Genomic DNA, 72,089 nt, shown 5'->3' on the forward strand with positions numbered 1-72,089 from the left:
TCCACGCCCCGCCTGCAATCATCTCCATTTCATTACTAGTTTACTAATACTATACGTGTGTATTTATACGCTTGATTCTTTTATTTATTTTTCTTTGCCTCACCTGCCATGATCTGCATGATGTCATACTGGTATAATATTCTGAATATACCATACGTGTTCCAGTGTCAGAAATTAAGCTTAATCTGATTTAGCTGTTCCCTTTGCTGGTAACTAATTAGCCGCTGTGTGAATGATTAGTAGGATTCGGATACAGCGAGCATGTATAATGTATATGTTGTCTGAACTTTGCTGTCACAGTGCGTTGGTGTCTTCCTGAAGAGATCATATATACATATATGTATATGTATGTTGATTCTGCTGTGTGTGAATGATGTGGCGTACTGGCGTGTTCTGTTCCCGGACAGGTTAAATCTCATATCCATATATATACATATACTCCCTCCGTTTCAAAATGTTTGACACCGTTAACTTTTTAGTATGTGTTTGACCATTCATCTTATTCAAAAAAATTAAGTAATTATTTATCCTTTTTATATCATTTGATTCATTGTTAAATATACTTTCATGTACATATATAGTTTTACATATTTCATAAATTTTTTTAAATAAGACGAACAATCAAACATATGCTAAAAAGTCAACGGTGTCAAATATTTTGAAACGGAGGGAGTATGTAATAATGTAAATGTGCATAAATACAAGAAGCGTGTCTTTGTACAGTCGCTGTTGCGTCGAGTTCAGGAAACCGAGCTCAGCCCCATCCATCCATCTATTCGGTTATCTCTCTCAAAATTTAAACACACCCACCTACATATATATACAGTAGTAGTACTACATTATATTAACTTTGTTACTCCCTCCGTCCCTAAATATTTGACCGCTGTCGGTTTTTTTAAACATGTTTGACTGTTCATCTTATTAAAAAAACTTAATTAATTATTAATTCGTTTCTTATCATTTGATTCATTGTTAAATATAGTTTTACATATTTCACAAAAGTTTTTAAATAATATGAACGGTCAAACATGTTTAAAAAAGCCAATGGCGTCAAATATTTAGGGACGGAGAGAGTATATCCGAAAACAGGATATTTTTTCGCATATACGAGAACGTGGAATTAATTACAAGCACATGAAATAATCGTACCAAATGAATACAATTATTATAGTACCCGCGAAAAAAAAAAGTCAAATTTGAAACGCGCACACAAACACATCCTCTACACCTTCGCCACAGCATGCAGTGTCATATCATAATTCATACATAACCCAACACCTCCTCTCCTCTCCTCCCTTCGTCTTCATTTGCTGCGTCGCCGTACGTCGTCTCGCTCGCTCCTCCACATGGCCGAGGAGTCTCGGGAAGAAGGCGGCGGCGGCGGCGTCGTGGAGGACGGCGACGAAGCCGGTGGACGGCCGGGGAAGGACGGCGGCAGCGGCGGCGCCGGCAGGGGGAGAGATGGGAACAATGGCATCAGCACGTGGGAGATCGAGGAGATGGAGGATGAGGCAGGGCCGGCGTCGCTGGCTCCTCCTGCCGCCGCCGCCGACGTGTACGTGGCGGTGGGGAAGGGCGGGTCAAGCATGGAGGCGCTGTCGTGGGCGCTGCGGCGGCTGGCCTCGCCGCGGAGCTTCGTCTACCTCGTGCACGTCTTCCCCGTCGTCATCAGCATCCCCACCGGATGTAAGCACACACCCCTCTCTGTCCATACTCTTAATTTGACCAACAGCTAATTGAAACATGTTTCCATTTATACATTTGCCTCAAGAAAATCTGGCACATGTGTTTCTGAGATGGAACTAGTGATTACTACTTAATTTATTGGATCATTAATTAGAAATACAAACTTCCTATACATGTATGGTATATTTGTCTAAGGCCTAGCTCATACACTTGTTGACTGTGATTATGAAGCTGCTTTGATCGTCTTCTTGAGCTAGCTGGATTAGAACAAGGGTGTTTTAGTATTGCATATGGAAAATTAGAGACTATTGATCAAAGAGTAAATTAAAACGGTTAATTCGAAGGACTGTTCTTGTGTTTCAGTTGGTAAGATCACAATTGGGTCCCAGCAATCTTTGGTTGGAGATTGGCCTGCAGAATTGTTGAAATCAAGGTCAAGTTCTTGGACTAGCTTAGGGGGTGATTTGTCTTTGACTGAATTTTTCAAAGCTGGCATTGTCACAAGCTGTAGTTCCATTCTAGCTTTGTTGGCATCCTGCCGTCCTACGCTAGGCATATTTTGCCCCATCGCAAACCTTGCAGCAAAAAAGCTCTAGAGCTGATGTTGACTGCATGGAGAATTGGAGATAGAAACAATACCACCCATGTGGTGTTTGGTTTAGGTGTCCATGCTAATTCTAGAGTGATCAACTTTCCAAAAATTCTAGAATGATCACCAACCAAGGCATGTATGAATAGGAAGAGATATATATATCATGTCTACAAAAGTTTCACGTGCACACTCCATATACACCAAATAACAGATGTTACAAAAAATTCTAGGAAAAAAATTGAACATGTACTTCCAATAGTATTGCACGTATATATAAAGTATCAACTTCAAATTCATTACTCCCTCCGTTTTATAATATTATAAGTCGCTTAGAATTTTTCTTTCTAATACGAAATATATTTAAAATATAACAACATTCTAATAAAAATAAGCATATTATAAAAATATATTCAATGTTATATTTAATGAAAATGATTTGGAGTTATATATATTGCTAAATTTTTCTATAAACTTAGTCAAACATAAAAAGGTTTGACAAAAAATCAAAGCGACTTATAATATGAAATGGAGAGAGTATATTTTAGCCATAATAGAAAAGGAAAAATATTATATATTTAAGAGTATAAATGTGTCAGAAATTTGTCCTTTTTTCTCTCTCTCTAAGTATAATGAATTTGAAGTTAGGTGTGATACTATTGGAAGTGCATGTACATTTTTTTTAGAATTTTCGGTGATATTTATTAGTTAGTGTGTACGGGACACTTGTGTGTACCCTGTTTGGATAGACAGAATAACCCATTTTCAAAAAGGGTAGTGGAAGCGAGCCTACAATTCTAGTTGATTCGAAGGAGTTACACCTAGTTCCTTCTCTATATGGGTAATTTTACCATCCATAAAAAAATACTGGGAGGTAATATATTTTCTAGTGTAAAACCCGTTACCTTCAGCTATTAGATATTTTAGTATGAAATTTAGTACCTATGGCTACTTTCTCATCAAGGATAGTAAAATTTCTCTAGATAATATAAGGGCTTGTTCTTTATGGGTGATGTATAGAATTAAGTGTATGGAAATTATTCGAGAATATAAATGAATGAATTAAATATTAAAATATTGAATTGTTGGTTTTCAAAAAGTTTTCTAAGAAATGCCCATAATTAAAGTTTTTACAAATAAAGTATGGTTTTGAAGCTTACGAAGTGTGCCGTATCATCTATAATCTGTAAGCTGAAAAGAACACGACCCTTATGCGAGAAATAAACTCTATATTTGTTTTGTCGATGCATCTATAGTTAAGGGATAATGACCCATCAGTGGTATATTTCTAAAACCCACATTTGATTTTCGATTTGACAAAACCAATTTTAATTTGCTCGGTCAGGTACAAAAGTGCATCCCATCACGAAATTTGCTTCATGCGATTCCGCATTAATTTTATTCTCTGTTCTCAACTCCATATACGTGGAGTATATTGGATGGCAAACAGTAGAGTAGAGTGTTAGGTCTCTGAGATGCCGGCGTGAGCAGGGCGAGTACGTTGTTACACTTCCACTGAAATGTGAACAGAACAGTACAGTGAGATTCCGTTCCGTTCTCGGAGCCTTTTTTTTTTGGTTGACCCTCGCACAGAAATTCATCGCTGATTGCTGAATGATGCAGACAGGTCATTATATTCTTTGGCATGGCCAGATAGGGGGGCTGAGAAGGGCGACTGCCTAGAGCTTAGGAAAACCCCAAGGCTTTCTGGTATATGCAGAGATATATATACTGTTGTATATATAACTCTCATTTTAGGCTAGCTGAGCAATATAGATAGCTCACCATACAGTCAAAAATATTAAGAGCAAATCATAAATACATAACTCTGAAGAAACCGTTCGGTTTTTCTGGAGGGATAGGGCGCAGGATCTATATTTAGGACCTGTTTGGCATAGCTTCAGCTCCAACTCCACCCCTCCTGGAACTGGAGCTCAGCCAAACAGTTTCAGCTCCATCAAAACTGGGAGTGGAGTTGGGTGGAGCTCTCTCACAAAATGTACTAGAGTTGTGGAGCTGGGTTTAGGCAGCTCCACAACTCCACTCCAGATTCAACTCCTGGAGTTATATTTAGGAGTTGGAACTGTACCAAACATGCCCTTAAAGTCTTTTCATTTGGACATCATAGCCATGGTTGAGTCTAGAATTTGTGTTCCCTTCTAGATTGAGTCGTTGTTAAATATTATACTACTCCCACACATGATGTCTACAACCAAAAATAGGAATAGTAGCTTTCTTGTCAAGATAATTTGTATTTTTAAAATTTTCAATTGGTTCTGACCATTTGATAGAGGATAAGGAGGAGAATGGATTTGCCAAATTGGTCGTTCTCAAGGAATTCTTTTTTAGATTATCCTTACCAAATGCTATATTTAAGATTACATAGCACTGAAGTAGATGCAGTTTAATACTTTGTTGAAAAAGTACCTCGATATATTTTTGTGCGTCTCCCCAAGCCCAAATATGTTAGGACCTGCCCTGATACAGACGAAACGATCATATATTCTGAAGCTCTGCTGTCACCGTCTGAATAGACAAAATTTCTGATTGTATTTTTTTTCTGAATACTGACTGTTCATCTGAACTTTTTAAATCTGAACAGATTAAGTTGATGCATATCTTCTGATGAACTTGATGTATGTCTCCTTTGATTTCTGAAATAGTAGGAATGATGCCTAAGAGCCAAGCAAACCCAGAGCAGGTAGAAACTTACATGAACCAAGAGAGATCAAAGAGGCGTGTGATGTTGCAAAAATATTTAGACCATTGCCGCAACTTTCAGGTGAACTGGTTACATCAGATCTTCACATTTCTGTGCTCATACAACAGCTTGAGATGTATCTGAAAGGCACATATAGAAATCCAATTATAATTCCTGTCATATCTTCAGGTTAATGTTGATGTGTACCTCATCGAGAGCGATCATGTTGCCGATGCGATCCTCGAACTTATTCCGGTCTTTCATGTACAACAGCTAGTTCTGGGGGTTTCAAAATCTAATTTGCGGTAAGGTTTATATACCTTGCAAGTTCCAATTAACAGAACTACCAAAATAATTTGCTGGCATTTCAGAAATACATTCTGAATTTGTCTGAATGAGCACAGGAAGTTCAAGAGAGGAAACACAATAGCAGGACAGGTTCAGAAGAACGCACCTCTCTACTGTGAAGTCAAGATTATCTGTGATGGCAAGGAGGTTACAACTGTGCCAACTGCTGATCCAACACCACCAATTTCACCTTCTCCTGTAAATAACAAGAGTAATTCTATCAGCCCAACGCCACTGTCACCTGCACCAGATCATAACAATAGCGCTGTGGCTGATGATGACGAAAAGGAGACTAATCCCAATGAAAGGAATAAAATCACAAAATATTTGAAATGCTTCTCATTTTGATCTTACTTTTATGGTTGCTGCTTCAGTCACTTTTGCAGATATAGAACACTGCACGCATAGAATCTTCAGACAACAAAAGCTTGTAAAAAAACACTTTCACCAATGTTGTGATCTTGAATTTCTTGATTCATTTGTACAGGAGATGATGGTTGTTATATGGGATATTTCCAGCATTTTTTCTGCATTGTTGTATGGTGAAGAGTTGTGCTTGATTATAATATAATGTCTAGAACCACATGAAAAATGCAGCCAAAGGACAGAAAATCTGGCACTCTATTATATCCTCAATTCTTCATGTATAGCCAGAAGACCGAGCAATAAAACATGCTAGACAGACCTCCAGGAGGCAACCTGGCAATCCTGACATGGAGCACCTATCATTGATCATAGATTACAGCATATACATGTGACAATTTATTACTCCAAAAAGAATTTGTCCTAGATGCGTAAATCAAAACCTCATAGCAGACAGGGATAGGGCAGAGGAACACATGGCTATGTCAAGCTGTCAGCCAATCACGCATTAACAAAATAATTGATTAGCATCTATGGTATAGCTAGTACACACCATTTAGTTATACTGAGATACAAAAATTGCTGTTACAGTCAATGAGTCAATATTGATCAACATTCTTTGTTCTGGATCAAGCATTATTCAGTGAAACTTCTCACTGAATGTGTTTCAGCTCATGCACATAACTATTCAGCAATTACAGTGACAATCTGGTAAGGACAATACAGTTAATTTGAAATGCTCCATCAGACAGAAGTAACACTGTAACAGAACAATTGTTGAGTACTAGTAATTACTATGCGAAATATATAGGGTACACAAAACTGAGCTAGCACTGCACAAGCCAGAAACTGGCGGCCTTTCTTTGACTCACTTGAAGATTAACCATTTCAGATCTTTGCTGAGAAATATAAATCTGAATGCCAATAAGTTTACTTCAAGAAAAACAGGACAGGTTGACAGAAACAAAAAAATCTACATATTAATCTGCAAGACACTACATGTGAAAACCCTACTCAAGATGATGCAAACAAATGGAAAAAAAATTATTGAGTCCTAAAAGAAATCGAATTCTAGATAGCTATCACTGCTTTTCTGGGCAGCATCAGAAGGGGCAGCAGCAGACTCCGATGTCGAAACAGGTTGCTTTGGAGGCCTCTCAATCTCAACAGGCCTGGGAACCTCTGGAGGGCTTGCGCAGCGTATCAATGCCCAGTTCACACCCTCAAAAAATGGATGCTGTTTTATCTCAGTGGCACCACGCTTACAACCCAATCTTTGTTGGGGCTCCTTGACGAGCAGGCCCCTAATTAGATCTCTTGCTGAGAAGCTCACAACCGGGTATTCAGGGAAGCGCAGCGGCTGGCCAATGACGTTGAACAGTGTTGCACGGTTTCCTGACCCTTTGAAAGGTGTTTTTCCAAACAGAAGCTCATACAAGAATATGCCAAAGGTCCACCAGTCAACAGCACTACCATGACCCTCGCCTTTGATAATCTCAGGGGCCAAGTACTCATGTGTACCAACAAATGACATTGAGCGTGCATCACTAGGTTCTGCTATGAGCTCAGGCCATGGGCTGACCTGATTGACAACTTCAGGCTTTGGTTTTCGATCCTTCTTTGACTTGGAGAAAAATCGGGGACCAAAGCATGTTGTGGGAGTGGCACACGATGGCTGAATCATGCAGGATGGCTCCACACAAGCAGGTTGAACACAATAGGCCTGGTTGTTCTTCCGAAGTGCTTCTGCATCAGGGTTAGATGATCTGATCAGTGTTGGGCTCACTGCACAGCGCAGGGAGAGGTCAAAGTCAGATAGCATGATGTGTCCATCCTCACGGACAAGGACATTTTCCGGCTTCAGATCACGATATATGATACCAAGCATGTGCAAGTACTCCATAGCAAGGAGTATTTCTGCCACATAGAATCTGCGACCAAGAAGAAAGTGCAATATCAGTTTACTATGCTATCTTGCAAATAAGTGAATTCAAGAAGTACATGGAACAAAACAAATATTCCAAAGATATGCATACCACTTTTCATGCTGTTGCTTAGTTCATGCTATTTAAGGAGTTTTAGCTCTTGAATGTGGATGTAAGCTGCAGTCTTTATTAATTCTTAAAAAAACTACAATGATAAAATGAAATATCATTGTGTAGAAATTAATTTTGCATGTATTGACTTCACATTGACAACTTGCACAAAATTATCATCACAATCAGCTTACATACTTAATATAATCCATCCAATTACGCAGTTACACTAACTTAAAGCAAACCATAACCTTTTCTGAATTGTGTATCCACGTTTTCGAAATTTATCGGAACAGACAAACAACGGATGAAAAAGATAGTGAACCCTACAAGAGTACCAAGGTATTAATGTGTATCATGTGCATTGAGTAAATCATACGTACTTGACAGCTTGTTCTGGAAAATACTTGCCACGCTGCCTTTGTCGAAGAGTATGCAGGTCTCCACCAGGGCAAAACTCCATAACCAGGCATGAGAACTTATCAGTCTCAAAATGGGTATATAACATTGGAAGAAAAGGATGATCCAGGCACTGCAAGATTTCCTTCTCAGTCTGGGCTCGAAGCAATTTCTTGCGGCTTGCAAGTGATGCCTTGTCCATAACCTTCATCGCAAAATAGCTCTTCGTTCCATTCAGTTCTGAAAGGTACACACTGCCGATATCACCACAACCTAGCTTCTTCAATAGCTTAAAATGACTCAGGCCAAGGATTCCATCCCTAGTCCGGATCATCTGGATTGCCTCCCATCGTGAATCATTCGCCTTGTGAGGCTTGGTGACGCTACAAATGCTGCTGCAAGCGCTTTCATCACTGACATCACTGCTCGTGCTTGGCCTGCATCTGCTGCTACTGAAACCTCTTTCTCCAGTCTCAGATCTCCCAACCAACCTGGCACTTCCACTTGCACTTGCTATACCATGCTCCTTTCCTAAAGCTGAAGATGATTTCAAGCTTCCGTTCGCAATTCCATCCTCCACAACACCCTTTTCCTCATCTGCAAGACGCTTTGGAACCAGGTTACCCTCAGCCTTTACTTCTGCAGGATCATTGCTACCCGTAAGATCAATGGACTCATTTTGATGCTGAGTTGATTTCTGCTCCTTTTGCACCACTTCGGAATTCGGTTTGCTTGATTCAGCTGACCTTCCTGGCACCAATGCACTTCGTTTACTCGGACTGGTTGTCTCCAAAGAAGAATCATTCTGAGAACACAGTTTCAGTGACTGTATGTTGGGAGCTGCAGGGGGCGCTCGAGGCATTGCCTTTGAAGCCATTGCTCCCACAACTGATACGTATATATATCAGACCAGATTGCAGAAAGAACTACTGACCAATCAAAGATTTATAAGCTTGGTGTTGACACTTGCCATCAGAATCTGCAAAGGGCAGCAAAAGAATTTCAATTGATTAGAACATGCCTAGATACAAAAGAACTGCACAAAAAAATACAGAAATCCACCAATTCGATGAACAAGAGATCATCCCCCAACAATCCCAAACAAAAAAAAAAAACAAAATAATCAAGAACCAACCTGCACACGCAGATCCATCAACCTCCCACAGGTCCACTACAACGAGACTCACTCCTCACAAGTCACAACTGAAGCCACCCACTGATTTTATCCATCTAACTCGCTCAAAAAAGGCATCATCACAAAAGCTAATGTCGAAAACACTGAACCTGTCCAACCGCCCACTAACCGCAATCATACAACTCTACAGATCTATCGACCATCACTCCCCCCACTTTGGAATAAACAAGTGCTAGGGATGGGATCAGCAAAGATGGCTTGTCCCATCAAAGGCGCCATCTTTTTCCTAGCAAAAGAAGAGAGAAAGGTGTTTCCCTACTTCCTAGCACCCCGACCTAAACGAGAGAGGCCCTTTTAATCTTTTCTTGCAGCCACATTGCAAGCAGGAAATGGAGGATGAACGCAAGCAAGCACAGCCCCGCAGATTAACGGCATTTCTCCCTTTTTGACCCCCCAAACTTTTTTGAGGAACAAACAAACTGTTTCTTGTATTAAGGTTAAGGCTCTGAAATTAAGAGAGAAAGTTTCTTCCTTCCAGATCTTGGGGAGAAGATAGGGTTAACGCAAGCAAATTCCACACAGAAGTAGGTGGGAGAGAGAGAGAGATGAATGAGAAAGAGGATGTGGTTGCTCACCAGGATCCCCTCCCCCTTCTCTGCTCGCCAGATGGAGATCGGCGCCCCTCCCCTGTTCATGCGCGAGATGGCGCAATGAGCGGAGACGAGACGGGAGGGAATGGGGAGACACTCGGCTACTCTCTACCTTAATCTCAAATTTACTATGTTACCCTTTCTTTTATGATAGACTGGTGGCCCACGTGTCAGCAGAACTCATAGAAAAAAAAATACAATAAACTCAGTTGGGATTGTATTGATGGTAAACTTCTGGGAGCACTCATAATCACTAGTTATCGTTCCTGCACTGTCACCATCGCTCTTTCTTCATGAGCCAACATCGTTCCTTCTCTCCACCTTCGCATACATAGCCGCACCCACTAGTGACCGATATGTTTTTTCTCCTCACATGCCATCATGTATGCTATTGTTATGGTCGTAGTTGAGGTCGGGGTGTCGGGTTTGCAGGGACTCGGGGAGGTAGGAGCCGACCTGACATAGAGCGAAGATGTTAGATCCGGGCTCCTCCTTGCTAGATATGGTGGTTTCCCAAATATCGGAGGAAAAAACGTAAAAGGAGAGAAAGAGTTAGTGTGCAGAGTGGTTGTAGAGTCATTGGATTTGGAGGTGGAGCTGCGATGGAGTCATCGGATTTGGAGATGGATAAAATGGGGTGGTCCAAATTGTAACGAAAATGTAAAGTTAGCTGTAGTGTAAATGAAAAGAATGGTTAAAGGATGATATAAGTACAAATGGTAATTTTTTTTTCTCTAGAGCAATTAATAAAGTGGGTTGTCCATTAGCCGATAATCTCATGCTATGATAAGCCAACTATAGTTTTATCGTCTCTGCACAGTGTGGGTGGGCCGGTCTACTCAGCTATTACTAATAATGTTATGATATGTTATTGAATGACGATACAGACTTTTGCTAATATAGGTTGATTAATTATGGTTAGATAGATCCCACTAAAAAGATAAAAATAATACGATCATTTTGCTCAATAAAAACATTCAATTATGGTCTTCTTTTCTCAATGCATGATATATGATAACTATCAGTATTTATATGGTATTTTTCTAATTCTTTCATATTATTTTTACATATATGTTAATTTAGACTAATATTTTTTTCCATAATTAAATGGATAAATAAATCTTTTTTCTATATTTATCTAAAATATTTTAAGTGTATGTAATTTAATATGTAAGATATGGACTTATAGTATAAGATTTAACTTTTTTAAAAAAATGTGGCACCATAGTAGATGGGTAGTTTAGTGAACAACCATAAGAAATACGTCCTCCATCTCATAATATAACACATTCACCTAAAATCTTTTATTTTATATTATAGTACGGAGGGAGTAGAGAGAATTTGTTGTATGACACTGGTTTTGGCCATATTCTATATTATATTAATGTATCAATGAGTTTGTCAAGTTCTATAATATGCCATCGTATTTTGTTTAACTTCTATAATATACCATCGTCATTCAGTTAGGCTCCATTAGTGCTATTGTACAATTTTATCCTAATGACCGAAATACCCCGTGATGAACTTCCAAATTTGGTTAAAAATTTTCTGAAATATCAAATTATAAATCTTCCAAAGTTTGAGAGCAGCAAGTCATTGCAATGGCTGCTGCTGCTGATATTATACAACCACCAGTCACATCAAAACGCAAACTTTCTCGCAGAAAGCCGAGAGGAAAGCAAGAATACCACCAAGAACGGCCAAAAGCAAGATGCCTCCTTTCATCCTTTTCTGCAGGAATGCAGACGCAGCCATGGAACCTCGCGTTCATCGGACAAAACATAAAAAGAAAGAAAGGGTAAAAGGCAAATTTGCAGAGAGGCTAAGGGGGTGTATAGATCAGGTGCGTAAAGTTTTAGCGTGTCATATCGGGTGTTATATAGGGTGTCGTATAGAGTGTTCGGACGCTAATAGAAAAACTAATTATAGAATCCATCAGTAAACCGCGAGACGAATTTATTAAGCCTAAATAATTTATCATTAGTAAATGTTATTGTAGCACTACATTGTCAAATCATGAAGCAATTAAGCTTAATAGATTAGTCTCGTAAATTAGTCACAATTTGTGCTATTAGTTATTTTTTAAGCCTATATTTAATACTTCGTACAGGTGTTCAACCGTTCGATATGACAGGGTGAAAAATTTTAGGGTGGAATCTAAACAGGGCCTAAATCACATCCCAAGAAAAACAGCAGAGAAATAAACAGCACGAAACAAGAAGAGACTGAGGCCCTGATTAGTTCCTACGCAAAAACTTTTCACCCTGTCACACTGAATGTTTGGACACATATATAGAGTATGAAGTATAGGAAAAAAAACTAATTACAACCGATTGCGTGTAAATTGCGAGACGAATCTTTTAAGCCTAATTGCTCCATAATTTAACAATATGGTGCTACAGTACACAATTGCTAATGACGGATCAATTAGGGCTTAATAAATTCGTCTCGCAGTTTACAGGTAGAATCTTTAATTTGTTTTGTTAGTAATCTACGTTTAACGCTTCAATTATATATTCGTATATCCGATATAACAAGCCAAAACTTTTCACCCCTAAAATTAAACATGCCCTGAATCAACAAGAGAAGGGATCGAAATGGAAATTACTACTCCTACGCTGCTACCACTACGACTACGAGAGATCAGTGGATGAGAAAGAACTGATCTTTTCACTGGCATTTGATGTGGATTCGTTCTAAGATCGCAATGATTCTGCCTAGTATATTTGGTGGTTGATGTGGAGGGCCTTGATGTGATCTCCTCGCGGATTTGTCCCCCCGAATGACATGGCCGCCCTGCTCCAGTCCAAGAAACTATCCACTTTAACCTTGGGAGCAAAAATAAGGGCATGTTTGGTTCAAAACCCTACTAAAATATTGGTAGTACCAAACCTTGAGTAAATTTTAACACTACCAAATTTTTGATAGTATACATTTCGCTCCACTCTATTGATTTAGCAAGAATTAGCTCCAATCCAAAATGCTAACATGCATTATTCAACACCAAACCAAAAATGGCCCTAAATGGGCTAGAACCTGGACCCGAGCTGAACTGCTGAAGCAAGACACCTCTCAGAGCTTTTTTACCGTAGTGTTCACAACCCCGGCCGTATAATTTTTTTCTCTTAATATTTATATATATATTTTTCTCATACTATATTCAATAAAATTAGCACATTGTGTTGTCGGTTCGTTAAAAGAAATACCTATAATCAGGTAAAATGCATGACAATAAGTACTTGTTACATATATGTATATAGTAGTTGCATATATTATTTGTTTTTACTGAACCTTCTCTTCTTTTTCTCTCCTTTCTTTAACATAAACTAGTTGAATGCTCTTGTGTTGCAATGGCAATTAAAAAAGAGAACCCCGCCGTACACTCTAAAGCCTAAAAACTAAAATTATTCTCATTGTAAAATCTTCAGATCATATTATTTGTCATCATTTTTTCTCACTTCAAAATAAAATTTTCTTGTTTATTGGGTTGAGGTTGAGAAAGTGATAAAAGTCCATCTACCTCACTATTTGGGGAGACTTACATAACATTGGTAGTGAGTGGTGGCAGATTCACCTCTCACCAATATCATTGGGATTTTTAAAGGAGTATAAATACTATTCTAGTTCTTTCTGATAATATTAAGCACTTCAAGTTTTTTTATTTCTTTTTAAAATGATTTCCTTTCACTCGTAAGGTTTGATTAGATCTTACCGAGAGAAAGGGGATGCATTAGAAAATTTTGAGTAAATATTGTAAAATTGTAGATTCTTTTTATTAAATTATCACAAAACTACAAACTTAAGACAATATAACACATAATTACAGATTTAGCTATAAACTTATCACATAATTACATATTTAAGATTGAGTATTAGAAATTGGAAGACAACATACTTAAGGCACCATATTACAAAACTAAAACTACATAGTAGTTCACATTGAATTGATCATGAAACTACATATTTAATATAGAGTAATTCCATTATTAAAAAAAGATCGAGTAATTGATGCTAGTATTTTATGATGTAAACATCTCACAATAGAATACCATTCCCTATTTTGTTGGAATAAAGGCCCCAAAAATGGTGGGAAAGCCATGTGTGTAAATTATGCTGACCCCACTTAAAAATTTCCACGATTATTTGACAAATCAAGTAGACGCCTAATTCAATGGAAAGCATGCATAAATTATATGAAACGGCATTTTTCTAGTTGGAACGGTACGGATCAACCAATTAGTTGGAACGATACAATAATGTATATGACGGTTGTGCAACGTACACGACTCTTCAGTATCAATAGTTGTACAGTCACTGTAACTGTTTTCAGATGCAAATATTTGTGAGTATTTGCAGACGATTCAGGGTTAGTTGCAGTGCTTGTACATTCTATTTGAAGCTTTGGGTAAAAAGTTACTTAGGTGGTGTTTGGTTGGAGGGATTAAAGTGGGGCTAAACTTTAGTCCCTCTCACAAAAACATAATTCCCTATCATATGGACTTATGCTTTTCACAAAAACATAATTCTCTACCATAAGGACTTATGCTTTTATAAGAGGGACTAAATTTAGTCCCTAATTTCAAACACCCCCTAAAACTTCCAGTATCAACAAGTAAAGCACAGCTAATGAGCCAAAAGAAGCTCTGTGTAAATACTGCCGGGATAAATTTGTCCGGACATGGTCAGGATTTAGCAGGCTAAACGTAAAAAATTTGCTGTCTTTTCTCGAATCTTTTGAACCCTATTTTGGCCGTACTCCTATGGATGAAGTACAGCACAGTTCTCTCTCATTCAGGAGCATTCATGGCTTCTTTATGGCTTGGATTCTCATCTCTGATGCACGGAAGCCAACGTATGTACTAGCTGCTCAAACGATGCCAAGATTCAAACGAGTCCAAAAAAATCTGAAAAATGCAGAGATCAAACTTCGCCTAAAAAATTCAAAATTCAAACGTGCAGAGTTATTGTATCCATAAATGTGGGCAGGTCAGATAGAAGTTCCGTATTCGCTATCAGTGCACTCCGATGGCCCATATCAGCAGCCATCAATGCAGGAATAATGTCCGACACCATATATGTAAAATTTACACCATCATTTTAAGATCAGTACAAGGGACAAGGAAGGAGAAAGAAGGGACAAAGTAGCCATTTTCCACATCGAAATTTTGGTTAAAAAGAATTTTGGAGCACTAATGTATAAACTGAAATACTTACTACTTTCCAAAAAGGCAAAAAGAATAGAATTCAGTAAAAGCAGAGCCAAGTTCTTAAAAATAATGAAAACATGTGTATATAACCAATACTTCCTCCGTTTCACAATATAAGACTTTCTAGCATTGCCTACGACATTGTTCACATTCAAATAGATTCATAGCATGAATGTAGATAATGCTAGGAAGTCTTACGTCATGAAACCAAGGAAGTAGTATTTTACGGTGGTCCATCGGAGTATTTACCATATGTATTATTATCAGTGTAACAATAGAACATATTGAAAAAATTATACTAATTAACCAATTTCCCATATAAAAATTAGGAAGCCCACACAAAAATGAGTCTTAGGCATGTGCTCAAGACCACTGGAAGATTCTTTTCTTCTTCCTCTGTCAGTGCAGGCCTATGAAGAATTCCTATTGATGGAAGAAGAGCTCAGTCTTTTGCATTTGTAGCCAGGACAAGGAGATAGCTGGAGCTTTATTTGGAATTCGGGTACATACACATCTAAGAGATTTTACAAGCTCAATTTTATGCCCCTTCAGTCCCCCAGACCCTATGTTTGGCTATGGAAGACAAAATGTGTTATAAAAATTAAGGTGTTTGCTTGGCTTCTTTTCAGTGACATGCTAAATACCAAGGATATGCTTGACAGAAGGCATTGTGCAAAGGAGAATGCTGATTTAACTTGTGTCCTGTGTAATGGGGGTCAAAGAGAAACCAGGCTTCATCTCTTCTTCACCCGCCCTTTCAGTGTTAGATGTTGGCGACATCTGGGTATTACTTGGAATCAGCACATGGAGTTCTTTCAAATGATTGTTCTATCAAGGTTGAACTTTGCCAGAATGGGTTTCTTGGAAATATTTTTTATTGCCTCTTGGCACATCTGGAAAACAGAGAAATAGGTTTATCTTTCAGAATGTTGTGCCCTCTTTTTCAGTCATGGAGAAGCCTCTTCAAGAATGAAATTCTTCCGCATATGTGCAGAATGAAGGAGCCTTTAGAGCAATTAGTTTTTGATTGGTTACAACCTTTATAATCCTTTTTTGGCCCTTGTAACTTTGGTTTTCTTTGTACATAGTTTCTTTTTTCAATGAAAATATACTACTAGACAAAGCCCTGGTAGTCTTTCTAGTAAAAAAAAATGAGTCTTAGGCTGAGTTCGGAATTTGCTTTGATGGAGATTTTCTGCGGCATACTTAATTCGGTATTAATAATTATTATAAACTTGAAATATGGGTTTATTTAATATTTTAAAGAAACTTATAAAAATTATTAAAAATATACCTTACCAGTTTGAAAAACATGCTCATGGTAAAGTGGTAAAAGAGGGAGTAGCCAAACCAAAACTCACTACCGAACTAAGACTTACACATGAGTGATTGACGATTGTAGGTGTGTGTTGATGCGAATGCCCACCTGCAGTGGAAGATACAAGAATTATACTCCCTCCGTTTCATATTATAAGACGTTTAACTTTTTTCCTAGTCAAATTTTGTTAAGTTTGACAAAATTTATAGAAAAATTTAACAACATCTAAAATATAAAATGAGTATGTTTCAGAAAACTGCAACTTTAGTGACAAAACTATCAGTTTGCTGCAACATTAGCGACATGTTTCAGTTTGCTACAACAAAACTACAAATTTTACGTTATATGCTACTATAGTTGTCACCTATATGTATTGTAGCAGCATATAACATAAAAGTTGCAGTTTTATGATAATTTCTCAAGCTATTGTTGCAGCAAACTGAAACATGCCACTAATGTTGCAGCAAATTGATAGTTTTGTCACTAAAATTATAGTTTTATGAAATTTACTCGTATAAAATTAGTGTCACTGAATTTAACATTGAATATATTTTCGTAATATGTTTGTTTTGTGTTAAAAATACTATTATGTTTTTCTATAAATTTGGTCAACCTTAAAGAAATTTAACTAAGAAAAAAATCAAACGACTTCTAATATGAAACGGAGGGAGTAGCACGAATTATTTTCCAGTGAACAGAAAAAGATACGCAAGATGCCTCCCGACAAGCGACGGTCCAGTAAGTTGGACCAGATTGATCCTCAGAATTGCTCACCAGCCTCCAGCAGTTCGAGTGTAAGGGTCTATGGCCCATCATCTTATTCTTACACAGATCTTCATATACATGCATCCTCTTGATCTCCAGCTTATGCCCTCTCTCGAAAATCATGCCTGCCATATTTGATATATCTGAATCAGTATCAGTTACTAAAAGATATTCCCATTTTCGCTGAATCTACTTGTCATTGCTGTCTGAAGATTAGCAGTATACGCTTTGGCGTCTGCATGTGAGATTGACTCGTTTTGCTTGTAACCATATGGGGCTGTGATTCTGTGAAGATTACTTTGAGAGAAGAGTAAAACAGCCACGTGACCACAGAGTTTGGCTTTGGGATATGAGTGAAAGAAAGATTATTGTGGGGACCTTCAAAGCTTTGGGGGTAAAAAGCTTTCTTTAGGGTAATGCTACTTTCTCCGTTTTATATTATAAGACTTTCTAGCATTGTTCACATTCATATATATGTTAATGAATCTAGACATGTATGTGTGCCTAGATTCATTAACATCTATATGAATGTAGGCAATGCTAGAAAGTCTTATAACTTGAAAAGGAGGTAGTACAATTGTAGAGGCCTCCAATTTCAATATGTCCATCCAAATTTACCTGGAAAAGAAAAACGTGCTTGGTATAAAGATGAGCAGACAACGATTCCTAATCTACAAATTGGAGAAAAACAAAAATTAGACTGATCACGTTTGTGCGGCCTACCTTATCTTTGTCGTGCATATAGTCCAGATAGCTACAGTTTTTTTTTAAGGCAATGTACCCCAGGATCTACCACTTGGTCGCCACACAGATATCCCCTATACAAATTCTCGTGTTGCTATAGCAACCATCAGTATGACCTTTTGCATTCATTCAATGAATGTCGATGCAGGAACATGTTCCATGAACCGAAGTGAGAGCTAGTATTACAGAAAAGAAAAGAAAAATATTGTGTCCAGACTCCAGGCTGAACTCTAGGTTTAACTCAAGATGAGTTGGATTTTCAGTGTGTTCTATCTAACATGCAGCAACCCTGATCTATGACTACATATGAAGGTTTATATCAAAGAAAGGTAAAGGAAAATAGTGAAGTCTACTAACTCCCATAGTCGCCACTTTATACCCATGATACTATCATCAGAGCTTTATTCTGACTCAGTTGTAAACAGCCACCCACATTTTTAGGCCATCAGGTGTGCATGTGGCTTAAATCTATCTCAGATTAGCACTATTGATTCGAGTTTCACTCTAGTAATTCCCAACACTATGCTTTATTATGACAAAACAACTAAAGATTGGGGTGCATCGATGATTTCAGTAGGAACTGTTGTTTTGTAGCCTGTGTCAATGTCTAACTATCCATGTAGCTAATTGTGCCAAACTCTGTTCCCAGAGAGAATCTGCCAAGAGTGAAGGGCTAACAATCCCTTTTGATAAACACAAGTAATTCAATCCCCTTAGGCACCCCCACCAAATGAGGTCATTCTAATGTTTTATATCAAATTACCCGTGTAAAGAATTCGATCCTGTGAATCCAACAGGTCCTACATGACAATATGCATAGGGTACAGAATAATAGAACATGTCACATGGATGGAAGAGTTTCTTACTGTTTCTGATGGTACCATTAAGCTCTTCAGTATCTCAGCACTGCAGTAACTTTACTTACAGTGCACATGGAACACTAGGGCAGCATTCTTTGAGAACAGGACCATTCGCAGTATTTTGCTATGTCCTGAGTAAACAGCATGTTGCAAATTAGAAAAAAAAAAGATAGGGAATTCAAAGATAGACACAGGATTTTCTCTAGGACAGGAATTAATAATTAAAAATGATTTACCTGATGCGAGTTATGTGCATCTATACCATCCCATGTTCCTTTTCTTTTTGCTACCCTCAGAGATCCTCTTGCGTTTGGGATTGCAGAACTTGATAAGGTTCTGAATACAGAAAAAAAAAAACGTATCGCAGTATCAGTGAACCATAGCGGCAAAGTCACAAAATAAGTACCTGGAGAAGTGCAGAAAGTCAACACAGCTGCAATCGTTTTCCTTCACTTTCCTTATCTTAAATATCACAGGTAAAGAAGGGAATCAGGATATGTGCCAGTACCACATATGTATGCTCTGCATAAAACTACATAGTCAATGCAAAAGCTTAATGCAACTTGACTGGCAGCAATATATATATAGCACTAAATAACCAAAGCTTAATATCAACTGGAATAGAAGGGAACTAGTGAAGATTTTGTTATCACAAATTGCAGAACCTGATGATGCCATTCTCCCCAAGATGTACATCAGTTGCCTTTTCTATTGGGGGTGTCAAAATGGATGGAGAAATCTTGGCGGGAAAATTCCATTTTGTCTTTTGAACCCTTCTCAAAATTCATTTTTCGACTCAACTAAAAGACCAGTTGTTTTTCAGCCTCAAGTTTCAAAACTGGACAAACACCACCTCAAGGCCTATTTTATAGTGGTTTTGTTTAAAACAAAGGTGGTTTTCACTAGTGCCAACTCCTATTATACATATTTTCCAGACATAGATGACACTTAGATAAGTTCACATCAATGAAATGAAACTTAATTGGTGTACATGCTTACTATCATGCCAATCAAAGCCACCTTGGAATATGGTTTAGGGTGTTATTTACCCGGTTTTGAATGTTAACCGTTGAGGGTCAACAACAAATGCTGTTTTTAGTTAAGGGTGAAAAGTGGACTTCAAGAAGATTTCAAGGACCAAAATACGACTTAACCCAATCCTGAGATAAAACCAACGAGATGTTTCCCCAAACCTATTCATGCAAAACTGTCCAATTCATTTTCATGTGAACAGCCACCTGTATTATAACGAACGAAAAGAAAATTCGCATGTTTCAAGCATTATTCATCTCCTCATGAAACCAATCAGTTACATACAACTAAACATGATCAAAATTCTAATCATATTCAACCAAGGAGAAGAATAAAAAAGGCTGCTGCGTCTGGAATCTTATCTCCCTAAATGAAAAATGTTGAATATTTTGTTCAGCAACAAAGAACATCATATCCTGAAGTCCTGAACAAAAACCAAAGACACGATTTTCATCTAAAATACAAAGACGTCACAACAGTGGCAAAAAGGAGATTTTTTCTTTCAACAACCTGCAAGACGTTCGCACATCATAGCATTAAGAAGTAAAAGAATGGGGCAGACAATTGAGAACATGTGCGACTACTGCCCCCTAGCCAAACTTGGGAAACAACTAAAACGAAATGACAAGCACACTGAACTATTCAAAATGACTTAAGAGAACTTATATGTGATACAAGACACAGTCTACCTCCACCTATTACTGTCCTTTTGATTTCTTGAACCAAATGATCAAGGAATTTGAAAACATTGTTCCAACAATCTGCTCAGCTCCTTGTTATTTTGTTACTACTTGTTATTCTCCAGCACAGAGGCCACCTACCTTTCCTTTCTTTCAGCCATTTTGCGATACCACTCAATAAAATAATTACAATCATAAGGTACAGCACCACCCCGCATACTACCAAGAAGACAAATATTGATGTTCTGACCTTTCTGCAGCTTCCAGCTGCATAAGCTGTCATCAGAGCCAACAGGTCTAGTATCATGATCAAGAACAATGCTTGGAGTGGAACCTTATTCTTTCTCACAGATTTACTCAGCAGAAGCATGATTACAGCAATAGATGCCATGAAAGAGATGGAATTAGAAACATAGAACACCATGTAGCGTCTGGAGTGTATGTCCTTAAGGAGCGGGTTGCCAGCCTTGTAGCCATCACGACTGTCCTCTGACCAGAAACCCCCGGGTGGGTTCAGACCAGCTTGGTAAGCAATGGATGCAGCAAGAATTGCAAGCAGCATCAAGTACTTATGCCTCTTTTCTTTCTTTTCATTGATAAGGGGATCTGACTTGTCACTTTCATTTTTTGACTGACCTGGACTTGCTAGTGACTTTTGAGAATCAGCAAGCCCAAAAAACTTCTGCAACCATCTCCCTGACCTGGCTGGCGGTTCTAGTGCATCATTTGTTGATGACAGTACAAGAACTTGAATTAAAAGACAGATGAGAACTGCAGCAGTTATGATAATGAGATAACCTATTGATTTTACTTTCCTGAAGCTTCCTGCAGAATAAGCAATCGGGAGACCAAGCAAACCCGCTATCAAGCAGATACGCAGTGCGTAGGACTTGATTCCATGCTCGCACGATTCCCTATTGACAAGTAGTATGATAACAGCCACAGATGACACAAATGAGAGAGCATTTGAATAGTAGAAAACATCATAACGCTTTGGATGGCTATCTTGAAGAACTGGATTGCCAGGTTTGCCACTCCCATCAGGCCAAATGCCACCTGGAGGGTTCAGGCCAGCTTGATATGTGACAGTTGCTGTTAGAATAGCAAGAATGAATAGCAAATTACGCCTCCGCTCCAAGTCCTTCTCATGAGCATCCTTTGCATCATTATCTACATGATGTTCTTGTAGTACATCCTGTCGCCGCTTAAACAATTGTTTCCACTGTTCAGGAACTGCATACTTCGAAGCCAAAACATGAAGAAAAGTATATGCAACTACTACAAAAAATATCACCACTGATATGTAAATGGACTTTGTTTTCTCCCTGCAGCTCCCAACAACAAAAGCCCCCAATAGAGCAAGTAAGTCAGTTATCATCGCCGTTTGTAGTGCACGGCGTTTTATAACCTTGTTGCTCATCTTCCTGTTCAGGAGCATAATGAGCATGACAAGAGAAGCTAGAAAGGCAATCGCGTTGAAATAAAAGAATGCAAGGTATCTCTTATGGTAATTATCCTCAAGGATGGGATCACCAGGTGAGTGATTAGGGGTATTTGATGTCCAAAAGCCACCTGGTGGATTTATACCCGCCTGATATGTCAAGGACACTGCAAGAATTGCAAGAAGCAATAGGTATGTGCGTGACTTCTTAAGACGAACATCATCTGGGTTTTTCTCGCTGTCACCACTGATTCTACCTTTATCCCTTGTGCCATCATTATTGCTCACGATGCCATCCTCCGACTTTCTGACTTCTCCATCAGCCTCTGAACTATCATGATGACCGCTCAGTTCTTGAGTTTGTTCTTCACGATCCCTCTGGCGCTTGGCTATATTATGTTCAGTGTCAGGCACATCAGCTGATACTGTCCGATCACCAAGTGCTGAAATTGGTTCGGACAAGACCTGCTCTGGCAGAGGACCTTTTGTACTTGGTACATCTGCTGATGAAGAGTGTACTGTTGCAATGGCCAAATTATCTTTCTGATCATGAAGTTGATTTGCCATATTGGGTATGCTATCTTTTATGCTTTCCAAATCATTGATTGGTGCAGATTTTACATCTTCAGTTGATTGGTCACCCAAATTTCCATGATCTGTATCCTGCCGAGAACTTGACAAGGGTCCTTCTCGATTTCCATCTGATAACCGGTTTTCCCGTGGCCATGAAAGCATTTCTAGAAAATGGTCAAATCTAGGTCTCAATGCATTATCGATCCAAATTGTTACAGTTCTGGATTGAAAGAACATAACAAGGATCAAGGCACATATTAAAACCACAACAATTATGAAGATCACAGACAGTGATGTTGCAACATCCCTGCAGCTTCCTGCAGCATAAGCAAAAATCAGACCAAACAGTTCGGCTATGACACACACAAACAATGCTTGAGTCCTTATCCCATGCCGGCTCAATTCTGTGCTCAGAAGTAATATGATTGTGACCAAAGATGCCACAAAAGAAGTTGCATTGGAACAGGTGAAAATATTGAAGCGGCGAAGGTTGTGCCTGCGAAGAACAAAAGTAGCTGGACGGTAGCCATGATTGTTTTCAGCCCAAAAGCCACCAGGTGGACTCATTCCAGCTTGGTATGTGATAGTAGCAGCAAAAGTTGAGAGCATCAATATGAACTTACGAGCTTCCTCGATTTCTTCCTTCTCATTTTGGTTGCTCCTTTGCTTCTTGGGGGGATGACAAATGGTTAGCACTCGCTTCAGCATTCTTTGCAGCTTCTGTACAGTTTTATGCATAAATGTTTGTACACCCTCTTTTAACCCTTTTGGAACCACCCTTATGAATACTAGAATGTGAATTCCAACATAGAGGAAAACAGATAAAACTAGCACCAATATATAAGCAGAAGACTTTAGAGCTCTGCAGCTCCCTGCAGCATAGGCCGCCATAAGGCTAAAGAGGTCCAATATCATGGTAACCTGCATCGCGCGAAGCCATAAATGCTGATTGGCCACACCCCTACTTAGAAGCAAGATGATTAAGACCAGAGATGCAGCAAAGGCTGTTGCATTGCAGTAAAAGAATGCTTCATATCGCTGGAAGAATTTAGATGGAAGGAGAGGATCACCAGCATGGTGGACAGGGCTGTCGTCCGCCCAAAATCCCCCTGGTGGACTCAGTCCAGCATTGTATGTGACACTAACAGCTAGCACAGCAAGAAGTAGCAAATACTTTCGCAACCTCCACAAGAACTCAAAATCAATCCTGATCCTGGCTTCATGGCTATTGAATGATGCTAACCTGCTGGAGCTGTTGCCAGAATCTTGGTCTTTAATTTCGACCATCTTGCTATCTTGCTGGCTTTCGATGTCGGCTGTTTCATCTGCCATCTGAACATCATCGCGCGGTTCTGGAGTAGGGAGGCTATTGCTCTCAACAATCTCACTCTGAGGGTGTCCGCCATCCGCCGCAGCTATGCTCTCACTCCCCCGGTGAGGTTGCATGTTAGAGACGCCCTCCGTCATTGCATTCTATCTGATGCACGACGGCTCCTCAGAAAAGTGAAATTGGTTTCAGGATTCGATGGTAGCTCAATGGTGGTGAAGAACAGCAAGAAACAGAGATATTGTGAACGATACAAAGGAGACAAAGAGAGAAGACCTGGTGAAGTCAATGACCAAACAACGAGAGGCACAAGAGGGTTGGCGCATGGGATTGCTTGCTTGACCCCACGGCAATAGCAATGTTTTGTATTCTAGCAGCTTGCCAAGTTACTATAAAGAAATTGAGTGAAGCATATGAACTTGTAAATGACTAATAAGTAGGAACCGATCAAGGATGAGAATCCAGACCAGCCTGGCTGGTATTGACACTAATAAAAGCATCACAGGGTCACCTTGGAGTTAGACCCGTGCTAGTATATACAAGCCCACTAAAACCAGCATTAGTAAAAGGAAACATGGTACAAATAAACTAATGCCATGTTGATCGTATCATGTCCCAAACTAAATACCAGTGATTAGCACAAAAATAATTGGTTGCTAGGATTCCTGAAGATATACTTTTCCTCTCCTTTTTTTACACAACTCCTAAATAGATAATCCAGGGTCACCATAGATGAATTGGAAGGTGTACTCTGCTATGTCAAATTGGCAACAGTAAGTAGCAACGTATTATCAACCTATCCCAACACTGAACTGAAGTATGAGAGGCGTGCAGTGGAACAACATACCTTCGCACGAGAAACATCAAACATCGCCATGCTCAAGTAAAGTTCAGTCTGTACCCCCCTGCAATTTCCAGCCAAGCGTGCGCGCTCCAAGAAACGCCTCCCGGGCACAAGCAACCCACGGCTGTAGAGTGCAGACCCCGGAGACAGGGCCGCAGCCGGCTCAGGCAATGCGTCGAACACCTCGCGTCCTCGCGCGGCCTTACTGCCGGCAGCTCAGCTCAGGCCAGCATTTCGTCGAAGACCACGACTGCAGGTACAAGGCAAACGAGTTGCAATACCACCGACGACGCTCCGACCGTGTGGCGGTGTCATATCTCCCGCCGGAGTTGTCCTCGCCGGCGTCGTCGGCTCGTCGCCGTCACCTAGGCGTGGCTTCCCGCCTCCCCAGTTCCCCACTAGCCATTTTTTTTTTTAAGACGCCACTAGCGGAAGGAAAGCGTGGAGGGATATTCCTGAATGAATAAAATATGACGATTCAGATTTTGGGTGATAGATAAAGGTGAATAGGATGATTGGTTGAGCGAATATTTCACGAAGATATTGGACGAGAGTATCCAGCCAAATTAGCTACTCCCTAGGCTTCATATTATTAGACTTTCTAGCATTACCTGTATTCATATATATATTAGTAAATCTAAACATATATGTATGTCTAAATTCATTAACATATGTGTGTATATATATATATATGAACTAGCTGGTGGCCCGCGCAATTACGCGGCTAACACCCATATAAAATTATATATTTATAATATGATTTTATTTAAAATTTATTAAATAGTTATCTCGTTGTCTCAAGACTTTGAAAGACGAAACCTTATCGTCCCCGTGTTTCTAATTTTATAGTTTTTAAAGGTCACACCAGTTGCTACCTCTTACTTCTGTCGTATCTTTTTTATTTGCTTGCTCGATCTACCATTGTTTCTATTCATTCTCCTTATAACCTTTAAAAATTGAATCTTATAGTTTTTAGAGTTTATTGATCCATTGGGTTTTGTTTTTATAATTTCTAGAAGTCCCGTCAAACGCTGCTATTATACTCCTCTATGGCATGTCCACTGCCTATACTCTTTATTGTCATTGGTATTTTCAAAATCTAACATAATTATCGTTTGGGTTCATTTTACTTTCGAGAAGTTCTGCCAAAACGTTAGCGGCTTTGTCACTGTACTCCTCTACGGCTCGCCCGCTGCCTCCCTTCTTTATTGTCATTGAGATTTTAAAATCAAACATGATTATCATTGGATTTTATTTTATGTACTTTTTAGAAGCCCAAAGTTTTTAAAGTTGGACCTTATAGTTTTTAGAGTTTATTGTCTCGTTGGATTTTAGTTTTAATAATTTTTAGAAATTCCGTCAAACGCTGTCACTATACTCCTCTACGACTCGTCCGTTGCCTACTCTTTATTGTCATTGGGATTCTAAAAATCGAACATAACTATCGTTCGAATTCATTTTTTACTTTCTAGAATTCCCACCAACCATTGGCGGCTCTACCGTTGTACTCCTATACGACCTGCCCAGTGCCTCTCCTTTTTATTGTCATTGAGATTTTAAAAATCAAATATGATCATCATTGGGGTTTATTTTTTTTACTTTCTAGAAGTCCCGCCAACCGCCTTAACTAGTTGCTTCACGACCTATCCACCATCTTTCCTTTTAATCGTCATTATGATTCTATTTGGTGTTTTATTAATAGTTTTTAGATATCACATCAATCGCCACCACTCTACTTCTTTATATGCCTATTACTTGATTAATCTCGTCATGTGTTTTAGATGACATTTTTTTAATAGTCTTTATTTTTTATTAACAATTTTAGTTATTTATAAATTGTATTCCTTGATTAATCTCGTCATGTGTTTTAGATGGCATTTTCTTTTATAGTCTTTATTTTTTTATTAACAATTTTAGTTATTTATAAATTGTATTCCTAGTTGAAATCTTATTTATCTTTTTCTAATTTTAGAATATTTTATTTTTTATTTCAAATTTTAACTAATATCGTATTTTGTTGTTTTAATATTTTTATTTTTTATTTTCTATTTCAGTCGTTTCAAAATTATATTCCTACTTACACTCTCTTTTCAATTTGTCCAATTTTAGATTTTATTTTATTTTTATTTTGAATTTTAATTAATGTCGTATTAGGTTTTTATATGGACTCTTCTTTTAATATTGCTTATATTTAATTTCGAATTTCTGTTAATTTTAAATTGTATTCGTACTTGAACTCTTCTTTTCTTTTTTATTTTCTAAATTCGTTTTTTATTTTTTATTCCGAATTTTAATTAATCTCGTATTAGGTTTTTATATGGACTCTTATTTCAATTTTGCTTAATTTTAATTCCGAATTTTAGTTATTTTTAAATCGTATTTCTACTCGAATTCTTCTTTTCCTTTTTTTCTAATTTTGGATTTATTTTATTTTTTGTTCCAATTATTAATTAATATCGTATTGAGTCCTTATAAGGACTCTTTCAATAGTGATTATTTTTAATTCCGAATTTCAGCTAGTTTAAATTGTATTTCTATTTGGACTCTTCTTTTCTTTTTCTCCAATTAATGTGGAAATTTCTAGCCCTCACAGCAAACGTGGTGCCTCCTTTCAAAGCTGTTTTAATAATATAATTGATTGATGTGTGCGATGCAAGAAAGTCTTGTATGTCTAAATTCATTAACATATATATAAATATGGGCGATGCTAGGAAGTCTTATAATATAAAACGGAAGGACATGAATGTGGGCGATGCTAGGAAGTCTTATAATAAGGAGTAGATGAGAATATTCATCTTTGCTAATCTTGTAATAGATTATTAATAATCAATACATTTTGTTATTGATATGTAATTAACTTATCAAAACTAGCATTGATTAGATACAATTAGTACTCCCTCCGTTTCAGGTTATAAGTCAAACAGCTTTAAGTTTGACTAAGTTTATGAACAAATATAGCAATATTTGCATTACCAAATTATTTTTATTAATTAATAATTAAATATATTTTTTATAATAAATTTATCTTGGGTCAAAATATTACTACTTTTTACTATAAATTTGGTTAAACTTGAAGCAGTTTGACTTTGACCAAAATCAAAACACCTTATAACCTGAAACAGAGGGAGTATATTTTATTGTTAACTAGAATAGATTATGGATGTATTAATAAAAAATAATATATTTTATTATTAACTAATATGTTATTTTCGTTCATCTAACCAAATAAGAAACTGGATGACCATATCTACCTAGCCAAACAAAAAAACAACACCACAATATCCATATAAATATGGATGACCACAATATCCAAACACACCCTAAATTATTATAATTATTATATTTTATATATATATATATATATATATTGTATTAATATGTAGTAATATATTTGTTCATAAATACCCAAGTTTAAATTTGACTTATACAAATAACAAACATAACAGATTAAACTATAATCACTCTATTCATTTTCTATTTTTGTTATGATTTTATAGAAGTTGAAATTTGAACTTTTATATTTGTGGAGTTACATATTACATGAGTAAATTTCATAAAACTACTGATTTAACAATAAACACAAAACTACGGGTTTAAGGCTAAGTATCAAAAAGCTAAATATTTCGTAATAAAGTTATCACAAAACTATAGATCTTGTGGTTTAAATCCTTAACACTAATATTATAGTTGAGGTATAAATGTTCAAATTTTGTGATTAAATTGACGCTATACCTATAGTTTTGCGATAACTTTGTTACAAAATCTGTAGTTTCGAGATACTTCACCTCAAATTTGTAGCTTTCTAATAAATTTGATGTTAAATCTGTATTTTTATGATACATCTTAAATCTATACTTTTGCGATAGTTTGGTCAATATACTTGTAGTTTTGTGAATTTTACTCATTACATATTAATCTATGCTATTAATTTGTTTAATTTTTATAAAACCATTTAGTTGACTTGTAATAAATAAATGTACGTCTATCCGAGCGATTAGAATCTCACTCCATGGCACATGGCATTCTTCTCTCTCGCTCAACGGGCCCAAAACAGCAACCCCCCTTGCGTCCCTGGACACAGCCCTCCATCCAGTCACCACCCAGCCATTTTTCCTCTATCAGATAGTAGTATACTAGTACAACTACGAATCGATCAACCTCAAAAGCAGTACTAATTACCCCTCCGTTTCACAATGTAAAACTTTTTACCATTACTCATATTTATATAGATATTAATAAATCTAGATATATTTATGTGTCTAGATTCATTAATAATATCTATATGAATATGATTAATGTTAGAAAGTTTTACACTGTGAAGTGAAACGGAAGAAGTAGTATATACTGTACTACTCCTATACATGTCAAGTTTGAGCCGTAGTAGATCTTTAACTGCGATCTTCTGTAAATTAAGATTAGCAGTTCGCAATGTCGCGTGCCTTTTTATGATCATTGAGATGAGAGCAACCTCTCTCATCCGATCATCGTAGGCATTGTCCAGCGGTTGGCTCGGCTCATGGGCCCCACCCAACCCCAACGCCACGCCCAAGAAGAAGCAACCAGCAGAGGCGCAGAACCCTGGCACCTCTCCTCCCCTGTGCTGTTCTATTGCTCTGTGCGTGTGTCGTTTGGTAGGGAAGGGTGGTGCTCGCGTAGCTAGAGCAAGTTCAATAGTACAGCCAACTACTAGCTTCAATTCATCTATAGCCAATCTAATAGCTCATTTATACAATAGCTACGTACTACACTATTAATATCTAGTCCTACCTGTCATAGACACACTGCGTCTTAGGGTCCGTGCTATAGCTGGCTATAAATCTATAGCCACTGCTCTTCTCTCTCCTGATTTATCTTCTTAAAATATGTTTGCAGCTGGCTTATAGCCTGCTATTGTACCTGCTCTTAGGAGTGGACATTAGATCTGATTAAAAATTTCGGTCTTGTCTTTCGGTTATTTTAGTCTTTGAAAGTGAAGACCGAATTTCAACGCAAATATGTTAGGACTGACAAATTCGGTCTCGGTTCTGACCGAAATTCAACAACATTTTCATATATGAAAAAAAATAATGGAAACTTTCAACACAAAAATTACAAAAAAATTTGTAAGCACGTATAATTAAAAACTCCTATTAGGTTGCATGTCTAGAAGAAGTAAGGATGTGAAAATTAGAGTTTAATCCTATTGAACTTGGTGGATTGTATGTTGCATTTAGATATTTTTTATTAATTTGGTCTTTTCAGTCTATTCGGTTAACCGAGAAAACTAACCGAATTGACCAAACAAAATTCAGTCTTTCACTGTCTAGCACCGAATTTCTTGGTCTCGATCTCAATCTTTTGGTTCGATCTTTTTTTGCGCACCCCTAGTCGCAGTAGCAGCAAGCGAGCATTGCAGCAAAACATCACACGGGCATGGCGTGCAGTAAAGTGGAGTACTACTGGTGGTGGCGTTGGTCACACGGGTTTTATGACCGTTTATGAAAAGCCACGCACACTGCTAGCCACGGGCTAGGGGTGGGCAGATTTAGAACGAACCGAAAAGATTGAGACCGAGACCGAGACCAAGAAATTCGGTTAACTGTGCGGTCCTAGCCATCGAAAGACTGAATTTATTTCGGTCATTTCGGTTATTGGGCTCGGTTAACCGAATTGACCGAAATTTTAGCTCAGTAGGTCTAGGAAGCCTAATAAGCCCATTAGTACTAACCCTAGAAGTGATACAACCCTATCAGTCAGCTACCACTGCTGCACGCCCGCACTCTCATCGCGCCGCATCCCCATCCTCTCTCTCTCGGCCTCCGCCTCCCCACCGCGCCGGTGCCGCCTCTCCCTCCGCGTCGACGCCGCCTCTGCCCTCCACCACGCCAACGCCGCCTCTGTCCTCCACCGCGCCGCGGCCGCCACCTCCACCTCGGCGCTGCCTTCAGCCAGCCCGCCTCTGCCTCGACGCCGTCTCCCGCGCAAGTATTTTTGTGACCTCGACGATTTGGTTATATTTGGTTGTGGCTCTGATTTGAATCCAGTGCATTTGGTTGTATTTTTGTGATATATATCTATGAAAAAATATCTCAAAAGAGGGGAAGTGTTATAAAAAATTTTCATTCTAAACTTACTCTAAAAAATTTCGGTCAGACCAAGACCGAGACCGAATTTACCGGTCCTGAGTTTTTTTAGGATGAAATTCGGTTCTAAGTTTTCAAAAACCAAAATGACCGAAAGACCGAAAACCGAGACTGAATTTTTCAGTGTGACCGAATGCCCACCCCTATCACTGGCATCTTGGACCGGCCAGCCAGCCAGGCGCCTGCTGCCCGCTGGTTGCTACTACTGCGGGACACGACACTTCATAAAACGGCCCAGCCGCCCAGCTCGCTCTGCCTGCTGCTTGCGTTTCTCTCGTGAAATCTGCTGTGAAAATCCTCTCGCCTCCTCCATCCATCGTGCAAAACAGCCACGAGAGAGAGAGAGAGAGAGAGAGAGAGAGAGAGAGAGGAGAGAGAAACCGAGTCACTGCCTGCCAAGCCAGCCAGCCAGCCTACTGCATTTAAACCCCCACTCTTCCAAGAGGAGAGGGGGAAGAACACAACACAACAACAAGAGATGAAGCGAGAGAGAGAGAGAGAAGTCACATGGCACTTGGTGATTCCCCGGGCTCCAACTGCACAAGGTTAAAAAATACATTTAATAATTTATTTTTTTGAAAGAAATTTATCGATTATATTCAGTTGTACCTGAAAAACTAGCCCTACATTGCTTAAAGAAAAACATAAGATCTGAACGGTAAAAAGCTGTTTCAACCCAACAACATTCTCAGTTTCCCATTTAAGTAATTAAACTAATTCTGATAAAAATCCAATAAAACTGCTGTGTTCGAAATGATGCTATCCGAAAGGATTAACAAACTAAAAGAGCTTTCAACTGGAAAGCACACAATACATAAAAATCGCCACACAAGACTCGATATATTAATTCTGCAAAACACACAATACACTAGTAGGTTATCGTTTACCAAATGTTTATATAGGCAATATTTTTTGCACAAAGCAACAGGGATAAATCAAAATTGCTGTCTTGGTGATACTGATGTATTATATAGTCACAAGCACCAAAATATCCATAAAGCACGCATATGTAAGCCAATCAAATAACTAATTCCATAACATTAATATCTCACCCATGTGTGGTTGGTACTTCATCATAACAGAAAAATTCAAGAGAAAGCAGAATAAAAAGAAGGAGCTAACTTTCAGAGTTATAATAATCGCAAAACCTGAGACTACCAACATTTTAAGCAGTTTAGCTGTAGTAAAACAAAGGACGGATAGCAGAAAGTCATAATAAACACTTCTTACATTACAGATACTTGCTGAAAGATCAGTCTGATAACCATACCAAACTTCTACGGCAGAATTATACAACTTTCTGCAAGATCGAACACAGAGTACCAGATACTTGTAGCTCAATTGAGAAGAAATGCAAGAGATTTAAGCAAGCCATACATGTGGTGATGTGCAGCTTCAGGCTTCATTCTAAAATTTTCAACCCTGATCAAATATGTCAAATAGCATCCGCTGATACTTTTTTGCCGGGTCGGCCGAAGGAACCGGAGACCAAATTCCATTAAGATTGGGGAAAAAAGAACAGTACAAAGATTTTGTTTACAACAACAAAAAGCTGTTGAGTTGGGGCGAAGGCTTCCCCCATAAGCTGAAAGAGAAAAAGATTTCAAGTTAAACTGAACATGAAAGAACAAATGCTAAGAACTGAAAATGCCCACTATCTGAAGAAAAAACAAAAGGTGATTTTCAACTCATTGTTGTTCTGTGAACACAAAAACCTTCAAACTTGATGTTCAGGCATTGGGTGTGTCTGCTCTTGAAGCACTTTCAGGATGGTCCTGAGAAGGAATTTGAACCTTCCTCGATCTCAGATATTTTGCAATTCCACTTGATAAAACGGTCACAAGCAAAAGGTATACCACAACACAGATTACTAGCCCATAGACATAGACTGATGTCCTGAATCTTCTGCAGCTTCCTGCAGCAAAAGCTGTCATGAGACCCAGTAAATCAAGTATCATGATCAAGTACAATACATCAATATGTACATCCTTCTCTCTGATAGTTCTACTCAGCAGAAGCATGATCACAACAATTGATGACATGAAGGAGAATGCGTTGAAGCAGAAGAATGTTTTGTAGCGCCTATGATTCACATCATGAAGAATTGGATCGCCAGCCTTGTGGCCACCGTAATCCGGCCAAAAGCCACCAGGTGGATTCAGACCAGCTTGGTATGCTATGGAAGCTGCTAAAACTGCAAGCAGCATCAGATACTTTTTCCTTTTCCTCTCTTTTTTCTCTTGAGGATCTGTACTTTCTTGCGGCCCAGAAGAACTGTCTTGATTGACATCCCGTATTGACAAAAACGTCTGCAGTGTATTACTATTTGTTGAAGAGAGTAGAAAGACTTGAATCACAACGGAGATCAAAACTGCAACAGCAATGATGATCAGATAAATAGACTGTATTGCTTTCCTGCAACTTCCAGCAGCATAGGCGACTAAGAGGCCAACCAAGCCCACCACCAAACACACTCGCAATGCATGCGATTTTATCCCATGCTCACAGGATTCCTTGTTCACAAGTAGTATTGTGGTAACTACAGAAGACACAAAGGATAGTGAATTTGAGTAATAGAACACATCATAGCGTTTTGGGTGGGTGTCCTGGAGGATCGGATTGCCTGGCTTGCCACTGACATCCTTGTCATCAGACCATACACCTCCTGGAGGATTCATGCCAGCTTGGTATGTGACAGTCGCAGCTAGAACTGAAAGTGTCAATAGTAGATTACGCCTCCTCCCCAACTCCTTAGTATCCTCTGTTCGGTTCTGGGGTGACACAGATGATGCCGGCGATGCCATTCCACATAGAACATGTATTGCTATTAGAACATGAACAAGAACGTAGGCAAGTACCAGACAGAGTAACACTGATATATAAATGGACTTATTTGCTTCCCTGCAGCTCCCCATAACAAATGCTCCAGTCAGGGAAAGGAGATTCACAATCATGACTATCTGCAATGTACACTGTTTTGTAACCTTCATGATCATCACCTTGTTCAAGAGCAAAATGATCATAACAACAGATGCCACAAAGGCCACTGCGTTGAGATAAAAGAATGCAATAAAGCGGGAATGGTATGTGTCCTCAAGAATGCGATCACCAGCTGAATGATGGTATTCTTCAAGGATGTGATCACCGTCTGCATGACGGAATTCATTTCCTGACCAGAAGCCACCTGGTGGATTCAGACCTGATTGATATGTTAGGGATACTGCAAGAATGGCAAGAAGCAGCAGATTTTTGCGGGTCTTATTCAAGTGCTCCTCAATTTGATTGCCATTAACATTTTGAATTGGTGCTGCTTGGTTGCTGTGAATATGGCCATTAGCAACAGGTTCAGTATCATCATTGGTGCCAACAATCTCAGTGTCATGGTTATGATCTCCATTACTGAATCCCTTGCTCCAGGAGCTCGATGAGAGCATCCAACCCGTTGCACTCACACACCGCAGACTCACTTTTTTGAAATTCTGTAGCCAGATTGCAAAAGGTTTGTATGCAAAGATCCCAACCAACAGTGCAAAGCAGATTAAAACTATCATGATAATAAACATTACGTAGAATGATGTTGCTACATCCCTACAACATCCTGCAGCATAGGCACCAACTAGGCACGATAGATCAGCTACAACACATACAATGACTGCTTTGGACCTTATCCCATGTTTGATCAATTCTGTGCTCAGAAGCAATATGACTGTGACCAAAGAAGCCACAAAAGAAGTTGAATTGCAACTAACAAATAATTTATAACGGTCAAGATAGTTACTGCGAAGAACAGAAGTAGCTGGCTGGTGCTTGTAAGGAGGAAAGGCTGGAGGCAGCTTACTAAGCGGATCATACTCATTTTCAGCCCAAATGCCACCTGGTGGACTCAAACCTGCTTGGTATGTGACAGTAGCAGTAAATGTTACAAGAATCAAGATGAACTTGCGAGCATCCTCAACATCTTTGTCTTGATGTCTGTCACTTTGCCTGTCGTGGAGACACCATAATGTTTTCTGTATCATCTCTTTCAACTTATCTGGAATAACCCTCATGAATACTAGGACATGTACCCCAACATACAAGAAAACAGCAAAAACTAGAATCCAGGTATAAATGGATGACTTTAAGTGCCCTGTAGCTTCCTGCAGCATAAGCCCCCATCAGGCTGAATAGGTCCAGTATCATGGTAAATTGCATTGACCGGAGCCACAACACATGCTTGGTTGCACTCTTACTTAGAAGCAAGCTGATTAAGACAAGAGATGCAGCAAAGGCCGTTGCATTGCAGTAAAAGAATACCTCATACCGTTGAAAGTAACCAACAGGAAGAACAGGATTACCAGCCTGGTGCTTGTCCTTATTTAGTGTCCAAAATCCCCCTGGTGGTGTTAATCCAGCATTGTATGTCACACCGACTGCTATGGTTCCAAGCAGTATCAAATACTTCCGTAAACTCCACAATAGCTTAAAATTACCCTCAATGTTATCGTCTTGGCTCGTGCCATTTGCCATCTGGATGCTACTGGACATGGGTTGCAGGTCTCAGCTGTTCTTTATCCTCTCATTCACAGCAGCAACAAGTAAGAAATCTGGAAGATTGAAAGATTATTCACTGATGTTTCTGGATTTTCTGGTTGCAGAACAAAAACAGCGGCAAACGATGCTAGGAAGAAGATACCAATTCAATCCCTGGATTTGACTTTTATTGTCGCGAAAATATATAAGCAAATCCTGCAGAGTAACTGATAACATTAACTGGAAGCCATACACGACACAGTAGGTCCATCATGAAAGAATTACCAGGAAGAGAAGATGCTCATACCTGGCATGGAAAGGGATTGAAATGCTCCAAAATTCAGGTGGAGAGGCTGCCCTTATCGGCTATATGGTCTTTTCTCTATACGAGGTTGCATGTTTGGGGTTAGAACTAGACTGATGGATGGCTACTCAAACAAGTGAGTGGACTTGCAAGATTCAAAAGCTCAGCCACTCAAGCCTACTAGCTGACAGTGTGATATAAATATAGGACAAAAATATAAGTATAGGACAAACACCGAGGAGGAAGAGAAAGACCTGGTGAAGTAGTCAATGTCCAAAAGGACAGCAGCACAGCAAATGGAGGGGCCATCTTGCAATAACCACGCATATAATAACAGTATAACACTATCAGCTCGTGCTCACTAGAAATCGAGTGCAACTGAAACAGCCAATATGTTACTAATAAAAGATGCACCTAACCGAATCTTTGAACATGGGTATTGAAAAGGGTCACTTTGAACATCAGAACACCTAAACTCCTAAAGGAACGGAATATTTATACATGCGGTACGCATACCAATCCGACTTTTAATATGACACCCAGATGGATTGTATTTTCTGCACAAGGATGCCACTGTTAGCTGCTGGCAATAACTGGTTCTATTTTCTGCACAAAGATGACATTTTTTAGCTGCTGCAATAATTGGTTTTTGGAACAGGAACACACAGGTAAGCAAAGTTTAAGTCAGTAAATTAAGTACCTGGGAGGCGATGCAGGGTAACTTCATTACTCATAAGCGAGACTGCGTTGACATCCAGGTCAGCTGGACAAGAGGGGCACACGGCTTCCACACTGCGACATATGTTGAGACCATCTGCAAGAAACGCCGGTCGTCTCGCCTCGTCTCGACGCGCCTGGACATGATCAAGACCTCCACGGAGCACTCGCCTCGCTCTCCTAAACTCCTGCAGCTTCTGCGTTCGCAAACGCGTCGAGCTACGGAGCTGGAGCGGCCGGTGTCCCGGTAGGGTGTGCATCCTCTGCCTTTGTGGATAAAGGCAAAGTTTGCCGTTGCCTCTGTCCAGGCCATCCACCGTGGATCAAACGGCTGAATTGCTTGGCACCACTTCTTTGGCTAGTTAACAACACAATTGATTAGCGGACTGTATGCTATTGATCAAATCGCTTAATACACCTAATTTGTGGTCTTTGATTTTTCACCGATTTCCTTTTACGTTTTTAACAATACATAAATTTATATACAAGTCTTTAGATGTGCAATTGGCTCATGATATTATTAGTTAAGTGGTAATTAGTCTTGCACTTATAAATCAAAGAGATACAATACACCCCACATCTAATGAAGAAGCAACTGAGCTTGTCCCATGATCTAGCACCGAGTTATGTTGATTCCTGTCTCATCAGCAAATTTACTATGCGATTTCATCAACACTCTAGTTAATTTATCTACTAATTAGGTTGTTAGCTAGTCAATGGAGTGGGGCCAAGCCATGCAACCGTCAATCCGCGATGGATGGCCTGGATAGAGGCAACGGCAAACTTTGCCTTTGTCCACAAAGGCAGAGGATGCGCACCCGTCCCGGTATGGCCCCCCCACCCCCCGCGCCTAGGCATTGGTTCGAACACTTGACGGGCGCAGGAAGCGGGAGCTTGGACGGTGGGTCGGTGCGGCATTCCGTCGAACAGCAGACGAGCAGGAGGGGTTTCGCGTTTGGTCCCGTCAGCTTGGGTCAGTCTCGGGCCGCCGACTCGGATCTCTCCTCGCCATCGCCGGCCGACCGCCCTGTGAATGTGGAGCGATAGGGTTCGTCCTCACTAGCTGAGTGGCCTGGCGATGGCCCAGGTGGCATTTAACTACTACTCACTACTTCGCTTATGATTATGCTTATGAATAAAAAATTAAATTTTTAATCTTAAATATAAAGTTGATTTTAAGGTTTATTTTTTAGCCTTTGCTTTTATATCGTTGAGAACATGTATATAAAAGTTTTATTTATAAATTACTTTTCGTTTGCAAATATGTTGTTTAGCTTATTTCACGAATAAGCCAAACAATAGGGCTATAAGTATTGTTGTGGGTTTCTGTATTCAATGTTTGATTGTCCGTCTTATTTAAAAAATTTATGAAAAAATTAAAAAAATATCAAACATAAAGTATTATTCATGTTTTATCATCTAATAACAATATAAATACTATCTATAAATTTTTTTCAAATAAGACGAATGATCAAACGTTGGACACAAACAGTGTAAAATTATAGTCTTTCTAGGACGGAGGTAGTATTTTTACGTACGTGCGTTTATAGGGGTGAGGGTGCGTGCGTTCTAAGTATCTGCGTTGTACTGTTTAATTTTAAAAAAAAGATTTAACGTTTAACTATTTGTCACTTTTAGATTTAACGTTTAACTATTTGTCACTTTTATATCTAGTGTTTATGACACGTGGATTCTCATCTATCTATTACATGCGAGTTAAATAACAAATAGTTAATTACTACATATAAAAGTAGCAAATAGTTAAGTATCTAGCTGAGTTGTGGGGAGATATTTAACCATTTGCCACTGGACCCACATGTCATAGACACATGTGGACCCACATGTCATTGAGATGGGGTGGCAAATAGTTATTTGCTAAATCTAAAAGTGTCAAATAGTTAAAAGCCCCGAGTTGTGTGTGTGTGGCCATGTTGCCTGACTTCACGGCTCCAAGCATTTGGCTGGATCTTTTCTTTTCTTTTCTTTTCCCCTTTTTAATATTTTGGTTGGACTAGCAAAATGTCCATGTTTTACTATGGATAAAAGAAAATATAGTATATGATATAGATAAAATAATCTAATATTACTTGCTTGCTTATTTGAATATAGTATTCACTTGATTCGAATAAATAAATATTAGATTATTATATAATATCAAAAAATATGGGGGACTACTCTATAAAAAAGTGCAAAAGTAGTTGGTGGTGGGTGTGCCACCAATGACGAGCTTGGAATAAACTGTTTTTTTTATCTTCTACCATTCAGTTTGTAAATTGAGCAATGTCATCGCTTTAATACTTCTTACAAACCCACCCATACTTTTTTTATCGATAAGAGAATTTTAGTTATTTACTATCTTAGTAAATTTTTCATGGGATTTGACGAATCCATTTATTTTGGACATGAAGGAGTACACGATATATTGCTCTCTCGGCTGCCATCGATTGACACAATGCCGATTATAAGCTATATAGCTTATAAAAGATAATTTACGGATAAATTTTGTATACATTTGTTAGCAATTTAAAAGCCAATACTAAAAATAAACTTCGATACAAAACCTTTAAAATCAAGTTCTAAAATTCAAATTTTGGCAACGGTTTATAAGCTCTAATAAAAAAGATGGGAAAAGGAAGAGAGAGAAGGTTGGGTAAAAACTTCATTCAGCTGAAACATAAGAGTACTGAATTAGACATTACCTAGGAATACGAATATAAATAGTAGGGAATTAGATATTACTTAGGAATACGAATCCAAATACTAGGACCTGTTTGGTAGATTTATAATTCCTAAATTTAACTCTAAGAGTTGGGTTTGAAGTGGAGATGAACCCAACTTCAACTCTCAAATTCATTTTGTGAAAAAACTCCAGTCTTCTCCACTCCCCTTTTGAGCGGAACTGAAACTGTTTGAGTTAGATTTGTGCTAAACTGGCTCTAAGTTCTTATATCATAACCATCAATCAAACATCAAACTGTACCTTATAAAAAAAACAAAATAGTCATTGAAATATTTTTAAAAATATATTAGAAACTAGTGTGTAACAAATCAACATTAGAAATACACCGATGAAACATTTTGAGAAACGGAGTTTCTGATTGTCAAAAAAAAAAAACTGTTTATATTACAGATTTTTTTTCATGCATGATCAGTCTGGTAACCCAATATGATTAGATCGTGATCATGCCACAAGGTACTAATAGCTCACTCGAGAAAGGAACATGAATGCTCGAAAAACAAAGCAAGCCATACCTGAACTTATATGGCACTATGGCAAAGATAAAACTCTGCATCGGAAAAAAAATCCTGACATGTAACTATTCCAATAGACAAAAGTGGCAGTCATATGCAAGTATGCAACGACAAAAATAATGGAAACAATATTTGTGGCCTGCTTGTAGTTATTAAGTGACAATGTCTGATGCATGAAAATAATTGGAAATTAATACATCTGCAGCTTCAGGCTTCATTCGAAATATCAACACTGATCAAATATGCCAGAACAAATCCTATCAACTGAAACCACCCACCACATGCGGGCAAAACAAAAGCGGATTTCCAACTCGATGGTAATCTGTGAATACTAAACCTTCAAACTTGTTGTTCAAGTGGCAGTGTGTTTACTATTGAAGGATGTTCATGATGCTTCTCATAGGAATTCTTACTTATCTTCCTTGATCTCAGACATTTCGCGATGCTACTTGCTAAAATGGTCACTAACAGAAGGTATATTGTGACACCGATTACTAGACCATAGACATAAACTGAGGTCATGAATTTCCTGCAGCTTCCCGCAGCGAAAGCCGTCATGAGAGCCAGCAAATCTAGTATCATGATCAAGTGCAATACCCCAAGTGGTACATTCTTCTCCCTGACAGATTTGCTCAGCAGAAGCATGATCACAACAATGGATGACATGAAGGAGAATGCGTTGAAGCAGAAGAATGCTTTGTAGCGATGGGGATGAATATTATGAAGGACTGGGTCGCCAGCCATGTGTTTTGGGGGATCTGAACTGTCATCCGACCAGAAGCCACCAGGTGGGTTCAGACCAGCTTGATATGTGATGGAGGCCGCCAAAATTGCAAGCAACATCAGATACTTGTGTCTTTTTCTTTCACTTTTGTCACCACGATCTGGACTTCCTTGGATCTCAGAACCAATATCTTGCCTAACCTCCTTAGTCTGAAAAATCCACTCAAGCAAACTTTCCATACACTTGCACAATGGTTTTCCTAGTTTATCATATGTTGAAGACATAATGAAGACTTGAATCATAAGGGAGATCAGAACTGCAACAGCAACGATGATGAGATAAATAGATTGTTTTGCTTTCCCGCAGCTTCCTGCGGCATAAGCAATCAAGAGGCCAACCAATCCTGCTGCCAAACACACTCGCAATGCATAGAACTTCATACCATGCTCACAGGATCCCTTGTTCACGAGTAGTATTGTGATGACCACAGATGACACGAATGAGACTGAATTTGAGTAGTAGAACACATTATAGCGTCTTAAATTGTTCTCCTGAAGGACTGGGTTGCCTGTAAGGGTGCGGTTGATATCCTTGTCATCAGACCATAAACCTCCTGGAGGGTTCATGCCAGCTTGGTATGTGACAGTCGCAGCGAGAATAGAAAGAATTAATAGTAGATTGCGCCTCCGCTCCCAATCCTTCTTATTGTCATGCCCTGTCTGGTTGCTACCATGGAGAGGTGACCACAAATGTCTGCACGAGAGGCGGTTTAGTTTTCCTGCCACCTGCCTTTTCCAACCTTCTGGGATTACATGAATTGCTATCAAAACATGAATACCAACATAAGCAAGCACGAGGAGTACCATCACTGAGATATAAACTGAATTCTTTGTCTTCCTACAGCTTCCCATAACATAAGCCCCTGTTAAGGACAGGAGGATCACTATCATTGCTATCTGCAGTGCACGCCGTTTTATAACCTTGTTGGCCATTCTTCTGTTCAGGAGCATAATGATCATGACAACGGATGCAACAAAGGCAATTGCATTTAGATAGAAGAATGCAATATAGCGAGGATGGTGAGTGTCCTCAAGGATGTGATCACCAGATGAATGATAATCCTCGTGTCTTGTCCAGAAGCCGCCTGGTGGATTCAGACCTGATTGGTATGTCAGAGATACTGCAAGAATCGCAAGGAGGAGTAGATATGTGCGGCACTTCTTCAGATGCTTAGCAGATTGATTTCTATCACCATCTTCATTGGGAGATCCTTCATTCTTGTCAATATAGCCATTCTCAACATGTGGAGCAATTATATTATCTTCAGCAATTTCAATCTCACTGTGTCCCACATGCACATTAGGAGATACTTTCTCTTCTGGTGTAACAACATCCCCAGGCTCATCAGTTGACGAAGATTGCTCCATTTTATTTATAACATGCTGTCTGTCTGTAGATCGATTGTCAGGGTCAGGCATACTGCCTTCAGTATCTGTAGTCTTTAAGTTGTTACTTATTGCGGATTGTTCCTTCATATCTGTAACTTGATGGCTGTCTGCAGATTGAGGCTCAGGGTCAGAAATACCATCCTTAAGTGTCTTGGAATCATCGATTGATGAAGAATTTTCCTTTGTATTTGCATCTTGCTGATTGTCTGCAGATTGATGCATACCGTCCTTATAGTTGGTAGCATGTTGACTTTTTTCAGATGGGTGCTGTGTGTTGGATATAGATTCCTCTGCGGTTGGTTGGGCTTGGTCGTCTATAGACTGACCCTGCAGGTTGTACACAACATCTGTGCTACACATAGATTGCTGATAACTGGCCAATGGATGGTCAGAGTCAGGCACAGCCTCCTCGGAATTTGCAGATTGACATTCGCCAGAAGGCTGATTCTTCGCATGTGACTCGCCCTCTTCAATATTTGTACTTTGCAGAGCATTTTCTTTTACTTGTGCATCTGATTCAAGCACCGTTTGCAGATGATTTGCTTGAGAATTTTCTTGTTCTCTATCAATTGATCTGTTTCTCTTAAAATCCAATGAAAAAACCCGGCCAATTGTACCAATGCATGTCAGAGTGTCTGGTTTGATCTTTTGTAGCCAATCCGCGACAGGTTTGTAAACCAAGATTCCAGCCAAAACCACAAAGCAGGTCAAGACTATGATGGAAACAGACATAACATAGAAAGATACTGCTATATCTCTACAGCTTCCTGCAGCATACGCACCTATCAGGCCCAATAGGTCAGCTACCACACATACAATAACTGCTTTAGATCTTATTCCATGCATGCTCAATTCTGGGCTCAGAAGCAACATGATTGTGACCAAAGATGCCACAAATGAAGTTGCATTGCAACTCATGAAAAAATTATACCGGAGAAGATAGTTACTCCGAAGAATAGGGGTTGCTGGACGACTGCTGCCTTCAGTCCAAAAACCACCTGGTGGACTTAATCCTGCTTGGTAAGTGATAGTTGCAGAAAAAGTTGCAAGTGTCAAAATGAACTTGCGAGCCTCCTCAATGTTTCTTTTTTGATCGTTGCTCCTTTTCTCCTCATGTACACCCCACTTTGCTAGAATTTTCTGTAGCAACATTTGTACTCTCTCTTTCAACCATTTTGGAAATATCCTTGTGCATATCAAAATGTGAATTCCAACATATATGAAAACAGCAACGACTAGGACCCATATATAAATGGAAGACTTTACTGCCCTGCAGCTTCCAGCAGCATAGGCTCCCATCAAGCTGAATAGATCTAATATCATGGTAAATTGCATTGAACGGAGCCACAAATTCTGCCTTGTCACACTCTTACTTAGAAGCAATATGATTAAGACAAGGGATGCAGCAAAGGCTGTTGCATTGCAGTAAAAGAATACCTCATACCGTGGGAAGAAGTAAACACGAAGGAGAGGTTCACCAGCATCACGTCCATTAGTCGTGTTTTTTGTCCGAAATCCACCCGGTGGGGTTAATCCAGCATTATATGTCACACTGACTGCTAAGATTGCAAGCATTACAAGGTACTTTCGCAGTCTCCACAAGAGCTCAAAATCAACTGTGATGCTGGGTGCATGGCTACTGGCCAATAAAAACCTACTGGACAAACCATTCATGGAGTCTTGCCTGTCGCTGCCAGTTTCCATGCCATACTCTGCCCTATCCCCATTGGTGTTGTTTTCTTCACTTTGTCCATTGACTGGTATTAGGACATCTGTGGTATTGGTCAGAGCAATGGTGAGCTTGGGTTGCCTTCCATTTTCCATGTGGTTGCTCAATATCTGAGATTGCGAGTCTGAGGAGCAGTAGGTAAGATTTCCCTTGATGATATAATATACCTGGAAGAGTCAAAAGATAATTCAAGGATGATTCAGAATAAGAATATTGGCAAAGGGAATTGCTAGGAAGACAAGAGACTTGCTTGATTGACCCCACAATGATAACCACCATATGAATTATTAGCTCTATGTGTATAGAGTTGTATTGACTTGCTCTATGTGTATAGAGTTGTATGAACTTGCTCCCATCCAATTATGAGTGCATAATAGGTTCCTGTATAAAAAAGGAAAGCATACTATAAGCGTAAACTTAAAAAAAAAACAAATATCACTTGTACAAACAATATGTTCAAAAAATAGCAGTACAGCTCTGAATCTGGATTTTGGTGAAAAAAAGGGGTTATCTTATTTCCAATAGATATATTTTCCATTTAACTTTTCTTTTTGTGCTGAGATTATCTTTCTCTTCCCACTTTACCCCTCCTACCACTGCAATGGCCTTCTATGAACTCTAAATTTCTCCATGGTGCCTGACTCCCTCCACCTTACCATTACCACCAGACCAGGAGCAACTCTAGTTGGTTCGCGTGCCACAAAGAAGAAGATAGCGAGAGACAAGAGTCGAATAAAAGGATAATATTAAATGATATATCATTTAATATTATTACAACTATTTGCAAGTTTAGTTCCACGATTTGCATGATGCTTTTCATGCTGCAGAACAGTTATATGATTTGTTGTTAAAGTGCTGCTCGAAGTGAAATAGAGCAGCACTTTAACAACAAAGCATATAACTGTTCTGCAGCATGAAAAGCATCATGCAAATCGTGGAACTAAACTTGCAAATAGTTGTAATAATAAAGAATCAACGAGTGTATCATTTGTCAACAAGCAAGAAAGAAATCAAGCATAGGCACCACAAGGCCTCCACTGGCCTCGATGTGATGCTCAATCTGCTACTGCAATCTCCATGCGGCCCCAAGGTTGAGGACAGCAAAAAGAACATGCTATCATGCTGCTTCATGCAAGCAGGAGGCAAGGTGTTCACTGGACGAATGTGCGCTACATTGCCATGGTGGTCCACCTGGAGAGGAAGGTGGATCCACTTGCGTGATCAGCCATGGCTGTGGCTGAGGGGAGAAGACACCTTTGGAGGAGAAAGAACGTCAATTCAAGCTAAATTAGCAAATCCTAGAGCTATCATCTCTAATGGATGGTATTCTATCAATCACAACAGGGACGATGGCATATCATAGAGTGCCAGAGTGGTGACATACCATCAGTTTCCCCAATGTAAAATTAGTAGCCGGTAAGAGTTACCAGCGATTCTGAGGGACAAGTGGCTAACTGGTAAAATTAACCAGAAGCTGTAGATTTTGGGAAACGGAGAGTTGCATCCAGGCGTATCAACCAATGAAGTAAGCAAACAGGAAAAGAACGGAAGACCATACCTGACATGGAAATGCACTCTGTGCTAACATAATCACATTGAGAGGCCAACCCCATCGGACATATGCTCATTTCCTAGCTGATATTGCATGTTTGCAATCAGAACATGGATGACTCGGCTGCTCAAACTGGTAAGCAATCGTAAGACTGAAAGACAGCCCAAGCTGTTAAAGCCCTAATGGCAGTGTGAACGCACATGTTTCCTAAAAAAACAGTGAGAGAACATAGAGAAAAGTAGTAAGTACAAAGGAGGAGCGAAAAAAGAGGGAGAGAAGACCTGGTGAAGTCAACATACCAAAGGACAGCAGCAGAAAAAGGGAGGGGCCATCTTGCAATAACCACGCACATAAATAACACCAGCTCGTGCTCAATAACTCGCTAAGAAATCGAGTGCAACTGAAACAACCAATATGTTGAAAAGATGCATCTAATCGAATCAGACATAATCGGCGTACACATTATTTTATAAGGAATATGGCCAATTTGCAGTTAGAACATCCAAACAACTAAAAGAAACGGGTATATCAATAGTAGTGGTGGGGATTCCCGACTTTTAATATGACAACGAGATGGATTGTATCTTGTGCACTCAGATGCCACTGTTAGCTGCTGACAATGATTGGCTTTGGAACACGCAGGTAAGCAAAGCAAAGTCAGTAAACAAAATTAAGTACCTGGGAGCTCGTAGGCAGTAGCAGGGTAACTGCAGTGGCAAAATGGAATCCGTAGGCTGCGATTAAGTTAACGCAGAATTGCAGACTCGTTGACATCCAGGTCTAGACTTCCCACACGGTTTCCACACTAGGTTCACACCAGTACACCACCTGCAAAAAAAAAAAAAAAAGTACCCAAGAAACCAAGAAAACGATGGTCGTCTCGAGTCTCGACGCGCCTGAGAAATGGTCAGGGCTTCCCCGGACCCGGAGCACTTGTTTCGCTCCTACTACTCTACTAGTCGTACTGCCACGACCGCAAACAAACGCGCCGAGCTCCGGAGACGGGGCAAACCGGCGCCCGGAACGCCTCCTCCCGCTTAGGCATTTGTTCGAACACCTTGCGGGCGTGGACTGCGGTGGCGAGGCCGTCGTCCCCGCCTTTGGCGTTCCGTCAAACGGGCGAACGGGCGGCGTGAGTTGGGGCAGTCTCGTGCCCGGTCGGCATCGATCTGTGGACGCATCCTCGCCGGCCGCCGGGGTCGTCGTCGACTGGTCCGCCGCCTTGATGAGCAATCGCGGCGGTAAACAAAGACCCAATTCTTCGTCGTCGTCGTCGTTGTCTCGTCTTGTCACAGGGCTGAGTGGTGAGTGGGGCTCCACGAGGCACGGCCGCATGGGGTAGGTGTCGGGGACTCGGGGTGTGCTCGGCGGCCAGGCGGATCTGACATCACACTCCACTACTCCAGTACTCCGTACTTCGTGAGCTCAGCGCATACTCCCGCCGTCGAAAAAAAAATCCAACATAGATACTGTGTTTACGTCCATTCACTAATATCCCACTAAGATTAGTTTTATTTTTACGGAAGGAATAATGTTGGAGAGAAGGAAAGTGTGTCAGAGTCTGTTAAATTAAATTTAGTGGCTTGTTTACTCTATAACTATTTTTAGCATTTTAAACATATCATTGTCAACCCAACCCTATTAAAGTTTGGTGATTTCAAAACTTTCTACCCTCAAAACTTTTACCAAAATTTGAAAAGGACTCAAACCAAATACCAAAAAAAAAACATTGTAAGGCCAAAGTTTGGTATTACCAAAGGCGTATTCGGTGAAAATCATCTAATAAGTGAAAACCTGTGAAAATCAGACTTAAAAAGTTATGTAAATTTATGAAAAAAATAAAGATAGGTGTAGATATGAAATACATTATCACCAAATTTCAAGTTCACACTTAACTTTATTTGGGAGAAAAAAGTACACATTTTAGGTGAATAGTAATATGATACTATTCAGGATTAAATTTTAAAATATACTGTTCATTCAATTTTTTCCTCACTAATATTCAAGATGCAAATTTTTTTTACGGAAATATACCGTCGGTCTCACTCAACCGTTGCGCGAAAAGTGACATGGCGGGCGGTATCGCGCAGCAGCGGCGTGAGACCGCGCGGTCTCGCGGAATGGAAGAGCGAGACCCCACGGTCTCGCAAAATCAAACAGCAACACTGTTCAACGGCTCCATTTAATTAGTGATTAATTACTTAATTAACAATTAACTATTAATAATTAGTGATTAATCTACCCTATAATTCACCAACTGATGTTTACATCCTCATTTCTCATTAATTGGTCAGGATTGTCTCGCTCGAATCCAACGTCCCAAATCGCTCCCACCATCTCCTCACACCGCTTCGTCCCCTCTTCCAGTCTCCCGTCATCCACGCCCCCAAATCGCGCCCCTCGATCGAAATCGCTGCTTCCCATCCGTTTCCTCACGCACAATTTGCGCTCCCTCTCTCCAGAGTGCAGCCGTTGCCGCCGCCGATCGATCATCTCCGTGTGCCCCATCCATCCCTCCGCGCGCAATCTCCGTTCCTTCTCTCCCATCGCTCCCTCTCTCCCGGAGCGCAACCGTCGTCTGAACTCATCGCCGGTGACCAACGTTACACCGGGGTCATCGCCCTCGCCTCGCCTCCTCCGATCTCCTCACCACCGAATCTCTTTTGCGCCGCAACCGGCGCCCTCTCCACAGCGCCGCTAGTCAAGTCGGCTTCGATCCCTCGTGCGCTGCTACCGGCGCCCTCTCCACCGTGCCGCCATCAGTTCGTCGATCCCTCGCGCGTTGCCACCGGATTCCACCCCACCGCGTCGCAAGTCAGGTAGTCATCGATTCTTGTCGTCCACTCTCAGTCGCGCCACCCCTAGGACTCCTCGCCATCACAGGTCATCGAACCCGCCGGCCAACAAAGTAATTAGGTAACCATCGCGATTTTGCATTTTACTGTAGAAATGCAAAATCGTTATATCAGTGGATGTGATTAATAATGCAACTTTCATGTTTCTTATGTGTGTATGCATATCCCACTACTAAACTATCAATGACGATGTCATGGTTTAATCAACTTCATTAGCATCTGCATCTTTTTATATAATGCAAATGGTTTAACTTGATTATCATCTGCATTGTGAAATTATTTACTTCTCTCATGATTGGGATGTTTATATCTGAAAATTCAGAGAAAGCGCTTAAATTAGCAGCGTTGGAATGCTGCAACAAATGAATTCTGATCGAACTCATACAATGCTAATTTTTTTTAACTTCATTGCTTGGTCAGCAACATAGCCCAGGAAACCAATTAAATTGATAGACATGTTGTGTGCTCTTTTAAGAGAACACCATCTGAATTGACATCCAAGTTAAAGAAGACATTTAATTATCTGAATCATGATGCCAATATTCAGAGCTTCTAGTTGTATACATTATTCTGTGATGTGTACCGAAGGTTATATACAGAATGAGAATTTACCTCAATGTTGGAATTGTGCAGTGATAACTTCTGATTTGTGCAGTGATAACTTCCTTAAAATGTTAGATTTGTGCAGTGTTATTTTTTCCTTTAAAATGTCAAATGTGGTTTACATTTTTATTCATGACACCTGAATATGTACATATCGTGCATTAGTAATGTGCAAGCACTTATCGATGTATTGCCTAAAGGAACACTTTTTCAGTTAATTAGTGAACTTATGAAAAAAAATCAGATGTTTAATATCTGAATAAATTCATATTCTCTTCTCTGCTTCATGCCTTCATCTGTTCATCAGGATGAGGTAGTTACTGTTGTACTGTAGTTGACAAAGTAATTAGAGTTTGTTGCATTGATTCCTGTGGACTGAATTTCCTGATTCAAGTCTCTTGTTGCTCACTGACAGCCCATGATATGCCTTCTTCTCAGACAATATCCCCCAAAAGTCAAGCTCAAAGGTACGCATCCTCCTTCAATTTGAAGAAATATATTTTATATTTCACTCAGGTTTGTTTATATAGCATATGCTTAATTAAGGGTGAATAGGCATTTAAAATTGTTAGCATTTTCAATAGTGACAGGAAAATATAGGTTACATGAATTGACCATGAATACATCCAAATCCTTAAGAAAGTCATTTTTTTTTTCCAAATCAATATATTTCAAATAGCTGATACATGTGAAAGGAAAATATAGGAGAATGGCCACATAGTAATCTGTTAGCAATTTAGTTTTTTTACATTAATCCATCAGTCCAGGACATCTTCATAAACAATATTCCCAAACCAAGTGGATCAAATAATATGGATGTTAGCATTTTGTTTTTTTTAACATTAATCCCATGTGCATAAAACCTGCTATCTCTTTTGAATCCATTTTCTAATTAAGAGGCGCGCTCTAGGCGGGACGGAGTTGCCGCCAAGGAGGACGAGCTCCAAGCAACCTAAAACCTTATTGCCAGCTTTGAAAGAGATCGAATTAACTCTCTTTTCTATTTATTTTTTTAGCTTTGAATTAAATATTGTCGAGTGATGAAGCGAAGAAAATACTTAGTTTTTATCTTGACTACTTGTTTAAACCATTCATCCATTCCTTGGTTATCATTCTGGCAAGGTACATGTGATGCGCTGGATTAATTAGAAAATTTTTTTAAAAAAGAGATGACATAACAGAAGATGGGCCACTTTGTTCCTTGAGCCAACTAAGCAAGCTAGCTACCGTGCATGCAGCAGCAGCTCAGCTGTCCTTGGGCCTAGCCCATGGCGACTGAGCAGTGCCCAGCAGCAGCAGCAGTTGCAAGTTTAGTCCCACCTGGCCTAGCTAGCTTGAGGAGCACCAGCATATAAGGATGCAATGCCCGAGATTGACTCTGGTTTTTTTTTGTGTGAAGCGAGGATAGTGTAGGTGTGGTCCAACTGAATGGGTTCGATCGAAAACGATGGGCCCTGGGTCACAATATGCATGAATGATAAATTGATTGATCGATTGAAAATCTGGCTATTTTTTTGGTGAGATGGATTGATTTGTTGGTTTCTTAGGAATTTGTAGCACAGTATCAATTTCATGGAGTTCATCTATGGGTGGGTGGTGGACAGTAATGTGTGTGGTGCGTCAGTCTTAAGTTGTGCTAATTATTTTTTAACATGTGGTTTTTCTTTCTGACATGCTCTTTCATTGTAAATAGTTTCAGTAATTAACCATTATCTGTTCACATACTGTTTAGGTGTTCGCAAACAGTCATGCTTGTAAAATCTCTTGCCCTTTTCCCCTAGGAATGTTAAATTTAATAATGTTATGCTCTTTTTAGGATTTCCCCTTGCCAATAGCATTGGTGGAGATAAAGTGGAAGGTGGAAAACTAATGACCATGGGAAGAAGGTCTGACTATCTCATTGTCTTATTTGACCTGTATTTCAGTATGCGTTTAGCTTCTTGGCAATCAATTGTGGATGCAATAGAACCGTTTGAGCTTCTTGGTACTAAATCTGGGTGGTACTTGTATGAGCTAGATTCGCATTTGGATATCCGTACGTGTTGGTGTGGGTCCTCGAGACCGGGGGCGTAGCTGAGAGACTGATGATGAAAGTTGTGTTTTTCATGGGCGATGGTGATCTGGTGGTGCTAGTGTTTGACATGGAATTTTTAGATAAACAGAGTAGCAAATTTTTGATAGACTAACAACTCTCTGAGTATTTGGTTTATAGGATTGCACTTGAAAAAATTCAGGATATATGAGATTTGTTGGAATATCTGTATAGCCTATACATCTACAGTTTAAATTTACAGCATGTTCTGTAAACTAATTCATATGGTCAAACAGATTAACAAGTCTAAACTATAAAGGACAAATTTCAATTTTTATGATGCAGAGTGGGGGAAATTGCTCTTACACTCTCTAACATGCTTTGTGAAGACATGAAGGCTGGTCCAGATAGGGTTCTTGTTCTTTATGATCAGATGAGTTAGACTGAGTATTTAGAAGATAAACTCTGCATAATTGTAACTTTCTATCCAGCTCAAATTTGTCTCCTGTGATCAATATAGTTTATAAAATAATAAAAATGCTTTTGCTTGTAATATGAAGTTTGGTTTGTATTACTTCTACGCAATATGTTTAGTTTGTATTCCTAAGCGCATAAGGAATTAGATTGTTTTCAAACATGCAAAAAAGTTACAATTTGAGTTTTCTCGTTGGTATCTAATTAGGAACAGTATAATAATTCTTTTTCATATTGCCTGAGTATATCTTGATTTTCATTACAAAATATAACCGTAGCGTTAGTACGGGCGTATTACTAGTTATCCTAATTAGCGATTAATTATCCTAATTAACACGGTCTCGCTAATTACAACGGCATTGAACTGCTATCGCTCATTGCATGAGCGAGACCGCAAGACATCACTTTCAATCCGCTCGGTCTTGCTGTTCCAATCCGCGAGACCGCGCGGTCTCGCGTTTTCCCCACGTGATACTGCCCGCGACGTCATTCCCACGTCACTTTCGCGTAACGGTTGTGCGAGACCAACGGTATATTTTCGTAAAAAATTTTGCATCCCGAATATTCGTGAGAAAAAAAATCAAATGAACAATTTTCAAATTTAATTATACTATTCACTTGTATTTTGTTCTTTTTTTCTCTCAAATGAAATTAAGTGTGCATTTGAGATTTGGCATGAATTTATTTCAGGCCTATATTTATCTTTAATAATTTCTTTATTTATTTAAAGAAATTTTAGTATAATTTTCATGGGTTTTCAATGAAGTAGAGAGGCTCTAAGGCCAAGTTCGGTTGAGCGGTTTTTAGCTTAGCTAATCAGCCACACACAAAACAAGAGAGATAATTAATGCATGATTAATTAAGTATTAACGGCTATAAATATTAGATATGAATTTATTTGATTTTTTAAAGCACCTTTTATATAGAAAGTTTTTACACAAAATATATCGTTAAGCGGTCCGGAAAACGTGCTCATAGAAAACGAGACAATAGCTCCGCACCTCAGCCTTAAGGAACACACCCTAACACTCGTTTGCAACACAGGATTCTTGAGATACATAACAGGAAAAACATAATAACACCATGTTGAATCCTATAAGGAAATACTCAGATATGTTTGGATATATCATAAGAAAAACAGAGGGAATTTAAGTTTACATTTTGATTTGTCAGATAGAGAATACATAGAAAATGCATTGGCAGTTTTTCAAATGAATTTGAAAATATGATGTTAGTCCTCATGCTAGAATTTCTCCAAATAATTGGGAGAATTTTCCTAACCTATATATTAACTTTTAAACAATCCTACGAAACCAAATGACACAAGAATTATTTCCTTGGATTAAAGTCCTCTACTTTTTCTCCAAAATTACTTCAATCAAAAGGAACCTTAATTTTGTAAGATTCTCGAATATGTATGGACTCGCTAATTTTTTTCTCGAAACACTGCACAAACGCAAGCACTCATATACACGCACAAAATTCCTATACCCTATGAGCACCTTCAAAGACTTGACCAGTATATTCTGAGATTATCGTTGTCAACGGATACGTCTCTTACCATAGAAAGAATAATTATCCATAACTGTGAGCATTCATTCCAACTCTAGGACTTGAACCTAGATGTGCAGCTCTACCACAAGTATCCTAACCACTTGAGCTACATTCAATTCGCCTTATTTCACGAAGCCTTATCAAGATTAGAGTTTCGGAGATGCTATTTAGCATAGTTGTACAACTGTGCCAGACTCATGTGGCTTTTATGGGCTGAGCGAAATAGGTTAGGTATGGAATATTTCCCTATTAGGTGATTTGGGATAGATCGAAAGTTATCCAAATTTCACATTTGAAAGTTTTTTCATAGATTTTACATTTTATAAAAGTTATTTCCCAAATATTTGTTTAAATTCGAGTACAATTTTGTAATGGACCTTTTCAAATGAAAGTTTTATTTTAGATTTGAAAAATTGGAATAAATTTTCGACTCGAATTTTATAACTTTTAACTCAAAATTTAAAATAGCTCTACCCAAATTTGGACACTCAACTCAACTTTTATTTTTTAACTTCAAATTTAAAACTTCCAGTTTAAATTTTAAAACTTTGAACTTATTTTTGAAACTTCAGCTCAACTACTTATTTATTATTTTATATAAAAACATTAATTTCAAATAATATCATTAGCGTTAGTGGCATCTTGCTCACATCGGGGCCTCGGGGGAGGGAGGATGAGGATAACAGGTATGCGCACCAACTAGGCCCTCTTACCCAGATTTAGTAATGTCAAAAACTTTTTCAGATTTCCATATTATCATATTCACTAGGCATGTGACTAAACTAGCACTTAAGCAAGCTTATCCATTCTGTTACTCCGATACTATCCATATGAGTCTATATGATGACTTTGTCAATATTAAAATATATTGGTCCAATCTTTTGAACAACTAATCTTTTGAACAACTTTACAAGGTAGCATGGGGTGTGCATGCGTGTTTAGAACTTTACATACTACCTATGAGTCTATATGATGACTTTATCAATCTTAAAGTATATCAGCTTAGTCTTTTGAAAAAGCTCATTGATTAAGTATGTATTGGTGTATGTGAGCATTTGCGTTTATAACGTGTTTTCGAAAACAATGACATATACTCCCTCCATTCTTTTTTGTTTGACGTTGGTTAGCAAATTGAACTAACCAACGTCAAACATTTGTGCAAGGAGGTAGTAATTGACAAAATTGAATATATCTATATGTGAAGTTTGTAATAATTAAAACTTAATTAATCATGTGTAATGACTTTCTCGTTTTACGTGCGCCGACTGTTTGAAACTCATATAGATGAAGATAAAGTTGGCGCACATGAAACGAGAAAGTCATTAGTACATGATTAATTAAGTTTTAATTATTAAAAACTTCACAAATAGATATATTTGTTATTTTAAAGTAACTTTTTTATAGAAATATTTTGTACAAAATACGCTATTTGGTAGTTTGAAAAGCATCCTAACAGAAACGAACCAAGGTTAAATCTTAATCTTTATGAGAAAAGAACAAGGCACTCAACATGCACGTGTGCCACATCATCACCCACTAGCAATTATTATCTAGAGTATTTTAAAGATCATACAAACATGACATTTCATTTACAATTTTGAGATCTCAATATGCAAGCAATGTTAAAATTAATTATTGTCACATTATTTTCACATTATTTAAATATATACATATACTATTTCTATAATATAATATACATTCATCTACCTATTCTGCGATAAAGCGCCATGTATCAACTGGAGTAGTAAATTTAAAAGTTGAAAGCAAACATACCGATACTCAACGGCTTAAAAGAATATATTCGACATACACAGAGACCATGGGCCGGACATTCACACGGAGACAGATACCACCAATCCAAAACACCCATAGCCTGAGAAAGGAATAAGTTCATCTGAGGTCCCTTAACTTGTCAAGGAATCCGATTTCCATCCTTCAACCGGAAAACTAGATACAACGGATCCCTCGTCCGTTAAAACCAGTGCAATATAGGTCTCATGTCGGTTTTAACTAATGTGGCACCTACATGGCTAATTTGACTCGGTCTTCATCTGATGTGGCATTGACGTGGTACATGAAGCAAAATTTAATAATTTAAAAAATAAAACAAAATATGTGGGCCCATATGTCAGTCAAATAATAAAATTAAAAAATAGTGAGACCCACATATCAATAGGCCCACTTCCTCCACCTCATCCCCTCTCTTCTCTCTCTCCTTCCCTTCTCCTTGTCCCCTCTTCCCTTTCTCCTTACCCATATGCGGCCAGTGGCGCACTGCTGAGCTGGTGGGCAGCGGTGGAGAGGCCTTCTGTGGACATGGGGCGGTAGGCGCAACGGTTGATGGCGAACCCGACGACGCTGTCTGTGGCTACGCCATCGTGGAGGGAAGGGAGCAGCAGGAGATGGCCTTGAGAGCCATGGATCCACGTCGGGTGGACACCCCGCACCCTCGTCCGTCATCGTTGCCACGGTGGCGGCATCGGCAGGCACGACGTGGAAGACTACTACGCCCCTGGCGCCGCGGCCGAGCACAAAGTGGGCCTTGAGGTCGGTGAGGCTCAACTACGTCAACACAGCCCCATTCGTAAGGAGTGGCACCTATTTGAATCCCATGAACTCAACTCAACTCAACTCACTGGTGCACGGCTACTATCGGCGACCGACGAGGAGGGGCCTTTGGTCGACCTGACCGTTGCACAGCTGACGAGCTGCTCCAGGAGATCCTGCTCCACCTGCCGCCCCGCAGCATCGCTGGGATTTGCACTGATCTGCTCCGTCCCAGCTCGTCTACACCATCGCCGAGATCTGGAGGCCCCCGTCGGCTCCCGGCGGCCCGTCTTCATCGCCAACATGTGCTGCCCGTCAGCTGGATCACCGTGTCCCGTCTTTCGCACCTGCTCCACCCGGGTCGCCGCTAGCATCATTCTCCATAGCTTCGGCATCCCCAACTCTGCTGCTTCTCCACCACCGCGCCGTCCTCTCCGGATCTCGGTCACCGGCGTTGCTCCGGGGGGACCCACCCCCGCCTGCGCCAATCTTCTCCCGCTGGCCTCGTCCCCTTCGCTGCACCTCCGCACTCCGCCTAGGACGCCGGTTGCCTTCTCGCTGTCCCTCATCATTGCCGGACCTGACCGTCATTGCCATCGACCAGGGGGACCACCCCCACCGCCTGACTGCTCCGCCCACGGCCTCTCCACCATGCCGCTCCACCCGCGACTGCGTCTCTAGCATCGCGAGCTTACTCCTCGTCGTCGACGCCGTCTCCTATCTCGCAGCGGTAGCCGCGACGCTGTCTCTACGGTGGAGGAAAGGGGAAGAGAAAAAGAAGGGAGAGAAGAGGGGTGGCTGTGGGTCCCACTGTAAATATTTTATTTTTAACTAAACACTCGATGACATGTGGGTCCCACTTTTTGTTTTAATTTTTAATTTTACTATTTTGCATCAAGTGCCATGTCACTGCCACGTAGGACGAGGACCAAGTCAAACCGGCCACGTAGATGTCATATCAGCCGAAACCGCCGTCCAAACAGCCTTAGGACCTTATTTTTACCGGTTTTGTTAGTTGAAGGATCCGTTGTATCTGGTATTACGGTTCAGGCACAAAATAGGATTCCATGTCAAGTTAAGAGACCTCAAATGAACTTATGCTCCTGAGAAATCCAAAACCAGGCCGAGCTATCCCCACTGGTGGATAAAGGGCTGGTTGGAACAAGCCCGTCTGCGGTCTGCCCCGCGGCACACCCCGTCCTGTGAAGTGGACGCAGGATCGATCGATCGTACGTACGCGACGCAGGATCACACGCAACGACGGCAACAGTAATTAACAAACAATTGTGGGTAGCACCGGCCACCGTACCGCGCCACGCCGCCGGCCCACCCGCGCTTGGCGGCGGCGATGCCACGCATGTAACGCGTATCTGGTTCTTCTCCATCGATCCACTCTCCAGTCGCAGTCGCTAACGCTAGCTACTTGCCGCATCATGCATGCTGCACGCTGTGCTCCTCTCCCTACGTACTCACGTGCACATACGCACACCAACGCCAACGTGGAAACGACACCACCTGACACCGACGCCCACGACCGACATGGCCGCCACCACTAAACCGCCGACCGCGCGCTGCCATTGGCTGCATTGCCAAGCAAATGGGAAACAAAAGTTAAACGGTTTAACGATCCTTGGGGCCACTAAGGCACTAACCAAAACGGGTCACCTCATAAGCACGCGATGCAAGCAGCGCACGTAAGCATCCATCCGATCGATCGAGCAGCGAACTCCCTGTGGCTGTGTGTACTGCACAATCAGCTAGCTTTTGGGGGTTTACGAGCTAGGCTTCTCGCAGAAGAGGGAGAAAAACGGAGCGCCCGTAATTGTGCCCCCCCGAGCGATGGCTCTATCATGTTTCCTTTTCCAATAACTCCGTTCTCATCTGGGGATTCTGGATGCAAACATGAGATGGATGGAGCCTTGTTGAAGGCAAAGCATCGATCTGACTCAGGGAATGGATCAAAAAGGAGGACGTACAGAATATCGGAACATATATGGACCAACTATATACGGAACAAACCAATTCCCTCGTGCTGAATGATAATCATCTACGTTGAGGAAATGTGGCACAAAGGTGTTACAGATTCTATTTCTAGATATCTGTCCTATCTGTTCTTTGTGAATGTAGAATCCAATACAATAATCAAACCTATCAAAAAGAAGGGTGAATGGTAGTAATGTAATTCCAAAAGTTCTTGTGGTAATAAAAATTACACTCAAGTTTGACAAAGTTGGTCTGGCCGTAGTACCCTTCGTCAGTTTGACCGCCTACTTGTCACCGGTATGACTACCGACTACCGCCTTGCCGCCGGTAGGACTACCTCCTTGCCACCGGTTGGACCGCCCGCCAGTTAGACCACTTTGTTATATGCCAATATAACCATCGGGATCCAGAAAAAAAACACGTTTCGACAAAACTATTGAAAGTAAACGGGAATCCTCCCCATCAGTCGCTCGGGGGGAGGGAGGAAAATCGGGCGCTCCCCCCCCTACGACGCGCGTGCTCCCTGGGGCCCCACCCACGTGTCCCTGTCCCCACCTGCCATGTGTCTCCACCACATACTCCATTGCAACAAATCACTCATATATTTTGGAAACTCTCTATTAAGGGAATTCGTTTCATTTTTTATTCCACCAAAAATGTTTCACCTAGTGTACGCACAATGTTTCACTATGTATAGATATAATGTTGCAGTGAATTGAAACATTCTTTTGCAACAAATCACCCAAATATTTTGAAAACCCTCTATTAAGGGAATTCGTTTCATTTTTTGTTCCACCAAAAATGTTTCACCTAGTGGACTTATAATGTTTCACTATGTATGGATCAATGTTGCAGTGAACTGAAACATTCTTTCGCTATTTGCTGAAACATTGCTATTATATAAGGTGAAACAACGCCTGATTTAAATGATTGAAACATTTTCGATCTACTTAGTGAAACAATTCTGATATACTTGGTGACGTGCAACATTTAAAAATAATTCAATAATAAGCTAAAAAAAATTTCGTTGGAATATATCCATTTGTGTTATTTTTTTAAAGATTTAATTGCAACGAATTTAATGGTGCAATCGGATCATGATTTGGATAAATAATTTAAGAGAAAAAATAGTTTAAAGTGGTTTTGCACGCATGCGTCATGCTGACGTCAGCGCCCGATTTTTCCCTCTCCCCGTTGGGTGCTCGATTCTAAGTTGCCCCCGAAAGTAAATCGACTTTATTGCATCAAGATATATTTATAAAGTGCATGTAAAATAGTAATCTCTCAACACACGAACTAGAATTGAAGCAATCACAGCAAACGCTAATTTTTCTCTATTAAAAAGTTGATATATCTCTAGCCTCAACTCCTTTACTATTTGTACCAAAAATATAGTTGCCCCTAACCACAAATCCAAAACTAGGACTCCTAATAACATGGGAAACCTACCAAACCAGGGAAACAACATTCCCATACAACTTCAAACTTTAATGTTCCTAAACTTGAACTCCAATCCAAATTTGACTCCTCTTTTCATATGCACACAACACCACATGTATGCTATATGGAAACATTCACCTCCACGTGCATTGTTCTCTAGCTTGAGTATATATCCCGCGTGATATCCTTGACTGTCTGGATCTCAACTTCTCTCATGTCTAGTCTCGATCCATCACCGGCAATATTCCCATAATCTCAAGACACACCTACAGATGAATAAAAAATAACACCATATCCGAGTACAAATTCGCACCTACTTGACTCACGTCAGCATATAATAATATCACATACGTATAGAAACCATCCTAAAGTCATAAATAGGAAGCAATCTAGAAAATCCATGAAATGATGAAAACAACCTGAAACCAACTCCCTCATGAAATCCGCCGGTCAGATTGTCATGTAACCCAATCAAACCACACCAACGCCACCGGTCTAACCGGTGACACCCGCACAGTCTGACCGGCCTCCTAGAGCCGACAACACCATTCACTATCCGTAAACACTATTCGTTGTATAATTGTTCATCACCAAGATTAATTATCACATGATTTCACAGTGAAAAGTGCCAAGTATTGTGCTACTCCCTCTATTTTAAAATATAAGTATTTTTAGGATTTGAAATTGCATGACAATAGTAAGTATTTCTAGGGCACTGATTCCAATTCTTATAAGAATCTTTATATTTTCAGACAATAAGATGCTTGAGAAATAAATATGATCAATTCAAAATTCAAATTTGACCACACACTACTACAGACTATTTTTCCGTGTGGTTGAATCGATTATCCCGTGCGGTGGTTTGGCCCGCCTGCAGCGCCGCGTCTGGGAAAATCGGTATTTTCGCGTGCGGACGGGCCGACCGCACGGGATAATAGATATATTGTCCCGTGCGGTCCGTATAATAGGTTATCCCCCATGGCTAGCATGTGCTAGGGCGACCACACGTGATAATTCGTGTAGTCGCCCTAGCACATGCTAGTTGATCGTTCCCTGTGACATGTCTTCGATTATAAATTTTTCTGCATCATCAAAGCAGAAATCATCAGCCTCTTCATTATGACCGCCAACTTCCCCATGAAAAGTCTATATCTCGTAACCCTTCATAAATCCTCGCTCTATGATGTGCGACAATACATCATTCGGATCTTGCAACAAAATTTCGTTCTTGCAAACGTTGCATGGGCAAAAAATGCCCCTCAAATTCTCTCTCACAGCATGTGCCTTTGCCAGCTCAACAAATTTGCCTGCTTCCTTCAAGAACATAGGATGAGCTCTTTTTGTGTTCTACATCCATGCCCGATCCATGACCTAGAATACAGCTTGTCATGAATACACCATGCCCGATTCAAAAACGAGTGTATTTAAACGGAGGGAACTAATCAAATAGTAAATTAATGTTTTACGGACAATTTAAACAAGCGTAAACGATTTTTAATCATTAATAAAATATTATCCATTTCTAAAAAATGAAAAAAATCTTCCTTTTATCCGAAGGAAAAAAAATTAATGGAGGGAAACCCAACTTTTCAATTTGGATACTAAATACTTTTAAACACATGTAATGGAAACAATATATATTAGCTAAAAAATAAAAAAACAAAAAGTGCCTACACTATTCCATTTAAAAAAGTGCAAGTTTCTTCACATTGCACTGATGAAAACTGTCAAAAATGGAAGCAAATGAAGGAAGAGAACAAGCTCTACACCTTTTATATGGAACCCAATTAAAGATTTGAGGTCGAAAACCTTCCCCCTAATTTGTGGATGTTTAGGAGAGAGAAAATGCCGGCATATATGGCAACGGTCGGGCTGGGGGCTTATATAGCCCCCCCACCATCGCAGGTGGTCAGCTTACGTGGGCCGCACGGGATAACGCATTATCCCGTGCGGCTTGGACCCCGGCACCAGTCTTCGGCTTGTTCCAGGCGGAGCCACTTACAGCCCGCCGGGAAGCTACCGGGGCCAGCGTCCAAGAAAATCAAGCGTGTAGTAGTGACAAGAATGGCTAAAAGAGAGTCGTTGCCCTTCATCTTAGTTTGTGTTAAAGAACCTAGAAATGCTAATATTTTGAAATGGATGGACTACATATTGTAATTGGAAATACAACATTGCTTTTGTAAACCATGATGGCAGAAGAAATGTCTACAATTTCGACAGGTTCTGGGGTCACTTGTCAGCACTTTTAATTTAGAGAGAGGTATGTGGCATTATCTTTTGTTTTTTAAAGAGATTTTATGATCTGTTTGGGACTTAAAAACTAGTGTGTGCTGGAACATACACTCTCCCCTCACCAAGGATGAGGTGTCAATTTTGACATACCATTCACCCGGATATCTTGTACGCACACTGTTCAGCCCATGTCCATGCCGGGCGAGCGAGCGCGTGTATTCATATACCACACATGCCTAAAATTAGCGAAGAGAGCACTCTTTGTTTTGAGGATGTCTCTCCTAGGATAAGTAAGGCTCTGTTCGTCGCTCGAAGTTCCCAACCGAAACAATGCGCATAGAAAACAGAGCGATCTATTAGCACGTGATTTATTAAGTATTAGCTATTTTTTTTTTCAAAAATGGACTAATATAATTTTTTTAAGCAACTTTCGTACAAAAACTTTTTTAAAAAAACGCACCGTTTAGTAGTTTGGCAAGCGTACGCGTGGAAAACGAGGCAAAGGGAGTTGGGAACGAGCACTTACGAACAGAGCCTAAGATGTTATTAAATGTTCAGATGAAACCCTTCCCATGAGGTAGGTCTTTGTGATTTTTTAGGAATTAATATCCATATGGATCTTAGCCCACATATTAACCCACATATTGTGCATACTACGCCAAGTGATTAATATCACAATATATATGTTACGTACCTCTCTTAAAAGTAGCCACGAAGCAGGGTCCAATGTGTTCACTACTTCAGAGTTCAGACAAGACTTCAGGAAAGGCTTTACATCCCAACAAACAGATGAAGTATATGATTAATCTTAACTAGGTAGGGCATCAAGCATATAAAAGCATTACGTGAAAGGCAAACAATTAACCGCATAAACGATCATGACTAAGCTGCGACTAAGCAACGTATGGCTCATCTCAAAAGTGCCAATTACATCAAGCTCGTCGATTACAGCACATGATTCAATTCTCTTCCAAAAGATGACGGCTCCATGCGCTTGGATCATCAGCCGATCTCACGACGACTCCCTTGACAATGGCACATAACGGAAGTATATATATGTGTACATGGAAACCCTTTCCATCCTTAAATAGTTATCCACATTGTTTTTCATGCCACGTAAATAATCATAAAAAACTTTTAAAAAAATTGACATGATAGATCATATGAGATATGTTAGTCAAAAACATGTAAATTCAAATTCAACAGACACAAGTAAAAACAAAACGGAATTACTAATAACCTTACGTAAGTTTTTTACCCCAAAACTTTCAAATTTGTAGTCATCAGATTACCTTAAGGTTTATGCATGAACGAAAATAATACTAAAAAGAAATTTTCACACATATCATGCATACGATCCCGTTGTTAACCAACAGACCATACTTGAATACATGTTTTATATAAGTTAATTGTAATTACAATGCAGTTACAAAATAGTTACAATGTAATTACACTTTAATTATACTATAATTATAACTGGAAGTTTTCCATCCAAAAAACTTGCGGCAGTATTTCAGATACACCCTTTAAATTTGTATGTTTATGAATTAACATATCACATATTAATCTATTTTCATTTTTTTAAATAATTCGATGACCTTTTGATCAACATGTATAAAACTAGGGGATATCCATGTAGAGATGAAAATTCACCTTTCTCCTCTCTATATACATATCTTGCAGAGAGCCTGTAACCAGTTAATTAACCACATGTTCACTATTGTATAGTTCATTGAGCTATGAGCTCCCATGTGTTAGACTTTGCTCTAGGATCACCTAGGTTAGATCTAGTCAGGTGGTTTTATTTGGGTTGATGTTTGAACAATAGAACATGAGGGAGAGGGTTTAGAGGAACCAACCGGTAGAGGTGGAAGAGGATGAGGAAGTGCCGGCCATCGTCGTCATTGTCGCGCGGTCGTCGTGGATGCAGCGCCGGTGAGGTCGACGGCGATGACGGCTGCGGCAGTGGCGGTCGTAGATGTCCCGGCGAGGCGTGGCGCGGCGGTGGCGTCTTCCCGTCACTGGCTGCGCCCCCTCTCGATCGGTTAGGGTTTTGTGGGGTGGAGTGGCGGCGGCGACGAACCTCGTACCATGTGCCGCCCCGGCCTCCACCCCCTTTTATATGGCGCAGTGTGACGGGGGCCCACTAGCCATTGGGCTGGGCGCCCCCGATCAGGGCACTGGTCAAGGCCCCCTTGAGCCGTTGGGCTCAAGGAGAGGGAGATATCCATCTAACATTCCCTCCCTTGATCTCACTATTTCTTTTAGCCTTTTTCTATTCCATCACAGATTTGCATATAGAGCATGTTTCATCGTCACAGTCAATCACCGATGTATTCGACAGCCACTACACACATCTCTATTCAGAAATAGATACTTTAACTTTTGGGCCCTATAGTCCAGGATTCATAAGGCTTCCCTTAAACCCATGCCGGCTACATGTTCCTTGAACACGTTGGGTGGTAGGCCTTTCGTGAGCGGATCTGCGAGCATCCTTTTTGTTCTAATGTGCTCGAGACTGATGGTTTGATCCCAGACTTTGTCGTTCACAACATAGTACTTTATGTCAATGTGTTTGGCATCACCACCTGATTGATTGTTGTGAGTGTACATAACTGCGGGTTCGTTGTCACGGTATAACTTTAGTGTTTTCTCAATACTGTCAACCACCTTTAAACCGGGTATGAACTTCTTTAGCCAGTTCACCTGCGTAGTGGCCTCATAGCATGCTATAAACTCGACATACATAGTAGACCCTGCAGTGATAGTCTGTTTGGAGCTTTTCCATGAAATAGCTCCTCCTGCAAGGGTGAATACGTATCCCGAAGTTGACTTTGTATTATCTTTTGCAAAATCAGAATCTAAATACCCCACTATCTGCAGCAACTTTGATCTTTTGTAAGACAGCATGAGGCCTTTTGTTCCTTGCAAATAACGCAAGACTTTCTTTACTAATTTCCAGTGCTCTGGGCCTGGATTACTCTGAAATCCGCCAAGTAACCCGGTAACAAATGCCAAATCAGGGTGTGTGCACACTTGTGCGTACTGTAGGCTTCCCACAGCTGACGCATATGGCTTTGTTTTCATTTCATTGAGCTCATACTGATTTGTGGGACATTGCCATGCCCCATACTTTTCCCCTTTGACTATAGGAGCAGGTGAAGCATTGCATCTGTACATGTTGAATTTCTTCAACACATTTTCTATATATGCCTTTTGAGAAAGTCCCAATGCATACTTTGTTCTATCTCGGTGAATCTCTATGCCCAAAACATATGAAGCCTCACCGATGTCTTTCATGTCAAAATTTGAGGACAAGAATCTCTTTGTTTCCTGCAGTAGATTGACATCACTACTAGCCAGTAGAATGTCATCCACATACATAATTAGGAAAATAAATCTCCCATTCTTAAACTTTGAATAAATACAGTTGTCCTTGACATTCTCTTGAAACCCAAATTTCTTTATTGTTCCATCAAACTTCAAGTACCACTGTCTCGAAGCTTGCTTTAATCCATAAATGGATCTCTTTAGACGGCATCCCATATTTTCGTTACCTTTCATGACAAAACCTTTCGGTTGTGCCATGTATACTTTTTCTTCCAAATCTCCATTTAGAAAAACCGTTTTTACATCCATCTGATGTAATTCCAAATCATAATGTGCCACCAGTGCCATTATAATCCTGAAGGAATCTTTACAAGAGACTGGAGAAAATGTCTCATTGTAATCAATCCCTTCTCGTTGCGTGAAGCCTTTTGCCATAAGTCGCACTTCAAACTTTTCTATATTCCCTCTGGAGTCATATTTGGTTTTGTAGACCCATTTACAGCCTACTGTTTTGGCCCCTTTAGGAATTTCTTCTAAATCCCATACATCGTTTAGTTTCATTGATTTCATTTCATCTTTCATGGCTTCCAACCATTCAGATGAGCGAGCGCTTCTCATGGCCTCTTCATATGAGGTGGGATCATTCTCCATATGCGACTCTTCTATATTATAAACTTGATAGTCATCACGGATAGCCGATCTTCTGACTCTTTCAGACCTTCTAGGGGCCTCCACATTTGGCACATTCTGTACCTGAGGCTCTTGTTGAGTCTCCTGTACTGGCACATTATCTGTTTGAGGCTGTTGCAGCTCCTCCTCTGGTGTGGCAATAATTTATGTTGAATCCTGTAGAACAGGTTCCTCATTTTCATTCATTGTTGCCACAGGAGGAGTAACAATAGGCGTTGGTACCGCAACGTCATGCATTGCAGGCACAACATTAGCAGGTAGAGAGAAGAAAGGTTCCTGAGTCGAGGGAGCGGGTACAGACACCCGTCTCTCCTCAAGATCAATTTCTCAAACTACCCGAGCTCCCCCTAATCATTTCGTCTTCCAAGAAGACGGCGTGTCTCGTTTCTACAAACTTTGTATAACTGTTTGGACAGTAGAAACGATAACCCTTTGATCTTTCAGAATAGCCAATAAAATGGCAGCTGACTGTTTTGGGGTCCAACTTCCCAATATTTGGGTTAAATACTTTAGCCTCTGCAGGACTCCCCCACACACGGAGATGAGCTAGCGAGGGTACTCTTCCTGTCCATAGCTCATACAATGTTTTGGGCACCGATTTGCTTGGAACTCTGTTGAGAATATGAATGGCGGTTTTTAACACCTCCATCCATAAACCCAGTGGTAGGGTGGAGTAGCTCATCATGCTGCGCACCATATCCATAAGGATACGGTTACGCCTTTCAGCTACCCCATTCTGTTGGGGTTAGCTCGATGTTGAATACTGGGCTACTATTCCATTCTCTAACAAGAACCTTGCAAAAGGTCCAGGGACTTGCCCATAAGGCGTATGTCGACCATAGTACTCCCCCCCCACGGTCAGATCTTACTACTTTAATCTTTATATCATGCTGATTTTCAACTTCAGCTTTGAATATCTTAAATTTATCCAATGCTTCTGATCGCTCTTTAATTGGATAAATATAACCATAGCAGGAGTAATCGTCTGTGAATATTATGAACGAGTCATAGCCATCCACACTTTCCACAGGAAATGGACCACAAATATCTGTGTGAATGATCTCTAAAATTCCTGCGCTTCGTTTTGCACCCTTTTTGATGCTCTTTACAAATTTTCCTTTAATGCATTCTATGCATTGTTCTAAGTCTGAGAACTCCAATGGAGGAAGAATTTCATTCTTAACGAGTCTCTCAGTTCTCTCCCTCGGAATATGGCCCAAACGACAGTGCCATAATTTCTATGAGACATCGGGAGTTCGCTTTCTTTTCTTGTTTTCTTTTGTCAATGAGGACACAACATTCACATTCTCAGAAAGAGATAACAAATAAAGCTCGTCTTGCAACACAGCAAGACCAATACATGCATTATTATACCATAGTTCACATTTGCCACTTCCAAAGCGGCAATCATATCCATCACAATCCAATTTCGATACACTTATTAAATTTCTTTGCAAAGAAGGAACATAAAAAACATCTCGAAGTAAAAGTGTGAAGCCATTTGCGAGCTCTAGAGGAAGATCTCCAACAGCTTCAACTTTTTCTTCAACTCCATTGGCAACTCTAATGGAGCTTTCGCTTCTTTGCGTAGTCCTTGTCGAACGGAATGCCTTTAAAGAATTACATGCATGAATAGTTGCTCAAGAATCAATCCACCATGTGGATTTAGAATAACCAACATAATGAGATTCATTTACAAATGTAATAATGTTCTCACCTTTCCTTGCCATGATCATTTTCAGGAAGTCAGGACAATCTTTCTTGTAATTCCTGTCTTCTTGCAGTGAAGACACTGATCCTTTTCAACAGCGAACTATTGTTGCTGAGGCAGATGCTGAGACTATTTTTCTTTTGAGGAGGGAGACTTCTGGTTCTTTTTCTTGTTATTTTAACATAGTTAATTGAGCCACCATTTGACTCTTTGATTCTCTCCTCCTCTTGCACACAATTAGCGATGAGCTTTTCAAAGTTCCATTTCTCTGGACTAATGTTGTAGTTGACAATAAAATTGTCAAAATGCTTTAGCAATGAGGCCATAACCAGATGGACCAGAAAGTCATATGTTATGCCCAAATCCATTGGCTTCAACTTGGAAGCCATGTTGCTCATCCTAAGAATGTGGTCTCTGACATCACCTTCATGGTACCTCTCTGTCACAAGCTGCTTGATCAGCTGTGTCGCATAAGTCTTTGAAGAACCGGTAAACTGGCTCTTTATTCTTTCGAGGTACTCTGAGACTGCGTCACACTCTGGGATTGAGCCCAATATCGATGGCTCAATCGTGTTCTTTACCACAGCCAAACATTTCTTGTTAGCTAAGGTCCATTTCGCATGCTCGATGTCATACGATATTATAGTGGGAGCATTGTCCCTCTGTCTCTTTTACCAGTCAGCATCTGACTCATTTTCACCTCTGACAAGTGCAGCAGGTTCTGTAGGACATGGGATAGTCAACACCCAGTCCACCTCTCCCAAGATAAAAGCAAGGTCGAGTTTTCTTTTCCATTCTGCGTAGTTATCTCCTTTCAGGGTCGGAATGTCTTTAATGCAACCCATCAAGGAGTAGCCACCTGAAATAATCATGTACAGTGAGAACAAAAATTAACATTAAAATAGTATGCATTAAGCCTACATCACCGTTGGGCAGAATTAGACATAACACATAGAGTCATAACTATAATATTGCAATTAACAACGTTGGTCAGAAAATTACAACATCATAGCACATAATTAATGTTCCTAAAATTAAATTCTCCCGTTGGTTCAAAATTTAATTTTAGAAACATCAATTTTCATCAATTTCATCTATTTGCAGCGGAAGATCTATATAAAATTCACATGAACAGTAGCAAGACTATGTTATTTACACTATGTAAAAAATTGCCTCTATGGTTCAAATTTTAAACAGAGGTAAAACATGCAAAAATCTATTCAAAATTCTATTGAAATTTGCATGAAGAATTGACAAAATAAACAGAAAAATTGCTACTATTCTCTTTTCTTCATTTTCGGCCCCCCGAGGTACCTAAAACAAACTTTTTCCCAGTCGGCCCACAGCCTCTATTGCGCTCGGGCGCCCCATCCCCCCTCCCCCGGCCGCAACCTGGGCCTGGGCTGGGAAAGAAGCCTCCCGCGCGTGCCCTCTTGGGCCGTTCTCGGCCCGGCCGCAGTTGGCCGTCCGATCGGCTAGGGTTTCAATCGGACGGCCGAACGGGGAGATCGGGAGACCAAAACTCAATCCCCAGCCGCCGGCCGAACCCTAGCCTCTTCTCTTCTCTCTCACGCGTGCGCGCGGTCGCGCTGAGCAGCGTGGTCAACGCCGGCAGCCCTTGCGCCGCCGCGCCATGACCGGCGACCTTGCGCCGCCGCGCGCCCGCTTATCTCTTCTCCCCCCACCGTCTCTTGCTCCCCACACGCGTGACGTGAGAGAGAGAGAGAGAGAGTGGTGACGACGGAGATGGTGGCGCCGAGGGGCTTCTAGGCGGTGCCCTTTGCCCTCCTCCCCTTTTGCCGGCGTCGGCGTCGGCCAGCGACGAGGTAGGGTTTTTGGTTCTTTTCGATCCGTGCGGATCGTTTTTTTTCTTTGCTTTCTCTTTGGATTTCTATCCCCGAACCGATCTAATCACTAGGGTTGCTCTAATACCATTAATCTATTTTCATTTTTTTAAATAATTTGATGACCTTTTGATCAACATGTATAAAACTAGGGGATATCCATGAAGAGATGAAAATCCACCATTCTCCTTCTCTCTATATATATCTTGCAGAGAGCCTGTAACCAGTTAACCACATGTTCACGATTGTATAGTTCATTGAGCTGTGAGCTCCCATGGAGTCGGAGGACTACATTTTCCTGTGGAAATGGCGCAAGTACCTCCTGCTGCTGGCCACGTGGTGGCCGGCGTCACCTACGACGCCGGCCTCAACCCTCCCGGCGGCGTGTGGCCCGACGACACGGGTGGCCACGCCACCGGCGACCCGGTGCTCCCGGTGACGTTCCACAGCCGCTACCTCGCCTTCTTCTACTGCAACGCCACCGCCTTCGTCGCGTCGCTCGTCGTCATCATGATGCTGCTCGACCGCCGCGTCAGCGGCAACCACGTCGGCGTCACCGTGCTCCGCTCCGCCATGGTGCTCGACCTCGCCTACGCCGCCGGGGTCAGCAGGGACGTGCTCGCCGTCGCCTACGTCTCGGCGCTGTTCGGCCTGGTGTTCGCGTACGTCGCGCTGCACATCGCCGTGGCCACGTCGGCGCTGCCGCCGGTGGAGTGGCTGCGCGCGTCGGCGAAGAGGCTCGCCGGCAAGGCGGAGGAGCTGCTCAGGAAGGGCGACGACGAGGCGTCGGCGTCGGCGACGACGCGGCGCGTCGAGGAGGACCGGCAGGAGCGGCGCAAGTTCCTGCTGCTGCTGGCCACGTTCGCGACGCCGCTGACGTACGCCGCCGGGTTCGATCCGCCGGGCGGCTTCTGGGACGCCACCGGCGGCGGGCACACCGCCGGCGTCCCCGTGCTCCGCGACGGCCCGTCCAGGCGCCGCTACAGGGCGTTCTTCTACTGCAACGCCACGTCGTTCGTGGCGTCGCTCGCCATCGTCATGCTGCTGATGAGCCGCACACTGAGCCGCCGCGTCGCCCGGTCGTACGCGCTGCTGCAGGTGTGCGTGATGGTGGAGCTGCTCGGCCTCGTCGGCGCCTACGCCGCCGGCAGCAACCGGAAGCGCGAGACCACCGCCTACGTCGTCTCCCTCGCCGGCGCGGTGCTCGTCTACATCGCGCTCCAGGTGGTTGTCGGGATGTTCGCCATGGCCGCGATCAAGAGATGGCTCGTCCGCCTCTGCAGGATCCTGCAGTGCCGACGCAGCATGGAGCCAGCTCAACACCTGCGCGCTAACGTCACGCATGATCATCGCGTCCAATACTTGTAAGCCGACATGGTTCATGGCCACCTCAACAACACAATCGTTTTCACAAAATATCAAATCACCCGTTTCTTACTTGTTAACCAAATGGTTATGAATAAAATAAAAAATTAACAAGATAAATTAATACGTAGTAGTGTATCATTCCACAAACATACAAGTTCAAAATTAACTTTTGCAAGTTATAAAACATAACAAAATTGACTGTAAATATAATTTGTTATTTTTGTTATAACTTGTAAAAGTCGAATTTGATTGTATGTTTGTGAACTAATATATTAAATGTTAATATATCTTGTTATTTTTTTTAAAAAAATTATAACCACTTAGAATCAGGGTTCGAAATTTTCAAAATTTTGGTAATTTCGCACCCCACCGGCATGCTCAAATCTCACCTGAAATTTTCAGTTTTTTGCTATTTTGTGAATTTGGGCAAATTTTCAAATAATTTTGGCCAAAAATTTTCGAAATTTTTGAAATTTCGGTAACCCCGGCATAAAATCCAATTTCGAGATTGAACCTGACGTGATGCTATGTATGTCACTTGACTAGGGAGATGAAGCTGTGCCCGGCAACGCCGAACAACACACCATGTGAAGTTCGTGCTCCGGATGGCGATGTCACCGTAGGAGGCGATCAGGCGATGGCGACGGGGGCGACGCGGACACGGTGGAGGAGTCGCGGTCGCTTCTGCTGCTGCTCGTCACGCTGGCGGCGACGGTGACCTACGACGCCGGGCTGAACCCGCCGGGCGGCTTCTGGCCGGACGGCGGCCGCGCCGAGCTGATCCTCCTCGACACGCACCCGAGGAGGTACAATACAAGGCGTTCTTCCACTGCAACACGGCGGCGTTCGTGGCGTCACTGGTGATGATCGTGCAGAGCAGGCAGCTGAGCTCGGGCGCCGTCGTGAAGCGCCGCGCGCTGCAGGCGGCCATGACGCTCGACCTGCTGGGGCTCATGGGCGCGTACGCTGCCGGGAGCTGCCGGAGCGCGGCGGCGACCGTCTACGTCTCCGCCCTCGCCGTCGCCGTCTTCGTCTACTCCCTCGGCAACGTCGTGGCGTTCACCACCATGGGGCGGCGCAGGGAGACGAGGCTGATGCGGTGGGTGGACGGGATGGTCCAGAAGGTTCTAGAGAGGCTGCACCTCTGGGACGGCCAGGCCGAGGAAGCCGACGACGACCTGGAGAGGAAGCGCAAGTTCTTGCTGCAGCTCGCCATCCTCGCCGCCACCGTGACGTACAAGACCGGGCTGAACCCGCCGGGCGGGTTCTGGTCGGGCTCCGGCGACGGCCGCGCCGGCGACCCGGTCCTCGTTGACCACTACCGGAACCGGTACATGGTGTTCTTCTACTGCAACGCGATGGGGTTCATGGCGTCCGTCGCCGTCATCCTCATGCTCGTCGACCGGCGGCTGTACAAGCAGGGCATCCGGTGCAACGCGCTCAACGCCTGCGTCGTGGTCGGCCTGCTCGGCCTCATGCTCGCCTACGCCGCCGGCAGCTGCCAGAGGCTGCGCACGTCCGCCTACGTCATCGCGCTCATCACCGCCGTGGTCGGCTTCCTCCTCCTCCAGATCCTCCTGTTCCTGCTCGCGAAGCGCGTCGTGCCGGCGACGCTGGAACATCGGCTGCCGCCGTGGCTGCAGGCGCTGTTCGAGCCGCTGACGCCGCCGCCTCGGAAGGCGGCAGCGGCGGCGGCGGCCGGCGGCGAAGACGACAAGCAGCAGGACTCCGGGGAGCGGCACACGGAGCAGTACATGAAGCGCAAGTACCTGATGCTGCTCGGCGTCCTCGCCGCGAGCGTGACGTACCAGGCGGGCCTCTCGCCGCCGGGTGGCACGTGGGGCGACGACGGCGCCATGGTGGCAGGCGGCGGCTCCACCTCCACGACGTACTACTACGCCGCGGGCGACCCGGTGCTGCACGACACCGACCGGGCGCGGTACCACGCCTTCTTCCACTGCAACGCGACGTCGTTCGTGGCGTCCGTGGTGGTGATCGTGCTGCTGCTGCTGCGGCGGCGGCGGCGCCACTGTGGGCGATGCAGTCGGCGGTGGTGCTGGACCTGCTCGGTCTCCTCGGCGCCTACGCCGCGGGCAGCTGCAGGGAGTGGGAGACGTCGGCGTACGTGGTGGCGCTCGTCGCCGCCGTCGTGGTGTACATCGTGGTGTACATCGCGCCGACGCTGTGGCGGCCAAGGCCGAGAGGCTCAAGGTCTGGAAATACTTCGGCGAGAGCTCGGATAATAATCAGACCGGCGGCGGCGCTGCGGTGTAGTGAACAATGTAATGGTCTCTGAATTTCTCGTCCTGATTGATCTGATCAGTTGTACGTAGCTGCTGATTGTGTTGGTGATTGCTGACGTATGTGT

General features: G+C 41.1%; 4 protein-coding genes, 1 long non-coding RNA gene and 2 pseudogenes across 7 annotated transcripts; 2 read left to right on the forward strand and 5 right to left on the reverse strand.

Moving 5' to 3' along the window:
* Positions 1-1,260: 1,260 nt before the first annotated feature.
* On the forward strand, positions 1,261-6,344 carry LOC127776792 (U-box domain-containing protein 35). The gene is made up of 4 exons (XM_052303341.1): positions 1,261-1,686; positions 4,939-5,057; positions 5,166-5,281; positions 5,381-6,344. Exons 1-4 carry the CDS (start codon positions 1,347-1,349, stop codon positions 5,670-5,672), a joined length of 867 nt encoding a protein of 288 aa, XP_052159301.1. The 5' UTR covers positions 1,261-1,346; the 3' UTR covers positions 5,673-6,344.
* Positions 6,345-6,448: 104 nt separating this feature from the next.
* On the reverse strand, positions 6,449-10,032 carry LOC127776791 (protein kinase G11A). Of its 2 annotated transcripts, none has more exons than XM_052303339.1 (3): positions 9,893-10,032; positions 8,107-9,101; positions 6,449-7,618 (listed from the first exon to the last, which is right to left on the reverse strand). In XM_052303339.1, exons 2-3 carry the CDS (start codon positions 8,997-8,999, stop codon positions 6,742-6,744), a joined length of 1,770 nt encoding a protein of 589 aa, XP_052159299.1. In that variant the 5' UTR covers positions 9,000-9,101; positions 9,893-10,032; the 3' UTR covers positions 6,449-6,741. The 2 variants fall into 2 exon arrangements, with proteins under 2 accessions (XP_052159299.1, XP_052159300.1); XM_052303340.1 differs by lacking the exon at positions 9,893-10,032 and adding an exon at positions 9,258-9,843.
* Positions 10,033-14,200: 4,168 nt separating this feature from the next.
* On the reverse strand, positions 14,201-18,769 carry LOC127777961 (uncharacterized). The gene is made up of 4 exons (XR_008018388.1): positions 17,921-18,769; positions 17,207-17,815; positions 16,494-16,540; positions 14,201-16,007 (listed from the first exon to the last, which is right to left on the reverse strand). It is a non-coding gene; the product is annotated as an uncharacterized LOC127777961 (long non-coding RNA).
* Positions 18,770-20,445: 1,676 nt separating this feature from the next.
* Positions 20,446-25,111, reverse strand: LOC127777960 (uncharacterized). The gene has a single exon (XM_052304581.1). It carries the CDS (start codon positions 23,992-23,994, stop codon positions 20,599-20,601), a length of 3,396 nt encoding a protein of 1,131 aa, XP_052160541.1. The 5' UTR covers positions 23,995-25,111; the 3' UTR covers positions 20,446-20,598.
* A 7,224-nt stretch (positions 25,112-32,335) lies between these two features.
* Positions 32,336-35,511, reverse strand: LOC127777636 (uncharacterized; annotated as a pseudogene).
* Positions 35,512-39,648: 4,137 nt separating this feature from the next.
* Positions 39,649-46,677, reverse strand: LOC127778029 (uncharacterized). 2 transcript variants are annotated; one of them, XM_052304671.1, is made up of 5 exons: positions 45,737-46,677; positions 45,358-45,458; positions 45,065-45,265; positions 43,757-43,887; positions 39,649-43,673 (listed from the first exon to the last, which is right to left on the reverse strand). In XM_052304671.1, the coding sequence occupies exon 5, from the start codon at positions 43,599-43,601 to the stop codon at positions 39,945-39,947; it is 3,657 nt and encodes a 1,218-aa protein (XP_052160631.1). In that variant the 5' UTR covers positions 43,602-43,673; positions 43,757-43,887; positions 45,065-45,265; positions 45,358-45,458; positions 45,737-46,677; the 3' UTR covers positions 39,649-39,944. The 2 variants fall into 2 exon arrangements, with proteins under 2 accessions (XP_052160631.1, XP_052160632.1); XM_052304672.1 differs by having other exon boundaries at positions 45,358-46,677.
* Positions 46,678-68,610: 21,933 nt separating this feature from the next.
* The window catches only part of LOC127776702 (uncharacterized), a 3,995-nt pseudogene continuing 516 nt past the window's right edge, over positions 68,611-72,089 (forward strand).

The sequence above is a fragment of the Oryza glaberrima genome, chromosome 6 (assembly GCF_000147395.1).
Source record: "Oryza glaberrima chromosome 6, OglaRS2, whole genome shotgun sequence".
Classification (NCBI taxonomy): Eukaryota; Viridiplantae; Streptophyta; class Magnoliopsida; order Poales; family Poaceae; genus Oryza; species Oryza glaberrima.

Coding starts and splice junctions, on each gene's coding strand:
- LOC127776792 (XM_052303341.1), top strand. CDS start 1,347: ATGGCCGAGGAGTCTCGGGAAGAAGGCGGCGGCGGCGGCGTCGTGGAG. Junction 1,687..4,938: donor CATCAGCATCCCCACCGGAT/GTAAGCACACAC, acceptor TTTCTGAAATAG/TAGGAATGATGCCTAAGAGC. Junction 5,282..5,380: donor GTTTCAAAATCTAATTTGCG/GTAAGGTTTATA, acceptor GAATGAGCACAG/GAAGTTCAAGAGAGGAAACA.
- LOC127776791 (XM_052303339.1), bottom strand. CDS start 8,999: ATGGCTTCAAAGGCAATGCCTCGAGCGCCCCCTGCAGCTCCCAACATA. Junction 7,619..8,106: donor TTTCCAGAACAAGCTGTCAA/GTACGTATGATT, acceptor TCTTGGTCGCAG/ATTCTATGTGGCAGAAATAC.
- LOC127777960 (XM_052304581.1), bottom strand. CDS start 23,994: ATGACGGAGGGCGTCTCTAACATGCAACCTCACCGGGGGAGTGAGAGC.
- LOC127778029 (XM_052304671.1), bottom strand. CDS start 43,601: ATGGAAAATGGAAGGCAACCCAAGCTCACCATTGCTCTGACCAATACC.